This window comes from Malus sylvestris, chromosome 8 (assembly GCF_916048215.2).
Source record: "Malus sylvestris chromosome 8, drMalSylv7.2, whole genome shotgun sequence".
NCBI lineage: Eukaryota > Viridiplantae > Streptophyta > Magnoliopsida > Rosales > Rosaceae > Malus > Malus sylvestris.
The window spans coordinates 22,214,392-22,286,480 of NC_062267.1; the positions used below are offsets into that span (position 1 = coordinate 22,214,392).

The 72,089-nt window shown below is 36.4% G+C and overlaps 5 protein-coding genes and 1 non-coding gene across 7 annotated transcripts in view; 3 read left to right on the forward strand and 3 right to left on the reverse strand.

Annotated features, from left to right (window-relative positions):
* Positions 1 to 4,104: 4,104 nt before the first annotated feature.
* LOC126631440 (uncharacterized) lies at positions 4,105 to 18,819 on the forward strand. Its single transcript, XM_050301567.1, has 5 exons — positions 4,105 to 4,367; positions 4,979 to 5,189; positions 17,542 to 17,734; positions 17,841 to 17,987; positions 18,100 to 18,819. The coding sequence occupies exons 1-5, from the start codon at positions 4,105 to 4,107 to the stop codon at positions 18,645 to 18,647; spliced, it is 1,362 nt and encodes a 453-aa protein (XP_050157524.1). The 3' UTR covers positions 18,648 to 18,819.
* A 732-nt stretch (positions 18,820 to 19,551) lies between these two features.
* Positions 19,552 to 21,692, reverse strand: LOC126632981 (protein WHAT'S THIS FACTOR 1 homolog, chloroplastic-like). Its single transcript, XM_050303526.1, has one exon. It carries the CDS (start codon positions 21,630 to 21,632, stop codon positions 20,376 to 20,378), a length of 1,257 nt encoding a protein of 418 aa, XP_050159483.1. The 5' UTR covers positions 21,633 to 21,692; the 3' UTR covers positions 19,552 to 20,375.
* Positions 21,693 to 22,294: 602 nt separating this feature from the next.
* On the reverse strand, positions 22,295 to 29,325 carry LOC126632980 (probable pectin methyltransferase QUA2). 2 transcript variants are annotated; one of them, XM_050303524.1, is made up of 9 exons: positions 29,156 to 29,325; positions 27,327 to 28,074; positions 27,101 to 27,233; positions 25,995 to 26,235; positions 25,320 to 25,545; positions 25,029 to 25,204; positions 24,590 to 24,893; positions 23,741 to 23,879; positions 22,295 to 22,866 (listed from the first exon to the last, which is right to left on the reverse strand). In XM_050303524.1, exons 2-9 carry the CDS (start codon positions 28,034 to 28,036, stop codon positions 22,708 to 22,710), a joined length of 2,088 nt encoding a protein of 695 aa, XP_050159481.1. In that variant the 5' UTR covers positions 28,037 to 28,074; positions 29,156 to 29,325; the 3' UTR covers positions 22,295 to 22,707. The 2 variants fall into 2 exon arrangements, with proteins under 2 accessions (XP_050159481.1, XP_050159480.1); XM_050303523.1 differs by lacking the exon at positions 29,156 to 29,325 and adding an exon at positions 28,786 to 29,086.
* An 18,163-nt stretch (positions 29,326 to 47,488) lies between these two features.
* TRNAM-CAU (transfer RNA methionine (anticodon CAU)) lies at positions 47,489 to 47,573 on the reverse strand. Its single transcript is given in 2 exon segments — positions 47,489 to 47,524; positions 47,536 to 47,573. It is a non-coding gene; the product is annotated as a tRNA-Met (tRNA).
* An 11,172-nt stretch (positions 47,574 to 58,745) lies between these two features.
* On the forward strand, positions 58,746 to 59,576 carry LOC126631441 (uncharacterized). Its single transcript, XM_050301568.1, has one exon. It carries the CDS (start codon positions 58,746 to 58,748, stop codon positions 59,574 to 59,576), a length of 831 nt encoding a protein of 276 aa, XP_050157525.1.
* A 10,444-nt stretch (positions 59,577 to 70,020) lies between these two features.
* Positions 70,021 to 72,089, forward strand: part of LOC126631184 (uncharacterized) — a 5,461-nt gene continuing 3,392 nt past the window's right edge. The window contains exons 1-4 of the mRNA XM_050301352.1: positions 70,021 to 70,355; positions 70,453 to 70,671; positions 70,771 to 70,894; positions 71,054 to 71,177. Coding sequence (XP_050157309.1) covers positions 70,489 to 70,671; positions 70,771 to 70,894; positions 71,054 to 71,177 — 431 coding nt within the window. The 5' untranslated portion in view covers positions 70,021 to 70,355; positions 70,453 to 70,488. The remainder of the gene's footprint in view (positions 70,356 to 70,452; positions 70,672 to 70,770; positions 70,895 to 71,053; positions 71,178 to 72,089) is intronic.

A 72,089-nucleotide genomic window follows, 5' to 3' on the forward strand; every position in this document is an offset into this window, starting at 1 on the left:
TACATGTGTTGATGCACAAAACCGAAGGGGTCTTGGAATAACGTAAATTCGACCGTGAATCTACAAGAAAGTAAATAACACAAGATGTATTGTGGTTCACCCCAATGTTTGGGCTACGTCCACACTGATATTGTATTTCTCTGAGATGTTAAAGAGGGAGAGAGAAAGCTTCTCTATGAGGATGAGAGCTCTCAGAGGTTAAGGGTATAGCCTAAGAATTAGCCTCCCCTAATGAGGAGAGTAAGGAGTCATTTTATAGAATGAGGGCTCCTCACTTATTACATATTTACCCCTTCATTTATTACATAATTACATTTGAGTCCCCCGAGTATTTATACAAGATCTAAATACGAAGGCCCTAAGTATGGTACAAACAGTAGTCCCCTAAATCTTCAGTCAAGAGAGTCTTTTGGCTGGAGACTTGAAATTCAATCCATGTGTGGGCCGAAGTAACTAGATGTCGTCTTGAACTGATACTTAATATGAGGCGGTGCTCAAAGTGAAATGATGCTCAACTATAAGTAGCACATGTTGCGAGGCTGCTCGGCTTATGGTGTTGAAGGTGAGGGAGTCCATTTTATAGAATAAGGGCTCGCTACTCATTACAAAAATGATGGGTTAGAGTTGGTGCTTGCGGCGAGGCGGTTGCTCAGCTGGCGGCGATGCTCTCTAATGAAGGTGAGACAGTCCCTTTTATAGAATAAGGGCTCGCTCCTCAATACATAAATGATGAGCTAAGTCCCCCAAGTATTTTTCATGAAGCCCAGTTGAGGCCCAATATATGGTACATAATGTAGTCCCCAAGTCTTTGGTTAATAGAGTCTGTTGGCTGGAGACTTCAAATTGAATCCATGTATGGGCCGAAGTGGTGGTTGTTCGGAGGCGATATTTGTATACCCTGCACTGAAGCTTTGTAGGTGAAGCTTTGCAAGTAAAGCTTTGCAAGTAAAGCTTTGAAGCTGGATTGACATGAGTGATGCTCATGAATGTTTATGTTGATTAACATGAGTGATGCTTATGGATGTTGGCATGAGTGATGCTCATGAATGTTGACATAAGTGATGCTCATGAATGTTGACATGAATAATGGTCATGAATATTTATGTATGATTGTCATGAGTGATGCTCATGAATGTTTATGTATGAATGACATGAGTGATGCTCATGTATAATTTTGAAGTACTGGACATACTTTTGATCACCTGGTTGGTGATAATAGCGGCAGGTTGCGAATAATTTTGGAGTATTGGGCGTGATTTTAATCACCTGGTTGGTGATAATAGCGGCAGGCTGCCAAATAATTTTGGAGTACTGGGCGTACTTTTGATCACCTGGTTGGTGATAATAGCGGCGGAGTGCCGAATAAGTTTTTGTAGTACTGGGCGTACTTTTGGTCACCTGGTTGGTGATAATAGCGGCAGGGTACCGAATAATTTTTTGTAGTACTGGACGTACTTTTGATCAGCTGGTTGGTGCTATTTTGGGCTTATAGGCCTTCACCCTCCACATAACATTCCAACCCATTTATTTTGGGCTTGGAGTTTTTTTTTTTTTTTTTTTTACAATTGCTTTCGATGCACATGGCACCATCATTACTTCCTCTTTTCTTTTCTTTTTATTCCACTCTTCCTCTTTTCTTGTTTTTGAAATATTCTCTCAACAACATTATGATCTTTTTCTTTTTCTTTATCATGATCTCCTTCCTGCTCCTTCTTCTTTTTCTGCGTAGGCGAAGTGGACGACCCACTTGACAGCGAATTGCATGTTACTCTCCAGCTCTTTCCTCTTTCCATCAGGACCTACAGTAGGCTGCATAATTCCCTCATCTTTTCCTGTTTCTGAAATATTCTCTTAACAACATCATGATCTGTTTCTTTTGTTAGATAAGTGCGACAACCACTAGTACAGACTTTCTCATTTCCCCATGCACCGCCATTGTAAGCCCATGCTCTTCCCCCAATTCCTGACTTTACTGTTGCTCCTCAAGATGAAGTTGACTTTGAATGGAAATCCATAGTAACCCAACCCTCACCGTACTTAATCTTGCAGCCCACCCATGCGGTCTTAAAGCATTATGGTCAGCATTCCCGGGTTAGAACTATTGCGTACAATCTGGGTGAAATCCACGGCCAGCATTCATGCAACCTCTTCGCGTTCAATCCCATGCATTCGCTCGCCAGCTCTATCCCAAGCCTTCATTCAATCCCAGGCATTCCTGCAACCTCTTCGCGTTCAATATCAAGCACGATCAGATTTACGGGTTCAATCCCAGGCCTTCCTTCAATTAAGGTTGCTGCGTTCATCACGCGTGCTTGAGAGATGTTTATTGAGGATGTTACCGACAGGACACGAGGGATGTATTACATCACTCACTACATGTTTCATATCTGGCACATTATCATTATTTGTGGCCATCTCTTGAGAAGCAAAAGGTGGTGAAGAAATCTGCAAGCTCGGGACTCCTTGGGAAGGAAGACGAACAACGAAATCTTGGGGTCGAACCAGAAGCAGCGTCCGTTGAAGGTGAGCCGTCGGTTGCCACTCTGAGCCTGCCCAAGCCTATTCGCCTCATCCTGCCGCCGCCATGACCACCCATCTAAGTCATGCTACTGCTGGGCTTGGCTAGCCACAGATCCATCGGCTGTAATGCCCCAATATAGTTGTTTTCCATCATCAGAACCCATGAAAAATGAGTTGTGAGGATGGCGGGAGAGGAAGTCTCTGAGAGCCTCTTCTGGGTAATACCTACGACTAATACACCTTTTTTAGATCCTTCAATTCCTTGTAAATGAGGAAGCTTTTGATCGGTGAATAAAATGCAATTTCCCTTCCCTTTACCCAAATCTCTAGTCGAGACAGCGAAAGACCCATCATTGCTCAAAATAAACACTTGATCTCCTAAGTTTTTCACATCAACCCACTTACCCTATTCTTGATCCAACTTATAAACTTTAAAATCCCTAACTTTACCGTCAAAATGAGCAGCGAGTGGATGAGCGAGAAAGCGAGCTAGAGTGGGAGTCGAAGCCGGAGAAAGAGCGGGAACGCGAGCGTGAGCGGAAGGATGAGCCCGATGAGAAGCCTGACGGCGAGCGACGGGCTCGGGTTGGCTCGCCATGGCGGACAGAGACGGAGCCCTAGATAAACCCCATTGGTAAAGTGTCCAGAAAGAAGGAGAAAGTGATGAATTTGGATAGAGAAATGACGGACATGTTGGGACTCTGTTGTCATTTTACAATATTTCAGGGGTTAGATTTTAGAGAAAGAGGGAGAGAGGAAGTCCATGTAACTGGAATTACACAAAATAAGAGGGACATGATGTACTCGAGGAATTAGGGATTTGGTCAGATCCAAAGGAAGATCCAGGTTTTGGGTGTTGGGTTTCTGCAGATTCACGACGGAAGTGAAAAAATTAAAGAGAACCGACATAGTTTTTTGTGTCGATTCCTACAGACAGCGCCAAATGTTGATGCACAAAACCGGAAAGGTCTTGGAACAACGTAAATCCGACCATGAATCTACAAGAAAGTAAATAACACAAGATGTATCGTGGTTCACCCCAATGTTTGGGCTACGTCCACATTGATATTGTATTTCTCTTAGATGTTGAAAAGGGAGAGAGAGAGCTTCTATGTGAGGATAAGAACTCTGAGAGGGTGAGGGTATGGCCTAAGAATTGGCCTCCCCTAATGAGGAGAGTGAGGAGTCCTTTTATAGAATAAGTGCTCCTCATTTATTACATATTTGTCCCATCATTTATTACATAATTACATTTGAGTCCCCCAAGTATTTATATGAGATCTAAATACGGAGGCCCTAAGTATGGTACAAACAACATGCTTCTTTGTAGAGTATCTAGAAAGAACTAAGGGTTACATGTTTTATTGCCCCAATCATACCTTGAGGTTCATTGAAACTGGGAAAGCCAAGTTCATTGAAGAAGTTAATGATGATCAATGGGAAGAGAATCTTAATTGGAATGAAGAGACCACAGCAATGCAAGATGAAAACCTAGGTGATATTGTGACATATAAAGTTGTTGTACCAATTACAGTGTAAAATGAACAACATAAAGAACCAACACATGCTACTCAACAAGAAGAAATGGTTGCAAAAGAACCTGTGCAGTTGAACAACACACCATTCATTCAAGAAGAGCACATTGAGTCTATAAAAATGGAAACCAGATCCACCTGTGCAAGAAAGCCTGCAATCTCAGATGATTTCCTTGTGTATCTGCAAGAAGCTAAGTTTAACAGTCATGAAGAAGATCCATTGAACTTCAAGACAGCAATTGAGAGTCTAAATAATGTAAATTGGCAAGAAGCTACGCAATTAGAAATGGATTCCATGAATAAGAACAAGGTGTATGAGTTGGTTGAGCTTCCACAAGGATGTAAACCAATAGGCTGCAAATGGGTTTACAAGACCAAGAGAGACTGAAAGGGTGATGTTGAAAAATACAAAGCTAGACTTATAGCAAGATGTTATACTCAGCAAGAAGGAGTTGATTATAATGAAACATTATCTCCAATCTCTACAAAAGATTCTTTTAGAGTGATCACTAGTGGCTCACTTCAATTTATTTCTGCATCAAATAAACATTAAGACTGTATTCTTGAATGGAAATCTTGAAGAAAAGATCTACATGAAGCAACCATAGGGTTTCATTCAAGAAGGGAGAGAGAATTTGGTTTGTCAACTTAACAAGTCCATTTATGGATTGAAACAGGCCTCGAGACAGTGGTATTTGAAGTTTGATGAGGTTGTTTCACCATATGGTTTCGAAGAGAGCCCTAGTGATGAATGTGTTTACATGAAAAGGAATGGAAACTATTTTATTTTTCTCATTCTTTACGTTGATGACATATTATTAGCATGCAATAATGCATCATTGCCGAGTGACAACAAGAAATTTTTGTCAAAACACCTTGAGATGAAAGATATGGGAGATGCAACTTTTGTTCTTGGGATTCAGATCACAAGGGATCGAAGTAAAGGGCTACTTGGTTTATCACATAGAGCATATATTGAAAAGGTTCAATATGGAATACTCGAATGGCTATGATGTTCCAATGACAAAAGGAGAAAAGCTCAGTAAGGATCGGTGCCCCAAGAGTGAGTTTGAGAGGAAAGAAATGGCTAGCAAGCTTTATGCTTCTCTTGTTTGGAGTCTCATGTATGCACAAGTATGTACCAGACTTGATATTGCATATGCCATTAGCATACTGGGAAGGTTTATTCTAAACATGGTAATGCACACTGGATAGTTGCCAAGAAAGTTTTAAGATACTTGCAGAGAATAAAAGAGTATCAGCTGGTATACAAAAGAGATTCAAGACTTGAACTGGTAGGCTATAGTGACTCAGATTTTGCAAGATGCCTTGATTCACTTAAGTCAACTTCAAGTTATATTTTTATGTTGGCAAATGGGCTAGTGTCATGGAAGAGTGTGAAACAAGATACTGTTGCCACTTATACCATGCAAGCTGAGTTTTTAGCATGTTATGAAGCTACATCATAAGCTATATGGTTGAGAAATTTCATCAGCAGTCTCAAGATTATGGATTCCATAGCAAAGCATGTTCAAATTTGGTGTGATAATAAAGATGTTATCTTTTATTCTAAGAATAATAAGAGGTCTCCTAGAACTAAGCACTTGAACACCAAATATGCGTTGACAAAGAAGAAAGTAAAGTCTAGAGAAATCAAGGTTGATTACATTGACACTCATGCAATGCATACTGATCCACTCACTAAGGTATTACCAAATGCAGTTTTTCATAAGCATGCAGTCAATATGGGAGTGATTACAACCCTAGATTTGTTGAACTAGTGGGAGTAATAATAATATGTAGTTTAATTATGCATGTTAGTTTGTATCATGACAGTTAGTATTGAGTTTGGTTTTAAGTTTGCTAGTCGCTCCACTTGGTTGAATTGAAGGTTTAATAAAGGGATGTTGTTTTAGTAATTCATTACATTGTTTCAATGTAGTTTTAATTCACGTTTTCTGTTTGAAATAAAGGTTGTTGAAAGGTTAAAGGCAACTAATGTGTTTTTTGATGGAATAATACAGCAGCAAAATTATTAGCTGCAGTTGGTTATGTCATAAGATTGCTTGGCATATGAACTGAGTTTTCACGAAAATATATATGAGCTATTCTCATAGCTTGAGAGCTTCATAGGAAGCATTAGACAGTCAGGTATAAACTGATTAAGTGGACCTAGAAGTGATAGAGTCGATGTTTTTGACTCATGGTTTTGTAACTCACTTTTGTACCAAGTCTTTGATTGATTACTTCATGTAAGTAAAGACCTTAGTCAGTGATTATAAGAGCTCATGAACACTTGTTTAAGTTCATAGTCTCTGATAGTTCTAAATGAGTAACCTTTGCTTAACAGAAGTATGCAAGAAGCTTAATAGCTCAATTGAATCCATTGGCCAATAAAGAATCATGCTTACAGATTCGTTAAAGTTTTTTCTTGAATTAACTAATTGACCTAGTGGGAGAATGTTGGATGTTAGACTCTAATCCAACGGCTAATAGGTCAATATAGTTAATAAGGATTGATGTGGAATGTAAGTGCGATTAGGGTTTAGTTATAAGGTATAACTTGGACTCCAAGTAAAGGTATATAATTCGGTTATAATTGGAGAATAAGGGCTCTTGATACTATCATATTTGGATTGAGATTTGGTAGATTGTATCCTTGTACAATAAGGGATTCTAGTGCATGATTATGAGAATGTGCACTAGGGTTGTAATAGTATAAATACCAAGGGAAGGTCCCTGCATACACCACTGAAACACATACTTAGAGAACTCCCCATAGGTTCGAGTAATACAGTGGTGGTGAGTGTGTAGAAGACCTTTTGTCCAGTTCAAAGTGTTCGAGAGTGCTTGTTGCAGCTTTAGTGCTTACTGTGCTTGGAAAGATGTCTTCACAAGGTTAGTACAATGGTGTTTTCATCTTGCATGAACGTTTTAAGTCTAACATCCATCTCCACTTTTATAAAATGCTGCTCTAAGCAAGTAGTAAGTTTTGCTCGAATAACCTTCACATCTGCCATCCACACGAGAGCAAAAACAAAGGCCACCAGCTCCACCACTTCCTTTATTATTATTAATTCCTATAGGTTCATAGTCATCGTGACTCTCTAATCTATAAATTATGATTGGAGTAACACTTTTTTTATAGAGCTTTTAAAATGAATTTTGGTAATTTTTAGCTAAAATTTAGCTATAAAATAAAAGCGTGATCAGAGATGCTCTAATTCACTAATATTTGACTAGAGCGATAGTGTTGGTGGGTTATATATTTATTCTTAGGGGGGAATCAATAGGAATCAAACTCACACCAGGGTACATATTTCAATTTTATTCCAATATTTATTACGTTTTATCAAATCATTCTCTTTAGTGTTCTTCTTAGCGGAAAAAAAAAAGGAAAACTAATGAAAAGGGCTTGAAAACTTTGAGTTTTAATGATAAGGACAAAATAAAGGGTAAAGTGAATAGTACCAGGATTGACTTTTTAGTGTAAAAATGTGGTTTTTCGTTAAAGTGAACAGTACCGGGTGCTTTTCGTTAAAGTTCCCAAAAAAAAAATCTCTAAAAGGGTTAAGGGAGTTGTATTCAATTAGGAGTTTAGAAGATTTTAAAAGTGTTAACAAATTTAAGGGTATTCAAAAAAGATTTTAAATGAATCCATGAAAGTCCATGAGTATTTAATCAAAAATTTAAAGGAGTTTATAAAACTCCATAGAAATATGGATGTATTCAATCAAAATTCTAAAGTAGTCAATAAACTCCATGTGTATTCAATTAGAAATTTAATTTTAAAGTATTTTAAAAAAATTAAGGATTTTGATGGATGAGGATTTTATAGTGAATTTTAGGCTTTAGGAAATCAGGTCTATTCCTTAAGATTTTGAATGAATTCACATGTAGGGGGTGTATTCAATTGGAATTTTATCGGATTTTAATGGATTTATAAATCCATGAATGTTGATGGAGTTTAATTAATTTGTAATGATTCTATGTAAAATTTTGATTCAATTTTCTCGAAATCTTAGGGGGAGATGTGAGATTTGTGAATGCTTAAAATACACTATGAAAGCTCTCAAATTCCCTCGAATTCTTCAAATTTTTAAAATCTTTAAAATCAATTCAGAATTGTATACACCTGGAATGTTATAAACTTCTTTAAAATCCTAATTGAATACATGGACTTATAAAGATTTTAATGAATTATCTTAAAGTACACTTTGAACTTCAGAGTTTCACTTAAAATCCTGATTGAATACCCTTAAATTCATTGAAAGAATTAAAATCCCTCAAAATCCCAATTGAATAACGACTTAATAGTCTATGAAACTCCACTTAAATTCCATCAAACTTTTAAGAACCTTCAAAATCTCAATTGAATATAGATTTTTCTATTTTCAATTGTTATTAAAAAGACACATGTATAGAACTATAAAATATATAACACAACCAAAATTTTCAAAAAGTAAACAAAGCTCAACAGTCGGTTGTTTTCCTATTTAGCAATATCCCTTGTTAGTTTGGGCTATAAAATATATGTATGCTCTATCTGCAAAGAGGCTAAAATATCCGGTGGCATCACTTGCACACCTTTGAGGCCGTCATGGAAATTGGGGATACAATATTGTATTTTTCATAAGTTATTGACTATTATAGACATACAACCCTCTGTTTTTTTGTGGTTAGTTGTTAGTTTGGGCTTGTTTTATTCCTCATTTATTGAAAAGAAGAAAACTTGAAAAGGTAGATAAGATTAAAGAGGTCTCAGATTACTAGCATTTTCACTTGAGTTGTAATTGTGGCATGTGCAACGCTTTTTTTCCTATTCTAAATTTTCCCTCTTGATTCTCTTCGAGATGTTTTTTTTATCAAGTGCATTAGTGTACTATGATACTATCTATAACTTGATGTTTCTAACAACTCTAAATTGTATATCATTGAATGCTACGTGGTACTCTTGAAAAATTAGTTTCTTTGATCATTAAAAAGATTTTAAAATTTGGTAGATAGGATTGAAGACACTTAGGAATGTCTTTTGTTTTATCTTTGTTTATGTCTCATGATAGTATTCGAGCAACACATTATATTAAAGACACTTTATGTCATGATTTTCACGTTTGGGTTTTAGATAAACAATTTTAGGTTGCCTTCTATATCATTTTATGATGTTTGTGTCAGAGTTGTGCCCTAAAAGCCAATTTCGTAATATTGAATATTATGTAACAACTTCATATTAATTAAATAAGGGCAAGATTAATTCATTCATGATTTTGGCTTTATATAGACATAATGTACATTATGAATGAGTTCATAGGTTTTAGGGCGTGGAAGCAATATCCTAAACAAGATTAGGGCAGAAAAACTTGTATTCCATAGTCCTTAGTTCTTAAACAAAGTTCTTAGACGTTTGGAAAGTCAACTGGACATTAACTATCTGGTAAGGCATGTGTATATCTTGTTAGTATTAGTATGGTCTCGTACCTCGCAAGGCCCATTAGTGTGTTTCTTGGGTTCATGTATATAAGTAGAGAGATGTATGAATGCGTAATAAGGAATCTCTCATCTTCTGGTAATTGTTCAGTAAAAGGAAATATCCCTCAAAGCCACTTGAAGATCCATCTCAGAGATCTTCGACTAAAGTACCTGTTGTTGATGCACCAAACTATGTTGACTATTGAACAACATAAAGTGTCAAGGTGTGACCTTCGCAAGCTTGCTATGATCACCAAGTGAAGGTAATATGTAAAGAAATGGAGATAGGGAAGCAAACACAAGATGTACATGGTTCACCCTAAGTTAGGCTATGTCCACGAGGGTAGAGGATTTTTAATTAATAATAGAGTTCAAATGATACAAAAGGGTTAAATATAATCATTAATAGTGGGTACTAATGATGCTTTGAGTAGAATAAGATCATTAGGGATTAATTGTGGAAGAATGATCTCATTTTATGGTTGAGCAAAGTCCCTTATTTTCGTTTGTGGTCGATGTGTGACTCTAGGAATTTTGCTATGGTGTTGATTGATGAAGCGATATTAGAAAATGCGAAAATAATACAAGAATTTCAATAATAATAATCATAATGAAAATCACAGCATAAATTGTATACAAGATTAATACAAACAACAGAGAAAGTAAGAAATAATGACAAACTTAGAGATCGAGTCTTACATAAATACAATGTCCTAAAGACATAATTAAGCCCTTATTCTTGTACTTATAGTTCGGTAGGTGTCCGTCTCCCAAGATTCAACAATCTATTATCCCAAGTCAAAGCACTTCTGTCTTCGAACTCTTGCGAACCCAATATATTTCGTACCCCAAGACACGACTCAAAATTTGACGAACGAAGAATAAGAGAAATAGAGTTGGGAAACCTTATTTCTCAAGAGTAGAAATTAACTCTAATTTCTACCATATCATGAAAATGATTTCATAGGATTATATAGAACCCAAGTACTACTTATTAAAAAGATGTAACTTTCACTCTAAAAGTAGACACCATTTTACTAACATGCACCTATTGAATTCAAACTAACTCACGGTTACAATTTTCCATTCAAATGTTAAATTACATATAATAATTAATATTATAATAAATAATTTTCAACATTGACATGTGTCGCATTGTGATTGATCTCTTGATTAGAGACGAACTCATGTGCTTCGGCATGGGTGTCTCAGCATGAACTCTTTAATAGGTCTTCAAAGATATTTAGTTGACCAGTGCTTGGTAGTTTCAGAATTAGCGAAGTATGGTACAAACACTTGTTGATCAAGATATGTTTGTATGAACTGCTTCAACATCTCATATCACGGTGATCAAAGATATCTATATGTGATTTGTCACTTCTCCTATCATATAAATCTTGATCAGGATATGGAAGATAGAAGAACTGAATTGATCAAGATATGGAAGATAGAAGAACTGAGTTGCATTGTAACTACAATCAAGGTTTAAAAGAGTATCATGATTTTTTCACGAATACTTCCATCTAATGCTGGTAGCCATGACATATTGTTAGGTGTTGCTCATGACTTGTGTAATTAAATTAATTTCATTGTCGACTTTAGTTAGAACCTAAGAGGTCACACACCCATTATACTACTAACGGCATTATATGATATGAAGATTAAAATATATTTAATTATTAATTATATTAAATTAAATATTTGGGCCTATTGGACTTGGTTTTAATTAAAATAAGCTTTGAGTTTTAGTTAACTAAAACATATCCAAGTCTCAAGCCCGAGTGGGCTAGTAGGAATATACTTGGTGCAAAGATGAAGTCTATTTGGCGTCAAGCCAGCTAAAGGTGCAGCTAGGATATTCTAAATACCCATTGTTCTCTTCTATGTCCCAAATTATTATATTTATTCCTTACATTATGTTTGAATGAGAGAATTAAACTTGAAATTTGAATAAAAGTCAGAATTTGTAAATTCATATGTACCGATTTCTTATTTAGATTCATAAATATAGAAATTTAGAAATTCCACCAGGAAAAAAAACTTAGAATTTGAGACCTCCAATTCCCAAGTTTAAATTCAATATAAATAGTTGTTGTTTCCCAATTTCTATGATTGAGAGTTTAAAAATAACAAATTTCATATTCATATTCATTGTTCTTTTAGGTTAACTAAACAAGAAAATTCACAAATTTTAAAAAATAAAATTTCATCATTTTAAAATTCCTTAGTGATCAAAAAGAGAGAAAAACTTCATATTCGTTTTTCCCAGTGTGCCTAAGAGATTTCCAAGTGAGGGATCTTTATAGCACAATTGAACTTCACCTTTTGTCATTGGTGTATCAATATGGATACTTTTAGAGGCTCAACATTTGGAAAGCTTTCTCGTGATCAATCATGAAGTGGAAGAACACAAGTACATATATGATCTTACAAAGTGGCACATGCATGACTAAATAATCTTGTAAGTAATTCTCTTCACTATATTTATTTGTTGCATTATCAATTTACAACCAATCAGATATGTAATTGGAATAATATATTGCACGTTTATTTATTATTTTTCGCTGCGTATTTAATTATTTGAATTAAATTTATCCCAATAATATGCCTGAAACCCAACAATTTGAATATAATATCATAGGAAGCTTTTAAGTGAAGGGATCCCCATTATTTTTTTTTTATAAAAATGGGGATTATTTGTGGGGTCCACACCATATCGAATATTAACAATCTGAACCGTCCTTTTTTCAAATTGTACCTCATAGATCATCCTTGCAAAATATTAGCCAAATCGAAAATATTTAAGACATCTAATTGGGTTCAAAGAAATGAACGAATACTTTGTTATATAAGAAACAATGCAATTTGATATTGATAATTAAATAGGCAAAATGTTTCGGATTGAATTGAATTTTTGCAAGGATTATCTATGAATTGAGACTAACAAAATAAACGGTTCGGATCGTTGAAATACAATATGAAGTGCGCCCTATACCCAATCCTCATTCCCCCCCCCTTGTATAAAGGGCTTGTAATATCATATTCCACACAAAAAAAAAAAAAAAAAAAAGGGAGTCCCAAAAATATCCCTTCACCCTCCCCACAACTTTTTGGGCACGTTTATGTAAGGGTAATCGACATCAGGAAACGGAATACTTCGGTGTTTACCAAATATGAGGGAATAAAAAATTAGCGGGTCGCACACAAATTTTGGAATCCAATTCCGAAATTTGGAGGAATTGGACTCCTAACTATGGGATGGTACTTGGATTCCAAAGGATTGAGGGGGTGAGGAATCCATTTTTCTTACCCATTGTGTCCTCGCATAAAAGTTGAAATTCCAAAGAAACCTAAGCTCTCATCCCCAGTGTTATCCCTCTCCTTCTACCTCACCACCGTCACACATCCCTTGCCTTTCCCAGGACACAGACCCCGCCACTGACCCTGGCCACCATCATCTTCCACAACAATTAAATTACAAAAGTAGATCAAACCACAAACCAAGAAGAACCTTGTTGCAATTTTAGTAGGTATTTTATGAACAAAATGTCAAAAACCAAGCCCCCACACCAAACCAACATGAAATCACAACCTTGTAAACTAATCCTTCAACACCGCCACTGCCACCACCACCACTGCCCATCAGCCACAAACCCATCTTCAATTTCAAACTATTGAAAGATGAGAAAGGCGGAGGAGGAGAGGAACAATTAGGTTAGGGTTTGGTAATTGGTTAGTTTGCTTTTTAATTTTATTTTATATCATTTGACTTTCTTTTAATCGGCATATAAAAATAATTTAATATAACAAGAGTATTTTAGTAATTACATTAGTTTATATTCCGATTCATGTGAACTAGTAAACAGTTTATATAGATCAATGTCATTCTTACTCCGATTCTAGAAAGTTTTAGTAAACATTTTTAATAAGAATCTGATTCTAACTCCTCCTCAATCCAATTCCTTCTTAATTCAATTCCCTTCAATCTGATTACAGATTTTTATACGCGCCCTCAGAGTTGTTGGTCTCAAAATTGGTCTTGAGCACAAGTCAAGGATTTTGGAATCTCTTGATCCTTTTTAGTGAGTGCGGGCGTACCTACCAACTTGAGGCCTAATACCAAGCCTATAAAGAGAAGTGTTTGGAGATTTTAGTTGCGCTTGTAATTGACATATTTAACCTCATTAGGGCTGATGAGATGGCTCTAGCAATCCTAACTCTGGCACTGGGTCGGGTGTTCCTTGCACCCCCACATTCTCTTTGTTGTCTGCCCTTGTTGGCAGTGTTGCTTGTGGACTACCATGAGCTTCTTTCACTTGGCTGCAAGTTCTCTGGGTTTGTAGTTGTGCTAGGTGTGAAGCTTGGAATTGGCTGCTGGTGTTGGTGACGAGTGGCTTTGTTTGGGGACTGAATTTGACTAGATCAACATGCACGGCTGCTATTTTGGTGGTTGCAGCGGCAGTTTTGGCGGAGGTTGCAGTGACTCTGGTTGTTTTTTTGTGTTCTTTGTTTTGGGCTCAACTTTTGGTTGGGCCTCTGTTGGTTGTTTGTATTTTTCGTTCATGTGCCTCTGTGTTGTAAATTTTGGGCCTCTGTATTGTAGTGTTTGTACTGTTTGTTGTTGGTAATGTATGTTACCTTTGCTCCAAAAAAAAGAAAAGAATGATGGCGTGGTATTGTGAGATTTATGCATGCTTCATGTGCCCGTCAGGTCAACTAAGTTCCAAGCAGCTCATATCACATTCCCAAATTTAAAATTCCTTATAGTCTCAACCAAATTGATGAATTGTGAGGGCTCCCTAATCACTAGTGTTGCAGATACAATTTGGTGAAGTAATTAACTAAGGTTTTAAGAATATACTTGATTAATCATCACCGGGTGGCTAATGGTTACTCCCCACGATTCGTCCTGGATTCGATTCCTACCGTTAGTGAATCATACAATGGTGGTCAGGGAGGACTGAAATGCCTCTATGAGTCTTTACAGCCTCCAGAATGATGGACTGTCGTAGCGGCTAACAACTTATCCCCTTTTGTAAAGAAGAAAAAAGAGTGTACTTGATTATCCAATGTCATGGATAGGCATAGGAAATATAGTTAAGGATTATTAATTCAGATGGTTACTTTTGAAGGGCTGGGAACAATGATATGTTGACAATTAGGGATGACAATTCTAACCGTTAAACCCGATAACTGTGGATAACAGCCCGAACGGATTGGATTTGGATATGAAAATTCGGGTATGGTATGGATATGGGGAAAAACCGTGAACTTTATTCGGTTATGGTTTTGGATATGGTTATAGGGGTCCTCAATCCGTATCCGTCCTCGAATCCGACCTGAATATATATTTGATATATAATATAATTTTATTCAATTTACCGAACCCTCCCTATACTAATTCATTATGCATGCATCAAACCCTATGCTATCTTTATTATGCATCATGCATGGGGCATACCAACAACCTCATCAATTCAATACTCTTATTATTATGCTCAACCAAATTAATTCATTGAATCATTTTATATATCAATTATCAAATGTTACAAGTTTATCAGATTCATCTCTCTTCAAGAGTCTCACTATCAAGAAATTGGTGCATGTTATCATGAACAACTTCAAATATATTGTTATGTTTTTTGTAATTGGATGTTGCTATTTAATAACGGAATTAATATCTACTAAAATTTATAATGCATCAATTGGATGAATATGATTATTATTTTTTATTTGACAAAGATGGATATAACCGATAACCGATTGAAAATCCGTTACCAGTGGATATGGTTATGGATAATCCCCGATGGTTAATTTGTGGCTATTGATATGGTTAAGTTTTGTGGTTATGGGGATGGATATAACATTTCCGTCCCCAAACCGAACCGTTGCCATCCCTATTGACAATTGACCCATAGATAGGATCTCATTGGGCGATTATTCAATTTTATATTATTATATTTTTATAATGACGATTGAGTTTGGAATCTCTTTTGACATTGAAAAGATAAAAAATACCACAAAACTAAAAAAATGAAAACTGCTATGGTTAATCCGCCGCCCTCATGAGCAATCTCTAACCTTTCAATGCATGTGAAGTGGAGTTTACCCGCATTAATATGCCAAAAATGCGTGAACGGTTGACTGTAACACAATTTAATCTTGAGTGGAGCAAATAAGAAGGGCAATCAAGGTGGAACACCTCTAAGAGCGACTGATCTGAGTGAAACATAGGGGTTCAAATCATTGACTAACACGTGATTATAAATTTAATTTTTATTAATTTTATCGTCATAAACTTAATATATATCAAACAATAATTAGAGTCATAAAAACGCCACACTCATTTTAAGTGCGGAAAATTTTATCTCGACAACGAAGGACATTCCTAAATATGATGTCCTTCTCATAGATAAGACCTCCTCGACTAATTTCAACGAAACAGGTCAGGATTAATATCAATCAGCTGTCGCTATAAAGTAGTTGCAATGTTAAAATGCAATCAACAATATCCATACAAAATTGGGAGCTGAAGAGTGAGTACCTGGCGTAATTCGTATGGATAGATTTAGAAAAAGAATATTATGATTAGTCATTTTGTGTGAAGAAACTCGGATAAAATACAATAGCTTTGACATTCTATAAAAATAACAGGTTTATAATTTAAGTGGTTATGACTTAGAGTACTGTTCTCTACCATCAATTGATATTATTATTTTGCAAGGCTTTCGATTTCACGAGTGCCTACTCGATAGATGTTATTTTTAGATACGAGGTAATATTCCTCACAAAATAAGAAGTTTATAATTTAAGTGGTTAAGACTTATGAGTATGGTTCTCTGCCGTCAATTGACATTACGCGTGTTGTTCACACATCAACAATCCTTTTTATACTATTTTGCAAGGCTTTCGATTTCTTTAGTGTAGGCAGCACTTGGTAGATGTTATTTCGATTTCTCTAGTGTAGGTTTTGCTCGCCCTCATTAATTCTTGTGCAACCGTATCCCTTTAAAAAATAAAACCTGATTAGTTTAATAGTCCCTTTGGAGAAGAATAGGGGAACCACTTGGAGAAGGCAGCAGCTGCTACTTTGGTGCTCTCTTTTGGCTGCTTCATTTGTGCTTTCGTTTGAGCAATCACTAATATTGATGCTATGTTCTATAGCTTTTGGGAAAGAAATTTGTTATATATTTTCGTCTTCACACAAATTGAGAATCAATCTAAACCAATATGCCATTGTCGATTAACCGACTTGATCGGTTTTAGACCCAGTTTAGTCGGTTTCGCTTTGCAATTTTAGCCCAACCGACGAGGTTTGTTTGGTTTTGGTTTTGACCCAAAACCAACCCACGCCCACCCGTACTTTTAAGCACCACTACACAATTACATAAGGAGAAGACGGGTTGTTAAGGCTACACCATAGTTCAGGAGGGATGAAAAAAATTTACAATGAACCGATGTATAGGATGCACCTCTGCATTGGACGATTGGATTTGCACTATTAAATTTTGACAATCTCAATCTAGTTGTTAAAACACCGATACATTGTAAGAAAACCTACTAATTTGATATTTTATTTGGCTTATTATATTAACACTCCACAAATTGTTGAATAAACCTCCCATACTTAATACACCCCACATTTGCTTTTTTAATTAAAAATTATCTTAATACATCCCACTTACTTCCCCATAATACCCTCACACCCCACATTCTTAATATACACCTTACATTTTTTATATGTACCCCATATTTTATATACACCCCACATTTCTCAAATCTTATAAAGCTTTTAATTTGGACAAATAATGCCGACTAAAATTTTGACAAAAGATGCCGTCTAGGATTTAAAGCATATGTGGGTTGTTTTCAATTCCACCATTAAAACCCATGTCGTCTATTTTTAATATTTGGCGGTAATTTTAAGTGTTTAATTCTTCATGTAATCCATATGATCCCTAAAAGATGAATACGAACATAGAAGCTTGAATAACGCATTAAAAGAAAAATTAAATAGACCGCTAGATCGAAAAGCGCCACTTACTTTAGCCGAGGTCTTGAAGAGGATACCTTACATGCTAATACTGTGATCCAGTCTCTAAATTCTTCCTCAACAGTGGCTCACATATCTGGTATGGGCATGAAAGCTATCCCCAACATTTCATGCTTCTGCAGCCTTCGGTCTGTCAACTTGTCGAACAACTTCATAGGTATGCTTTGGTAGAAAAGAAATAAACTGTAGGAGTTAATACTTAAAACATACTGGTTCTTATAGCTAACCAAGTTGCTTGGCTACTTGTCCTTCTACTTTTGCAGCCAACATTACTCCAGGGTTGCTGCAGAAGAGTCTTCACACACTCGACTTGTCCAAAAACAGGCTCAGCACCACTGAAGGACTAAGAGACTTAACCCGATTGCGAGTACTTGATCTCAGTTACAACCGAATTTCTAGAATTGGACGTGGTAAGCTTAAATCCTTCTGATTTTCAACCCTCTAGTTGACATCAGAATACAAACTTTCCCTAGTAAAATGTATCATTCCGGTCACTGACTCGGTGGATTTTCATGATGCCAGGGTTATCAAGCTGTAGTGTATTGAAGGAGTTATATCTTACCGGGAACAAGATCAGTGATGTTGAGGGCCTGCATAGGCTACTGAAGCTAACAGTTCTGGACTTGAGCTTCAACAAGATCACAACAACAAGGGCGCTGGGCCAGCTGGTGGCTAACTACAACTCACTGCAGGCTATGAATCTATTGGGGAATCCAATCCAGAACAACATCGGCGATGAGCAACTACGCAAGACAGTTTGCAGTCTCCTCCCAAAGCTAGTGTACCTGAACAAGCAGTCCATCAAGCCACAAAGGGCAAGGGGGGTAGTCACAGACAGTGTTGCCAAAGCAGCACTTGGGAACAAAGGATGGAACCCTAGAAGAAAATCCAGCAAGAAGCTTAGCCAGAGAAGCGCATCATTTAAAAATACTCATGCCTTGCCATCGAAGAAAAGCTCATCATTTCCTACCCACGGGCACAACACCGGGGCAAGTGTTGTACAGCAAAACCTAAGCAAGACGAAGAGCATGGTCAGAGTGTCATCTGAACTCCCCTCTTCATCGCATTAGAATTTCCAAAGTTAGGGGACTAGCAAATATTTTGACATAAAATTTCTAGGTGTGTTTCCCTTGCCTGATGTTTTTGGTGTTTCTTCAAAAGTCTCTAGGGCTACAAAGGATCTGGTGGTTTTCATGTTTCAGTTTTCCATCGTTAATATATTCAGGCTGCTTTTTGTCCCAATTTCCGAATCTCTTTTAGCATGCGATCAGATATTCACAGGCTATATTTGAAACCAACACAGATGCAGCTACCTGAACCTACTACATGAAACATCCAAAACAGCTAAAGAATTTGGAAAATGAATATCCGGTGCTGGATGCCAATCTCTAGTACCTGGTAGGCTGGTTGTTTTCGATAGTTTGTTCATCTTCTGTTGATAACAAATAATATCGACAATGTACCAAGCAGCTCTAGAAAGAGTTTTCGGGTTTAAATGATGCAAGCAAGTTGGAAAAATCCCAAGCGGGGTGTTATTCCACATACTGTTTGTGAGCAATTTAAGTAGTCCTCGGTTTTCAAAAGAATAAGAAATAAGAGAGAGAAACAGAGCAGGGGTTTGTTATTGGAAAGGTGTCAAATTCCTAATCTCTTATCCATCGGTTGTTCCAAACACCGAAATGGAATTTTTATAACCATTCCGTTCTAGGATAGTCCTGGAAATGAACTGAATTCTTATTCGCACTCTAGCATTCTGAGCAATCAAACGAGGCTGTAAGATATAGGTAACAGTTGAAGAACATTCACAAAGCTTGGCACATTATTGAGAGACAGCTCAGACTGACAGTTGGGAGATGATCATTTAGGCCAGCATTATTTATGTCCCACCAAAGAAAAATAATTGGACCACAATTTGATGTGGAAAGAATTGCAGGAAAACATCGTGATCATAATGCTTGCAAACAGAAACAAATCTTCGGCGTAATCTTATGATGTATCAAATCTTTATGTAGGATTTGACTACTCGGTTGAAACAATTCATAAACACGTAATAATTTGACATATCATTGGAGATTCTCGGATAATTCATAAACACAACAATACCCCAATTACCTGAGACTAGCATCCATGACAAAGCCCTGTTGGCTCTGTTGTTTTCAGTGTCTCTTCAAGGTCTGAAGGGATACAAAAACCTGTTGACATGACTATTGTACATCTTTGGCTTCACTTGGCTAAGAGATTCCAACTGCCAATCAATGCTACACCTCTCTATGAAGCTCATTTTCACCAATCATATAGTACCCGAAATCTAGTAGCAAAGCAATTACGGTAGAACTTGACGGCTATTGAAGTAAATCCTTGTTCAGTATTACCCGACTGCCCCAGTTCACATAATTCCCTGTTGAGCTTTTCGTATGATCAATGATCACTTTAACTCTAGGTCCAGTTGATCAACAAGAAATGTAGACTCCTGCTGCAACTCAAAGCTAAGAGGCGTAATTTTCACACACCTTCATCTCAAAATGCCAGTATATGGATTATCATTGATGATATATATATCCAAAAATCCACACAGTGCCCCAAGTTTCATATCACATGATTTCTCTTATGACTTCAAAATCCTAGAAACACAAGACACAGTCCTGTCAAGGACCAGCCAAGATCACTATGATGCATCTGAATTGCCGATTTTGTTGTAGCCCCAGGGTTCCTCAAGAATGCTACTCCCCCAGTACATTATACAACATAAAGTTTGGGCCTTTACCCAATTTTCCTTGAAGCTCAAGCAAAGAATGAACTCACTCAAATTTGCCTAAAACCCTCTCATCACCTCCATTGATCAATAAATCCCTATCCCTTTCCTTCATATCAGCATACTTGTACAACTTCTCATTGAAAACCACCTGCGGATCTTTCTCAATCAAAACCCCGTCTCGGTCATAAGCATCTTTCAAGAAAACAACCCAGTTCATCTGCGTCCCGGCCAGATAAAAAGTTCTGGGCTGCTTCAACAGCATCTGATAAGTATGCTTGGTCAAGCTAAACTCCTCCTTGAACTCCACAACATGGTGTATGGAAGCCCTCTTCTCCAATGTCAAGCTCAAAAACTCATGCAACACTCCCACCCTGTACTTCTCCGCTTCCAGACTCCAAAGGTCCAATCTTGATCCATCCGAATAAGGCGAAACCAACGGAAGAGAATTCAACATGTTCAATTTCCTCTCATCCTCTATCTCCAGGCCCAAATCCTTCCCATGCTTCACTGGAAACCGAAAAGCCCTCTTCACTCTCTCCTCATCCACCATAAACTCCCTCTCCAACGCGCTCACCGCCATCAACGGATCCCAATTCACCAATTCAAGCACTCTCTTCCCATCCTCCTCAACCACAATCCTGAAAAAATTAGGGTATTTCGAAACCCTGTCCCTAAAATCTTCAGGAATTCCAAAAATCGACCTGCAATGGTAGATTTTACTCAAAGGGATACGCTTGTTGGTGGACATCATGAGCAATTTACGAACCTTATTGACGCGGTCCGATTCCATTGAGTCCATTATGAATCGCTCCTCTTCGAGCAGAGCTTCCATGAGGTCGGTGAATCCGATCCACATTTTGTTGTCGTCGTGGCGGTAGGTTTGGAAGATGAGGGGGTGGCGCTGGAGGGATCGGGCGACTTTTCGGCCGCGAGGGAAGCCGAGTTCGCGGTAGAGCTTGCCGGCGTCATCGAGGCGGAGGACGCGGTGGGGCTGCTTGGAGAGGAAGTCTTTCGATTTGGTGAGGAATCGGAAGTAAGCGTCGCGCTCGACAATGTGTTCGAAGTGGGGGATGAGGTTGGGTTGAGTCTGGACGAGCTTGGTTCGGGGGCTTTCGTCCTTCTTGCGCTTTTTTCTGAATTTTTTTGGGGTTTTGGTGATAAGAAAGGAGGTGGAGAACGGTGAGGTTTGGCGGAGGAGGAGGAGAGGGAGGAGGGAGGGCGGCGAGTGGTTAGCGTTTGGGAGGGGAGGTGAGGGTTTTGGGTTTTGGGTTTTGGAATTGAGGAGGCGCCAAAACGCCATGGATGCTTTACCAGCTCAACTGAGAATCCGAGACTGAAATCTTGTGGGCTAAATGCAAATTAGAATTTAGAATTTAAATGCAAATTAGAATTTAGCAACTCCATTGGTTTTCCTAAATCTTCCCTAAAATTTAGAATTTAAATAAACTTAAGAAACTTCAATATCGATTTCTCCATAATCCATAGTCAACGTATTTTGAATCTAATGAGTTATTTGATTCAATTCATCACCAAACGAGGCCAATAGGTACTTAACTCCAAATTTGAAATCTCTCTATAATTTTAAGCAAATTAGATTGTATCGATGGAACTCCCAAAATCAAATTGCATTGTACTTTACCAAGTTTTCAATGGAAAATAAGGACGAGATTTATTTTAGGAAGGCGGTCATGATCTTCGGAGAAATTATAGTAAAATAAATAATATGGGGTCTTTTAAGTTTTGACACTTGATTGAGAAATATATAGATCTCAAAGTTTTTCGATCAGATATTTGAATTTGAGACCTCTTCCACTATTAGAAAAGAAAGACGCCACTAAATGAAGAACTAATGCCATTTGCCACTTCTCAGAGATAAAACACAAAATGTGATTATATCAAACACATGTAAATATTGTAGCCATATTCGTGATTTGTAAGCTTTGAAATGTAATAAATCTACTATTGAGGTTGAGGGTGCTTGACATTAATGCATTGACAAGCATGTTTTATACACTATAACAAACTGGCTGCATTTGTTTATGCTGTAATGATCTTCACAATCTTAATCATGTGGTTCTGTATAGTAACAACGAGAAATTACATGGAAGATTAAACATATAATCTACACTCCTCTCTCTCACTTTGCTCCGGACCTCAATACCATAAATAATTACATTGCCCTATGTCCTATGGCGGCCTTACGGCCGGCTCCATAGGCGTCGTGTTGTTTCTTTGGTTTCGTCTGTCCAAAAAATTTTGGTTCCCTCTCCTTTCAATGGCAGAGCTTTATGATGATTCAGTAAAATAAGTAAATGAATGTGAATCGAGTGATATTACCACCGTGTATCTCAGGCTCCCCTTTGGAAACTGCTTTATTAGTTTGCTTGCTTCTTGAAGAAAGGCTTTTGGCAGATGAGGAGCTTTTCATCGCTGTTGCTTTCGATTTCCACCACGCGTGCCTCCCATTTCAGCCCTGTCGTGAGAGCTCTCGCTGATTCGATGAGAGCAGCTTTGTCGTGGAATATCACCCAACCCTGCAAACAATCACTAATATCAGAGGAGTTCAAAATACAAACATAACGAAGCAAACAAAAAGCCATCCTACATAGCAACTGTAAGTGGTCTATTGTGTTTTGGTGGAACTCGAGTTAACTTTGTTGTTAATTTCCATAAACCTCGACGGTATAAGAAACTGTACAAAACAAGACAAAATTGTCTATGCCAGTTGCATCCTGACATGTAAACAGATATATACACATCTATAAGAACTGATGTGCGACTGTCCTAGAAAATCTTAAAAGTTATTCCATTCTTTAGGTTAAAGGCAAACTACCCGTACGGAAAATAAACCACGCTTGATTAGAAGACACACAAAACCAACAGCCATTATTTTTCTGTAAGAGATAAAACCAACCACCATTATCGGTACCACCAAACCAAATAAAACTTTCTTTGTTAATCTGAAGTATTACAGCTCCACAGATCCATATATGCAGTTTCTCTTTTGGATGTAACAAATCACCCACAAAACTTACATCTTGTTTAAATTGTAAACCTATGAATAATATGACTGACAAACTTTGCATAGCAATGAATTCAATCTCGAGTGCGAAAAGCCACAGGGAATTGTTATTGGCAATCCAAAATTCTCATTGTGCACTCCAAACTTTCTATCTTTAGAAAGAAATATACATATGTGAGGAGAGCACAATGAGATTTTTGGAGCGCCAACAGTAGTTCCCAAATTATAAGCTCTCTAATCTTGCATGATAATCAACATCTAGAAATGATGGTGCATGTGATATGTCTGACTAGTTCTTCTGCCTCACCAAAACTATTATGGAATATAAGGACTGGTAAAATAACCGTAGTAGATGAAATGTGATGAGAATTATTTAATATGGGTACCTCTGGACGAAGTAATCGATCAATCTCTGTGAATAGATCAAGAATGGTACATCTGCGCTGATGATCACTTTCAAGGGAAAGAAGTCCTGCTGCATGCACCATATCATAAGTTCTTGGGTATGTTGGAAAGGGTTCACACCTAGAAACAGATAAAATTTCTTGTTAAAACAAAAACCTACAAAGGAACAACGATGCAGCATTTACAACAAGTACAAATGACGATATGAGTCCAGCTTCCAGACTCCAGAACATGATGTAAAACATGCTGGAGGCAAATCAACTTTTCAACCATGATAATACCACTTTTATGTCAAATTCAATCCACTGGGCTCAGTAATTCAACAGTTACAAATGTCCTCTCACAAACCAATAGCATGATGACATCCCTCAGTATGCACTGCTTTTTTTTTTTTTTTTTCCAGATAACTCCGAAGTAACAAAAGTATTTTAATGCTGAATTATTTCCCCCATCAAGAATTTACCCATCAAACCTGTGTAAAGTCAGCATAATACAAAGAGCTAGAAGTCTTTTTTATGAAAGAAAATTCCGGTTTGGTTTTACGCCACGATTAACAAAAGGGAAGGATCACTAAGCTGCCTACTAAACATCCAGACAGAAAAATAAGTAATCTACGTTATATCCTATCCATGTGAAAGTAAACCGGTGGGCTCTTTTGAAGAAAAAAAAAAAAAAAAGAATTCACTGCAACAAGACTTCAGATCCCAAGCAATTCTAAGCCGAGATGTGGTCTTTTGCAGATGAAATTTGGTTAAGAGGTTCCAAGTTAAACATGATGCTTAAGAGTAATTGTAAGGAAAAAGATGGGAGAAAAAAAAAAGTAGCTTTACCAATCATGCAGAACACCAACAAATCCCCTGTCTAGGATCAAGGGCAGATAATTGGGTCCATTTGTTGGGACCACATTCATGACCCATGCGGACTTTCCAGCTTCCAATAATGCAGAATTAAAACCACCAAAATGAGCATTCATGTCTAGTACGTTTCTAAGCATATTATATGGCGGTGAAGGATCTTCATCTCCAGGTCTCTTTGGATGATCTGAGAATATCAATGGTGACAGAAGAGACCAATAATTCCGTACTGCCATTTTCCATGTCTCAGCATCCTCAGTAAGTTCTTCTGGATGTAATCCTGCATGAAAATTTCAATACACATGAATTATATGATTTTCACGAAAACAAATTAGGAGACAATAGACTAGTCAGTGGCTGAGCAATGTATTTGTTTTCTCTACAAAATAGGCTATATCAAGAACATAACAAGTACCATATATGGCAAGTTCACTCTTGTTCGGATTAGCCCTAGAAGGCCAGGTTTTCCTCTCTTCAATAGGTATCCATCTGCGGCTTTGAGTTCCACTAATACAGGCTTTGAGTGGTCGATAATATGGAGATTCAACATCATGACCCTTGCTGCATATAGAGGGACCTGAACCTGGTTTCCTGAAGAAATAAGTAGATTGTACTACATATCAGTTTTGGCTTTTATTCTTGTGCACTAAAAGACCAAACACTTATGATCCCACATTCAAAAGAAAATCCATGTTAGTTTCCTTACCGTGAACTATAACAATTCCTTTTACTAGTCTTTTTCCATACAACTGTTTCATCTTGCTGCGATAACATCTCCCAGCAGAGATTTTCTGCAAAATCACGTACAAGGTTCCACCTTTTCTGATTCACTTTGTTACGACGAAATGTCTCGCCATTGGTAATAGGTGATGTCCAGACAAAGTATCCACCAGGTTTCAAAACTCTATCAACCTCAATCAAGAGGATCCCATCTGTAGCACATAACATAATTGTACATATGATTAATATACGGTAAACATACCATCCAGATCAAGAAATTCAGAGTGAATACCAAGGTGCTCAAACTCACAGTCCAGATTCTGAGATTATACAAGCAAAGGTTTGCACATCACATCAACTTGTTTCTGTTACTGAAGACTTTTCTCCTATTAGTATATTAATGGTTGAGTGTGATGTTTTCAGCAATCCCACTTCTCAACAAAATTGCAAATCCAAAAACTTTGTCTAATTATATTTCTGAAAACTCTTTAATACAGAAAGAATTCTATTACAGAAAACAAGAACATAATGCAGACTGAACATTTAAAATATATGCACTTCATGGAGTACAATTAGAAGTAGTAGGTTAGTAGTGTTGGTTAAAAGGTGTGGTGTATGCAGGCACAAAAAGAAAACACTTGTTAATGAGGAGGAGCATTACCTTGTTGGTCCCAATCAATGCCACATCGTGCACAATGCAACATATCAAAAGAGAGAGATGGATAAGGCAACTGTTTCAAAATAAAAGAACCAATCATTGCAGGAAGACCCCTTTCAAGAGTCATCTGAACTTGGCTTCCTGAAGCCTCATAGTTTGCAATGCACATAGTTAGGATCTGACTGGAAAAGAGATGTGCTCCGAAACTACCATAACCACATCCTATATCCAAGATGGTTCTCACCTGCAGAATTAATGTTGACAGTTTCATTCACCAATTCAAACATAAAAGCAGAGATTTAAATTCAGTGCAACCACCACATATCTTGACAATATGTACATAGACACAAGCATCTACATACCATAGTCCATATGGCACATAACTGTGTTGCAGTGCATCCCAGAGAAAATACACTACAAGTGATCATAATATAACAACAGTATGCTCTATTTGTCTATGACATAATCAGATCATATATAAGATTTTCTGTAACGATCAATCATGAATCAAAAACCAATGGATATGACATGTACCCTTCTAGGTGGTATGTATGGGTTCATATGTACACGTATAATGGAACCAAAGCTAAAAAAGCAACTTGGTGGGATACCCTAAGGAGTTATAAAGTATTTGCAGTCTCTTTTGGAGTTAGCAATGTTAAATGTAAACGAGTTGAAACAGTTTGAACTGGTTATTACCTAAGCTTTTGCAATTTTCATGCCAATGGTGATGTTTGACGTATTAACCCACATGTCAATTCCAACTACCACATAAAAAAAGGATGCTGATTCAATTCGTAAACTGAATATTCTGGACCGGGGGTTAGGCTAGGACCCCTTCTTGTTCAATATGATTAACATCATTAAAATAAAGATGTTAACCGCTTGGCCTAAATTCTACATAATATTCCTAACACCTTCTTGTTTAATATGATTATGTGCATTAAAATAAAGATGTCAACTGGCTTAACTAAACTTCTACCTAAATATAAGTGAAATAAACTACATGAAGGGAATCAATCAAGAGAAAGGAACAGGATAACAAATGATTCCATTGTTATGTGGGGTCGGTTCCAACAACTAATACACAAAAATTCCAATCCACTTACCCCAGCGTGTATGAAATTGGATTCATTTCTCAGTCCTATCATTTCTGCAATTTGGTGCGAGTAGTCTTCAACACCATCAAACATCAAGGAGGCTGAACGGAATGAAATTTGCTCTTCTTCCAACATCATCATCCTGTAAGCATATGGAAACTCAAAATTAATGCAAGACCAGGATAGGTTAATAGAATTAGAGCAAAGTTCGCTTACAAGACAAATCCCAGCTCACCTCTTCGTCAAGCTTCCAGAAGAAAGTACCTCCTGCGCTGTTATTTTCACATTCCCCACCCAGATGACATCTCTACCAGTAGGCCACCTAAGAGGAATCTTATAATTCACAGGTGGAAGAACCAAACAATTTTGCCTCATCCCATTCTCACAATGCCGGTCATACTCGTTGCCATCAGCAAGACCTAAGGCAAGATTCTCCGAAACATTGAAGCATGGAACATTATTTTCGTACTCCTGAGGACAAAACTCCAAGTCTCTCAACCTTGAAGAACCAAGAGAAAGCTCTCCAATATGCCACAGGTCAGAAACAAGTTGCTGTTGGAGTCGCCGGTATCCATGGTATATGTGACCTCTTGAAGTTGTTGAGATGGAGAGTGTCCACCAAAAGGATCCAGTAAGAGCTAGAATAACAATCAAAACTAAACTTAACTTCAACAGTAGCAGTGTTAACTTGTGCCGACTTCTGGGAGTACCAGCCATGAAGGGATCAGATGTAAAGCCATTTTCGGTATTTCCATGTTTGGAAGGAGAATTGTCCGGAAAAAGTACTCGAATGGGAAATTTAAATGCAAAACTATTGTTATCCGAAGAAGCTCTTCTGTCCAAATCTTCTTTATCTGTTTTATCTTTCATTTGGGAGTCAAAAAAATCATTGCTACTGCCAGACATCCGCGGCCCAGACGGACCTCGATGCAGAGGTCTAACCATTCTTTGATTTCAATCGATGAAGACCGCGGAACAAGAGTCTGTTAAAAGAAAAGATAAAATTAAAAATCATACACAACCAAAAGATATCCAGGAAAGCTCAAACAAGAGAAAAACAAGCTGAAAGGTGAAAAAAAAAGACAGAAACCCACAAATGTTCTTTACTTAAATCCTAAGAAAATTGCAAAATTCATCATTCAACAAAGCTTTCTTTTTCTGGTGAGGTCATAACTTCATCAAATAAGCTTAAAAAAAGGAATGAATCAAAAGTATTCCCTGAGAAGTATGATCATTCCCTCACTAGATCCATTAACCAAGCTGCAAGACAGACCCCGTAAACGTTTCGATAGATTAAAGAGAAAAGGAAATCACTTTAACCAAGAATCAATTGGGAAGAATAAACCAGAAAAAAAAAAAAAAAAAAAAAAGGAAGACAGAACAATTAAGATTTGCAGAAATTAAGAGACAGAAAGCAGATGCATTTACATATAAACTAAAGATTTGGATCACTTCGCACACCCAAAAAAACCAAAAACTAAATCACTGTCAAGTACCCAAATGAACTAATAACAAAAGGGCAAGCATATTTATACTCAAATTTCAGTGTGTTAAAAAAAAGACCCAGGAGGACAAAGCGAGCAAAACCCATTTGAGATCAATCCACCGATAACAAAAACAGTGGTTACCCATTGTGCAGAAGGCGCCAAATGTAGCAAAAGTGAGAGAAGAAGTAGTTGCAGAAAAAACAGTACCTTTTTAATTAGGGAAAGAGAAGAGGGCAATGGATAAAGAGAAAGAAACAGAAAATAAGAGCCAAGAAATTGTTGGAAGGAAATCGGTCTGTTTATTGCCACAAACACTTGTGCTGCTCTGACTCCGATTTCATCCCTCTTCGCTCAAATGCTTAGCTCACAGAAAAAGAGGAGAGAGTGGAGAGAGAGGGAGGGAGAGGATTTTACACCGATCCAATCAGGACAGAGCTCGTGAAAACTGAGTACTATGTAACATGAAAAGAGAAAATACACTACTATAGAGAGAGTATAAATATATATATATAAATATTGATTGTGTATGCTTAAGAAATTGTTTTAATATATGCAGAAAGAACACGCTATGTGTTACCATGCAGGAGAAGAAGTGCGCCGCTGCTGTAAATTCTTAATTCACACTTTTTGGGAGTCACAAATGTGATATCAAATGCCCCAAATTCTTCCCAATTTGCCATTCATATTATTTTGGTCGCCAGTAGAGAGCCACATGGTCTTCCACGAAAGAGACCTCCTTCCGACTAGCTTCGATCTACATGAGTTGGTATCACCACTCACACTCACTAGTCTTTATCTCACGACTATAGAGGTGTTCGGTGAATTTGTTATACCGATATTTCGGAAGAAATTTCAAGGTTTTTTTTTGCTTTTGTACAAGTGAAATTTCGAGAAAGAAAATTTGTTATAAGATTTCAAAAACCTTGTGAATGTTGTTAATTATTTATTAAGCATACCCCTAATGAGTTTTCAGTATGTAGTATCCACTCAATTAACTATATTTATGTTATTTGAACTCTTTGACCAGACGGTGGTTTGTTTTCTTAAATAGACTTTCTTTTGTCCTCACAAAGAATGTCTCGTTGCTTTATTATCACTTTATAACAATTTTAATGTAAAGATGTGAAATTAGAGAAATTTTTAGTTGTGACGGGAACACAAGTGATATATCACGTGTTTTAATAGGAGTGGTGAGAAATTTTATTTTTTAAGTTATTAACTTTTTAGCACACATATACCACCATTTGTATAGTGACACGTGATGTACCACCCCGTGTACCGGTCACACTGAAAAATCTCTCGTGAAATTGAGAATGCAAAACGGACATTTTACAACTCCAGTGACATCTTTATTAGAATATTTCAAGAAGTAAAATTGGTTTGCTGTGAGTGTGAAAATGTACTGTCAAAGTATATTTTCATTTTGAAAAGCAAATACTCATTTTTACAATAAAATTTAAATTTTGACTACAATACTTATATGTATTTAATATATTTAACTTTATTTAATATAGTAAAAGAACAATTTAAAACAGAATCCGGTTTGAGTTAACTTTTAAATCGTTGAACCATTTTTTAATATAATTTAACCTATTGAATCTTGGTAAAAACCTATTATTTTAAACCAAAAACTCGTATTTTGTGTAATATTAAGGAATGAATCTCTAAACCTATAAAAAAATAAAAAAATTAGATTTTAATCCTTAAATAAAATGAAATTTAGATTAATTCTTGGTACAAGATAAAAAATTGAGTTTAGTTGGTTCTATTTAAATGCCAACATTAATAATTCATGTGATTTTTATTTTTATTTTTGGTAATTTCATGATTTTTCTTTTTCTAAATTTATACTAATTCATTATAATATTTCAGTATAGATATTTAAGTATATTAACTCATTATAAATATATTTTGGTGCAAACATTTAGGTACTCAAATTCACTATAATATAGTTAGGTACAGACATTTCGATTCATTATAATATAGTTCGGTACACATAAAAGTTCAGAGATTTTGGTACAAACATAGTTCAGTACAAACATTGACGTACACTAATTCATTATAATATATTTTGGTATAGAGATTTCAGTACAAACAAGTCAATTTAATTTATTTTGATATAGTCATTTTTTGTACACTTATATGTTTACATATTTTTTTTCCTTATGTGTCACTAATTTCTTTCAATGTTTTATCATTTAAGTTTATTTATAATTAGAAGAACTAAAATGTGCAAATTAATAGAATCAAAACTTTTATAATATGGAGATTTTAAATAAAAATACACATTAAATAACAAAAAAAATGAATTTTAATAGAAATACACTTCAAAGGATTAAAATCAATATGTAATCTAACAAGGTTTTTTTTTTTTTTTTAATTTCAATTTTTTTTAAGGACTAATGTTCAAAAACTCTTAAAAAAAATCTCTCCCCTATATCACTTTAACTCTTTGGCCTACCCTCACCCACCCTAATCCTAAACCTTTTTTTTTTTTAAGTAAATGATATTATCTACAATAAGAGGTAAGAGAGTAAGCTAAACCTCACAATAAGATAGCAATAATATGGTTCAACTTGGCCTTTGTTGAAAATCAAACTTAAAACTTCTCACTTATAAGTAGAGAAGAATATCACTATATCGTAATACTAAATCCCCTTTTACTTGGAAACTAAAACCCTTTATTTTTTCTTTATAACGAGAAAAATTCTCTTTAAAGGTGTGAGAGAATGGGCTTTCTGGGCTGCCCCACTCAATCTTTCAAAGAATTAAATTTAAACCTATGATTGAAAAAAGCAATTGGGGAATTTAGTTGCTGACTTCCTTTGTGTCTGTGTGTCTATCTATGTGCAAAGGTAGATCGGAGGAGGAGAGACATTGTTTTTATGGATCTGCCAAGATATAAACTTTGACTTGCGGCTTATTTGCCGGACACTTCGGCTTGGTTACCCATTCTATATTTTTGTACTAAACAATCTTATAATTTAGCCTCCCCACTCTGCACTTGCTTCACTTCTCACTACCTCCCACTCCGTTTAACAATTCAAAACCAAAGAAATACTTCAATAGCACGCTTTAAAAAGGCAGCTAGTATATTGTGGATTACGGGTTTTATACAATCATGCATTTACGGTCAGATATTTACATGCAAATGGTGATAAAGACAAATACGTATATTACCTTAGTCATAATTTCTGGAATTTTTGTAAAAGGAACAAAAAGCAAATATCACATGTGTTTGTTTGTACAGTGAAAATGCTTTTGGTTTGTGGGGTTAAAAATTGGCACAGTTGAGGACAGATTTTCAAATGTAATTCATGCAAAGCTAAAAGACAGATATGCTTTAAGATAAGATTTACTAGCTAGGAAGAATCACATTCACAACAGTAAAATATGTCATACTTTTTTTTTTAAGTTTTCACATGTTTTTTTTTATTTTTTTTTAATTTATTATTCAATTGAATGAATTAAATAGAGGTATGTGAAAAACTGAAAAGAGTCTATGTTTATCTTTTAAATAGATAAATAAAAATGAGTTTAAATAAATTTAACATAATTATATTATTGTGTTTGTTGACACAAAGTAAATTGATAAAATACATACCAAAATAAATAAATTCATAATAAAGTTGGAGAAAATAAACAAATAAATAAGTGAGCCCTTGTTTTTTTTAGTAAAAATAATTTACACTAAGAAGAGAGAGAGTTCATCTAAGTCACACAATAGACAATCTAATTTGGTATCAAAGTCATCATCCACAAGATCCAAAAAATTCAAATCTAACACCTCTTACTTACAAATAAAAAAAAATATTACCAAAATGTAGTATTGAATAACAAGTAAGCCCTTGTTTGACGAGGTAATGATGCACTTTGGGTCAGAGAATCAGCTAAAGGGTAATCCTCTCTCCTACAGAAATGGAGCAATCTTTCTCCTCCTCGACATTTCACTACGATGACGTGGCATCCGGCAATTGGTTTAACCATGCACATTACCACACTGGATTGGAAGCCCTGAAATAAATTATACCATAGAACTGGACTTTTTTAATGGATTTTTTCTTAAAAAATTATTGAAGGGCTGACGGGGGACACATGCAAATTTTCATAAGAAAAAGGGAGAAAAGCAAAGGGAGCGACGAGGAAAAGGGATCCGTTTCCACCTAATTCATCTAGTTTGAGATTCGGATCGTTAAAATTTGATCTAACAGCTACCGTTATTATCACTTTTAAAAGGATCCCCTATTTGTAGTTGTTGAATCAAATTTTAACGACCTGATTTTCCGGACTAGGTGGATTAGGTGGAAAGGAATCTGAAGAGAATTAGTGGGACCCCGTTGCCGCGTTTATCTATGTCGGTGGGACTGGAGTGGTGAGGTGGCGGGTGGAGGTGGATTGGCGAGATGCGTGCGTGTCACAGAGGATTGCAGCTTGGAGTCACAAGGGTGAGCGGGAGTTGTCCGGTAGTGGCGGTGGCGGTGGAGCGTAGACACGGGAGGTGAATAGGGTGGCTACCGGCTAGCCACGCTGTTAAAAACGAAAGCTAAGGTGAGGTGAGGCCAGAAAAACAAAAAACAGTAAATGGAAAGCTTCATTATTTCTGAGTCTGAGTGTGAGGGATGGCGCGTTTCTCTTCCTTTTTTTTTGTCACGGATTGAGTTATTTACCTGCGTCATCATCCTACCCATAACGGACCAGGGTTTTTGGAGTTATTAGTGGGAGGCTATCCACTCCATTGTTAGGGCATATTACAAACCTGTTTAAGAATTTGTTACGAAGAGAGTCTTAAACCTCTTTCAGAATTTGTTACATAGAGAGTCTTAGTCTAATTTTTTGGCTTTTTCGATTGTATGTTAGTAGGATTTAGTTTGTAATGTTTCCTTATTTTCAAAGAACAAAATTAAATAACTAAGATGTATTGACGTGGCGAAATTCTAGTTTTTACTAAGGCAATCATGTGTAGTTTGGATCAGTGAATGGAGAATAAGTTGCATGACATGGGTATATCGGCAAGTAGTGCCCCGTGCTAATGAAATTAAGACGCATGTGGAAAAAAACAATTATACATGTCTTTATTTTATTAATACGAGACTTTACCAATATGTACTCGTGTTATATAAGTCATTTTTTCGCAAATGGAAACGATTTTGGATTGAAACAGATTAATTCACTTTGGTTCATCATTTATACAAAGTTCTTTCCATAGTGCTTTGTTTTTTTGCTAAATGACTGAAACAATTGCTTATGGCATCTTCATCAACTCAATTTTATTTGCACATATGTTTATCGAAAGGTAACACAGGTTGTTGATTGGTCAATGATCTTAGTGTTTGGGTTAAAACTTAAACTTTGGGCTCAGAAGGGAGTTGGCCCAAAAAGAGGAGAAAAAGCCCGAAGCACAACCCAAGCCCAGAAGGCAGAAAAGGCTTTTCCCGACTAGGTACAGATCATTTGCACCACTTGCTCACCTACCCAAGGGCCAAGTGGTATAGACCAGCCAACTAATCAGCCCAAAAGTACTTTATAGTGGCAGTACAAGTAAATAACTGATGAGTCACTATCCTTCAAACTGCATTCGGGCAAGATTATTGTTACAGGAGGCCAAGCCAAAGTGTCTATAAAAGGAGAAAGAGAAATCAGAGTTAAACACTCAAACAAACCAACAAATACAAGCACAAACTCTGCTCAAAGCCAGATTTGCCTTCAAAACAAAGCTGTAGTCAGCCCAAGCCTTCATCCCTTTCGGGATAAACCCTTTGTAATAGCTTTGATACCCTGTTCAACTCTTGCTGTAGTATCGATTTCTTTCTATAAACTCACCTCCCAACCCCTTTTCTAAGCTTTCAAACCTCCTGATAAACCACAAAGATAGGAAGTTGCAAGACGATCAGCCTTGCCCGACAAGGTTAAACCTTGCCCGACCCTCTTTGTTTTTGTCTTTTCATTCATTAGCCTAGCAATATGTTGTATACTACAAGTTGTATCCAAGTTATTTCTAGTAATATGACTATTAAAAGACTCTCTCAGCGCTTGAATCCGATTTGAATATGTCTTCACAGTTCAAGCCAGATCTAAGTTCTAAGCCCTCGGGCATGTAAGATTTGATCACTCAAAAAGTCATTTGCCTCAAGGCATAAAAAAGAATCTGATGTGGACTTAACCCATCCACGACAAGCTTTGATAACAAGAAGTCCGGAGTTACTTGAGGCGCAAGTAATCGACCTGTCACTTAGTTTTATTTCTATTATATTATGATTACCATAGAACGTTCGAGTACGGAATGAATTCTGATGGGAAGCCTCAAGGCCTATTCAAGGCCCTACAAAGGCACCTATTTGGATTCATCCTGTTCCTCGGGCTAGAACATTAAGTATAGAAAGAGTTCTGATGGGAAGCCTCAAGGCCTATCTAAGGCCCTACAAAGGCACCTATTTGGATTCATTCTGCTCTTCGGGCTCAGGTAATCAGAAGTATAATGGTTATAAGACTCATATAACCAAGAAAATGAACCTTATGTATTCGAGTACTAAGTTAGTTATTAACAGGAAGCCTCAAGGCCTACACCTAAGGCCCCACAAAGGCACATGTCAATAACTAACATAGTCTCTCGAATATATATATATAATTAAAACTCAACATCCGTTTTACATCTGTCATGTTGAAGATGGCAGTGGCACGCCTGAGCACTTAAAAGTTAATCTTGATTGTGAGCCTCAAGGCCTACACCTAAGGCCCCACAAAGGCACATTTCAAAGTTAACTCTGTCCTTCTCTTTCAGCCTTGCCCGACAAGCCTTGCCCGATAGGCTTTGCCCGACAAGCCCGCCAGTAAAGCAGAAGCCCGACAAAAAGCATCAACCAGCGCCGACCTCTCGGGGAGCTGTGTGCTCATCAGCTAGGAAGCATCCCCGACTGAAATTCTTGCCACGAACATAGTTTTATTAACACTTGGTATTTGCAATTTCTGCCCAAAGTTGAGATTTGTCTTTTTGTTCTACTCATCGATTTCGCTAATATATATTATTGCGCGAGTTTTGGCTTAATTCTCCCGTTTATATATATATATATATTTCCTTCTTGTTATTAATGAAATCTGTAAAGAGAGAACGAGCGGGTAATTTTCTTTCGGATAATGGGTCGTTACCTCACACGAGACCATAAACTATTACCTAATCTTTCTCTATTTTTATCCAAACAAATTAGAACTGGACATGTTGAAACATCTTTTGAGTTTTCTTTTGACACTCATTCTTGCAAAAAAATTTAAGAAACAAAATTATATCTAGCTTTTGATTGCCATTCATTTAATTTTTTTTTCCTTTTTTCCTTTTTTAATTTTTAACATTGAGAGCTTCTATGATAAGAATGTAGAACTACACAAGTTTTGGGAAGGGGCTCGCTAGACTTGCTGAAAGTGGTTTTGCTTTGAAAAACACTTGAAGTGTCTCATGTAAGAAGCACCAATTATTTGTTTCTTGTAAGTACTTTTCTAAGATTCACTTATATTTTTACTTAGGATTGACTCTAAAAACACTTTAACCAAAAACATTTTTAGTTATTTTAAAAACACTTTCAAACAAAATCGTATTATTACTTACCACTACTAATGTTACAAATAATTTAGTTTGTGTTAGAAAAAACATTATTACTTTATATGGTGTGATATTGACAATGTAGACTATGATAGTAGGTTAGGTTAATTAGGTTAGGTTATCAACTTATCATCTATTAAGTATCTCTTCAAAGTTACATCGAGGCATCAACATTACAACTTTGTCTTTTATGCTACTTTTAACGTTGTAGGTTGAAACGGTGTTAGATTTATAAGTTGGGAATGCACTTGAAGTAGCGTAAGAGAAAGAGCAAAAGGAGATGTATCCACTTCTAGTTCTAGGTCGATAGTCATGAAACTAAAAAACATTGTGTAGTTACTACCAGATATCTGCATATAGTTTGTTGTATTGATGTTATTAAATTCCAACAAGATACAACGAACTATGCACTGGTCACTATGAGTTTAGCTCGATCGGTATCATCAATTTGTACTTCTTTATTGTATTTATTTTTTGGTTGACAAATGCAACCAGCACCAGTCCATTCTCGAACCCTACATATCCATGCATTTAGCATTATGGATGTCATGATTCAGTAATTATGATGCAATTGAAAAAAAAAGATAAAAAAAATTAAAAATCGAGAAAGTAGGACGATAATAAGCTGGCCATTTCCCACCTTCCTCGATCCTCAATCCTCAATCGTCATCCTGAATTCCTCATGGCATGGCAGAAATATTGGGACCCTTGTCGTCCCATGTAAAATTTTCAGAGCTGTTGAGACTGAGAGCACCATATGCATGCTTGCCCTATATAATGCCTCCGTACCAAAATCTCAACATTTTCACCCTACAATGTGGTCATCATTGATGAGTAAACTCATACAAGGCTGCGGCCTGCCAAGGTGGGGTGGGTGGGTTGTTCTGTTGCCACTAAACTTGCTCATGAGTAGAGTTCTTACTATTATTTTTTGACTTTTTTTTTTTTTTTGATGAAGATTATTTTTTGACATATATATAGTATGCCTAAATTCATAGAAATTTGGGTGGTTTTCATTAGTTAATTAATATGTCTGTTAAGTTGCATTTGTCATGCTTTATTTATTGAATTTCTGATATGGTAAAGATCGGATACTACTTACATGAGAAAATTTTCTCTTTAAAAAAAAATTACCATTTGACTAAGAGTTCATCTCTTAGAGCACTTTCACCCTTCCTTCCTTTTCTCTTTGGAAAATGAAAGTTTTTCTCTCAATTTTTCTATAAACAATAACAGGAGAAGTCAATATAGAAACTTTTCGTCGGTTAGATAGATATTGACAAATTTTTAGAATCGGTCCATCAACTCACAATTAATTAGTATTGATATTGTTCACAACTTTATTACACATACAATCCAATATGTATGGGATTTTACACAAAAAAAAAAAAAAAAAAAAACTCGATGAAATTAGTAGCAGTAGCATTCAATATAAATTGTGTATATGATTCGGTTAGGTTCCGATGTAGGAATTTACATTCTTCAACACCCCTTCTCATATGGAACTAGTCTTTGGTGGGTTACACATGAAACCAACTCCATTTCATAACCATTTTTAATATAATTTAGGTTTAAGGATTTGATTCGAGTTTGTGATTGAGATTCATATTTTAATTCGTGGTCTCAATTTGAGGCTCTATTTGAATTTTTTCAATTCATAGTCCCAATTTGAGTTCAATATGGCTCATATAGTATGGAGGTTTTTTATTTTTTATTTTTTTTATACTTTGGGTCAACACATGTTCTTCCTCCAAAACAAGAGGAATGCCTTGGCTCCTCAAAAGATGAGGGAAATTCCTTTTCAAAACACTTCATGGTCGATTAAAGAACTTTTGTGTTTATTATAAAAAGCATGCATATTATAAATCATTATGTATTATATCATTTTAGCAAAAAAATTAATTAAACTAAGATTGTTTAATCAATTAACTATAACAAATAAATAGTTGGTTCGTAATACTTTCATGAGTTCCAAATTTCCAACCAACTACTTTTATACAATTTGATGGTTAAAGGATCTCATATTTTCATTGATTTTTTACAGAAATAATCTTAACATAATAATATAAAATTTAGGGTTCTGATCATAAGCAGAAGGTTCTATAAATCGGCTGTTGAGAAATTCTCCTCATCTTTAAGGAGCCAATTGAACTCCCAAAACAAAGCAATCAATAGAAGACATGTCACTCTACCACAGCTGATAATGAAAGAGAGACATTGATTGTGTAATGCTAAAATGGGACAATAACCCTAACTTAACTACTTTCAAGACTAAACACATATTACACTAACGCATAATGAGAAATGCTAAGTAATAAATGCAAAATACAAAACTCCCAACTAACACTGGAGCAAATAAATAGTCGGTTTGTAATGCTTTTATAGATTCCAACCAACTACGTACTTTTATACAATTCGATAACTAAATGATCTAATATTTTTATTGATTTTTTACATATATAATCTTAAAATAGTAATTGTAATATTTAAGAGTTCCAATCACAAGCATAAGGTTCTATAAATCGGTCACAATGTGTTTTGAAGGGAATTCTTCCTCATCTTTAAGGATTGAAATTGAACTCCCAAAACAATGCAATCAATACAAGACATGTCACAAAAAAGAACACTCTAACACAACACTCATAATAAAAGAGATACATTGATTGTGTAATGCAAAAAAGGAACAATAACACTAACTTAACTACTTTCAAGATTAAACACATAATACAATAGTGTATAATTTTGCTAAGTAATAATGCATTTGAAATTCCAAAATCCCCTTCCTAGATGAATGATGTTCCTAAATGAAGTTCCATCTTTTCCTACCAAAACAATAAAAAATGAAAAAAAACCAGAAGCGTAAATCTTGTAGACTTGTAAATGAAGAGGGTTATAATATAATAGCATTCACATACAGGTTTATGGTTAAGTACCAACCCTAAAAGTAGATCTTAATTATAGTGGATCTTGATCCCCTGTTTGACTCTAACGATTTTAATTAACTAATGTCATTTGAAAGAAGAATTATAATATACATGGGAGGATGGCGCTTCAGTTCTATGAGTATTTAGGTCAAAACATTTCACGTGATGTCTCGGTGTGTTTCCACCTTTGCAAATCATCAACCATTTGACTTAGTACTATGCACACACTGAAACAATAAAACAATTAATGACCATGCATAATTATCTCCTAGATTAGCATTAATCGAAAAAATAATCAGCTATAGCAGGGGCAAGAAATTTTTTGGTGTGCTGAAAGCACTGATAGGTACTTCAAATATTATAATATAATTAATTAAAAATTAAAAAAATATTTTAACAAATTATATTATGACATTTTATATACAAGACCATATTATCAACTAAAAATCTATCTGACAGGACCATCAAATAATTGCAGTAGGTTTTAGTCAACTAATAAAAAAGTCAACAGTCAAACATACATTAACAATTGTAATATCATAATACCAAGTTGTATATACATTTGTTTCCATTATATATTAAATTAATATAATTAGAGGAATGATTAATTAGTGAGAGCAGTGCTCCTCGTACGTCGATGTCAAAGAGGTGAACGAAGAAACTTAAAACGCGCTTTTGTGGAATTTGTGAGTGTTGTTTATTGTTAAATAAAAGATAATTATTGTTAGTGTATAATGTCAAGGGAGGCTTTTTCTGGGTCTTGTGATCTTATCAACCCATCTGTATAGCACTAGCATGTTAGCCACAGGATTTAGCTTATATAAAACTGTGTATTTTATATAAGGACCTAATTAATACACTTGTCATGCTTGAGATTCACTCAAGATTTTGACATATTTGAAAGGTAGCTTCTGTTCCAAGTTATGGGCTAGGGTTTTTGTTTTTTTACTTGATTGGAACTTCTATGTGAGATGGACCTGTGCATTATGTGACACATATTGTTTATCGTTTTGTCTTATTTTATCTATAAAGTATCAAAAAGTGTGTCAATTTTGTTTATATAAATAACATGTTAGGAAAATTAAAACGTCATTGACTATAGTTTAACCACCGGGATATATATCACATTCTGACCTTGGTGGCCTCACATCAGAAATCACCTCATCTCATTTTACACTACATGGCTTTGAACCCCAACTTGTCTTTCACATGTTTCAATACAAAACCCAACACCATCGCCTCACCTCACTCCGACTTTCATACTTTGATGAACACTTCCATGACCCTACTTCTAATAATCCCACTCGCATCACCCCAATACAAACTTATGGGAAAACTGGTCCTTATCATGCCTAATTATATCGTGTCGACTATGATGTTTTTGGGAGCAATATTCGTTTGTTAGAGCATCTCTAGTCGGAACGTATACGTAAATGATGATTTATATATATCACATATACATTTCTAGTTTACATATACTAACAATTATATTGACGATTAGATGCATATATTGTAGCCATAAAGAACTATAAATGTAATTTTTACAAATAAAATTCAATTTTTATTTTTTTAATCAGAGATCGATATAACCCCTGCCCTATATAAATCAAACTAAAACCCAGTAAAGTTTCGAATGTGTCACTTTAAAAACCATAGAAATCGCACAAAACTAATGACACATAGCTATTAAAAATGCCAATCATGCATGGCAATATGGGATGTCGGCTGGATTAAGTTAAACGTGCACGTTCAGGACCCCGCAGTGCATGTGATGTCTTTAAATAAGGGCACTTTGATTTTCTATCTTGGTGATTTGGCTAAAGACATAACCCCCATGCACTGCTTAAATTTGGTTATGCATAATTCAAGTAGCATGTTAGCATGTGACCTCTCCACATCACTTCTTGCCTGCTTCATATGTTAGCTATGTAGGTTCGTTTCCCTTGATATAGTTCCATCATCTATGAAAACAAAAGCCCTGCAGTGACAAATTACTCTATTTAAGATACAACCACTTTTTAATGGGTAAATTGAGAGGTTAGAGACTTAGAGTTATGTTGTCAGACAAATGCTTATATTCAATACAGTAAATTTATACTTGCATCCTGCCTAATATTGATCTAATCAATAGTATTCGTCTATATATTTATAAACCCCTTAGGTTGAATCAAATTTCAATTGGGTCATCAATTATTTTTCAAGATTTATGTGAAATTGAAAGCAGCATGAGTGCTTTACATTTAGTTTTGTATCCTAGTGTTTGTTCAATTTTGACATAGAAGAACTCATGCTTCTTTGCTGGGTATCTGAGATTTAGGGAAACTTGGAGAGAGGAGAAGGAAAGAGAGCGGCAGGAAGACCAAGGGAAAAAGGAAGAAAGAGGCAACACCCGGTTTTTCTTGGAATAAGTTAAAAAAAAATTAAACACAATTTTTAGCTACACGATGCATCAACTTTGCATGAATGGCCACGATGATGTGGTTAGGAGGATCCAGATAAAAAGATTCGAAGAGGATCTGGATCGGTTTTAAAACATTATGGGTGCGTTTGTTGTACCAAACTATCTCGGACTGGACTAGCTTCAGGGACTAAGTTGGACTGGCTTAGACTAGACTAAGTTGGACTGACTTAATGAAACGTTTGATGCAGTGTCGGACTAAAAAACAGGAAAACAAAAAATTCTAATATTATATTTTCTCATTCATATTTTATTAATATTTTATATTATTTAATACGTATTTAGTAATATTTTATTACTATCATTGTCTCTTTCTTTTGTCATTCTAGAAACTCGCATCCCCATTCCTAATTTTTTTTCCTTTGATCTTCCTTTTTCTTCCTAATTCTGCTCCGACCCTCTCCCTCTCTTCGTCTTTTTCTTTTCCTTTCCAGTCTCTCCTCCCTCAAAACATCATCATTCATCACCCCCTTTTGTTCTCTCTTTTTTTCCCTTTCCTTTTCTTTGCTGTTGTGATTCCTCATATTCTAATTTCCCAACTTCAAATCCCACGGAAAATTGAAATCGTGCAGAGGCTCCTCTCTGCGGCGTCATAGATTTCACAACCACTCCATTTCTCGCCCCTCCTCTGATTTTCTCAGAAAATCTCTTAATTTTTTGGGAAAAATGAAGAATTTTTCTATTGAGTTTGTTGTTGTTATCGAATTGATTTTTTTTCTTTTCAAATTTTGGTGGTTGGATGTTGAGAATTAGGCAGTGGGGTGTGGTGGGTTTCAGGTCTGGGTACAGGTGGCCAGAGTTGCAGAGAAGCAGACTTTGTACACAACGTGCAGACTTGCAGCATGAAGAGGATGGAGCAACTATCGTCGTGGCGGCCGAGTTTGAGCCGAGCTTGGATCTCGGCGGAGCAGAAAGAAAAGAAAACGAGGAGAGAGGAGGAGGGGAAGGGGGAATTGGCGAGGGGGAATGATGGTGGCTCTCGGCGTTTGTGAAAACATAGGAGCAGAGGAAGACGAGAGGGAGTTAGTCCCCCCTAATCCCATGGTTCTCGACGGGTTTGCTAGTGAGGGAGTTAGTCCCCGCGAGTCCCTTCTAATCTCATTAAACTTAGTCCCGACTGTTAAACAAACATGGGACTGGACTACTACATAGTCCAGTCCAAGCCAGCGAAAGCTAGCGAGCTCAAACAAACGCCCCTTATGGGTGTTCTAAGAAAATAACTGTTTTCCTTAAGAAATTGAGCAAATTGTAGCAATGACCCCTTAACTTTAATCAAATTAGAGCAATGGTCCCTTAATTAAAATTTATTACCATTGGTCCCTTAACTTATCAAAACGTATAACTATGGTTCTTTTCGTCAACTTCGTCAAAATTTTGTCAAAATGAGTTACGTTGGAAGGACAATTGCTACAATTGGGTTAAAGTTGAGGGATCATTTCTCCAGTTGAATTAAAGTTGAAGGATCATTTCTCCAGTTGGATAAAAGTTGAGGGACCATTGGTAATGAATTTTTAGTTGAGAGAACTAAGTTAAAATTGAGGGACCATTGTTTCAATTTTCTCTAAGAAATTACTAATCTTTCATGGTAAATTTATATATGGGTACAAGACTCTTTTCATTTTAAATTCAATTAATGATATCCGGATACGAAACTTGAATGTACAAACACCCACTTAATTTAATTAGTGCAAGAAGCCATGAAAGATAAAAATAGTAAAGCCAGGTGGAACTTATAATTAACTTTGGCAGAACACTTTCACGACTCAACAACAGAAAAAAAAAGGTTAAAAAGAAAGAAAGATGTAGTATAGAGTTGAGTAATAGATAAAACTAAAATGAGTACTATTTTTCCTTGATGTACAATAGAAAACATTCTCATCACTGAAAACTGCCCAAGTGAAGAGAGAAAGAGTGCATCTTTGCTCATCCTTCTTGTGGTGACGCTCATCTTTTTTTATTGTGGTTAGATTAGTTTGGTTTAATTGAGTTAAGATACAAATTATGAAATTTAAACGAATATAATGACAATCAATTTTTTTTTGGGGAGGGGGGGGGGGGGGGAAGGATTGAGAGGGTTGAGCATCACCTTCGCTTTAGTAGAGAGTGAGCAAAAATGCACTAAAAGAAAAGGTATATGATCAATATATCCTTCTATGTTTTTTTTTTTGACAAGAGGGATAGTCCTTCATTAACAAGAACAACCAATTACAAAAGATTCCAGATGTGTATATTTTTCAGTGTTCAAGTTATTGATATGAAGATAATTCGCACAAATGCAAATAATTTTGGCAAGAAATACGTAACAACTCAGTAAATGTCAATTACAAACATGAAGTGCAGTTTTTATCAAGAAAAATGATTTATGTATACTCTTTTTATTTCACTTACTTTTATTTTATTTTAAGTATTAAATTGAACAAATTAAAATAAAAAAACCCAACTATTATAATTACGCAGAAACTAAAAAAGAAAACTATGCAGAAATCAAGCCACTACATACATAACAAGGAATTATAGCTCAGTCTAATCTCTTGGTTAGTGACCACTGACCACACCGCAGGTTCCACCGTATTGTGTGTATACCATCGAATTGACAGTCAAATCAAACCAAGACCTATGGGCAAAAGGACACTATATTAAACATCACATTAGACGAAACCTTTGCCACCATATAATTTTAAGCCAAGCCATGCCAATTTCACAATACCATTTTCATTGACCAACTGTCATGGAAAAAACCTATTGACTTAAAAAAATCTAACTGAGTAGAAAATGATACAATGCAAGTTGAACATGTTTTTCATACTAAAGATGATCTATTTCTGTTTTATGCCAATAAGTTATTGCATATATTGCGTGACATTTTGTTGTGATGCATGACATATACCTAAGTTATAATACTTATGTAAGTACTAAATTCTATATATATCTATATACCCCCGTATAAACTTTATAAACCTAGCACATAGTCCACCGTCAACATCACAGATATTGTTCAACTTAATCACCTATTACTAGGTGTTGAGTTTTATGACAAAAGACATCTGTAATACTATGAATGGAAGCTTTCAATATATTAATTGTATATTATTTTGTCATATGCCAATGTGTAATTTATTTCCCAACATATACACTTTATTATATGGGTAAATATGATACGTGCACCATATTAAGTGATGCCATGCGGTGTATGAGATGATATTTTCTTATTTTATTTTATTTTAGACAAACTCGACCTATTTATTTGCACGCAAACTAATTACCCAGGAGACGATTTGGTTCGAGGATCTCCCAGGCATCATGGTAGATTTGCTACATGAAGGAGAGCTATGAACCTATGCGACAAAAATTTATCTACGACTTTTTTCCTTGGATGTGGGTCGAAAGCCCGGACATAGTTGAGTCCAATATCTATCATCTTCTATATATTTTCGTTATCTTAATAAATATCGTACATAACTACCAAAAAAGAAGAAGAAGCAATAATCAACCTTTATTCCTTATCCTGTTGAAATTGCTCCAGGATAGCCGGACCGGCCGGCCACAAGTTCATTGATTTGGCACTCTACGTACTAGACTACTAGTTCGTGACTGAAAGTCACGTTACTCCTTTCATAGTATTTATTTACTCTCTGCCTAGTACCTTTATGACGTGCTTTAACTTGACATTGCAATTCAAAATTTGAAACCAAATATGAAGCTGCGTGGCTAGAACAAGGATATCAGAATATCTTCCCATTTCAAATCTTTTCTGCATTAACTGCATAACAAGATTTCAGACTTTGAGCTCACAGTTGTCAATAATCTCTCGTGCATGCATGGCTCCCATTTCCGTGTTCGCACAAGGAGGATCAATTGGCATTGATGAAACTATCTACATACTGCATTATTTATTTGCCCAAACAACAATTTTATTCATTTGAATCTAGTTTTGATTTTTTGGTCTAAGCCACAAAAAGTTCACTTCCGTTTTATGCTAGGGCAATTTAGAATACAATTACTAGAAAAAGGGCAACAATCACAGAGCAAACGTGGCTGTTGCTCTGGTAGCTATTGCTTAAAGTGTGATAAAGAATCAAAACATGTGATAAAAAATCAAAAGTTGTCACTCTTTAGACAGTTTATGGCGTTTATAGAAATAGCTAGGCCAACAACAACCATACTTGCTCCGTTGTTGTTGTTGTTGTCCATTTTTCTTGTATTGTACAATACCATTAACATTATGGTGGTTTTGTAATAAACATAAGATAGTCATGAGTTTAAAGTAGAAAATCTTTTTATATATCAATAAGCGTTTATCTAATATCTAATCACAACATTACAGATAGTCACATATTTTATATAACCAACAACCTAAAAGTTTCTTGTATATATATAATATATAATATTACTGTATCTCATAACTAAATCAAATCAAAGATGTTTAATCTTTTGCACTCGAAATCTTGAGTTCAAATTCTTCATTCCCCAATATTGCTTGTATAAAAAAAAAAAAGTCTAAGGCGTGAACCCAAAAGAAATTGATATATCAAATCAATACTAGATCCATTACTGACAGCCTGAAAAAAGAAAGTAGCAATAGGAGCAACGAGATTTCAAATCATTTGTAGGAATCAAAAGAAATTTTGGAAAAAAAATAATTAATAGGTTCGTGCATGCATGTTAAATATGATTTGTTATTCGTTTTCTTAAGCCCACTTTAGCCATTTGATTGCCCCCACTCTTTTAATTTCTTGTAGTTGTAGGTCCATATATCATGCACACAGCTTCTGATCTCCAAAGTTGTCCCGGCTAATTGCTTAAGATGGACTCATATACTAATTTTAGAATTCCTTACTCATCTAAAATTTTCTTAAACGAAATAAAGATCAAATTGCATTGATGTGTGTGTGTATATATATTTATTGAAAGAGTAAGATATTCATTCATTGATGTGGTAAACGAAAATACAGCAGATATGGTGCCTTTATTGTGGGAGTTGATGAAACCTTGTACGAAAAAAAGCTTGTAACCTCAAGTCCAAACGGTAAATGCGTTCAAATATGAGCTACAAATTTCTTGCAACGTACTTATGTGTTTACTAAAAACATTTCGCCACCAATTTTGCCCTTCACAATTTATAAATGAGATCGCTCCCAATCTCATTTATTTGTTAATACCAGGTAGTAAAATGCTTGAATATCACCTAGTGATCAAAATTAAAGAAAACTTTGAAATTAGTAATTATTGTGTAACAATGGTGTAAAACAAATGGTAAATTGCTAATGTTATCAAAATTTTGGACTTGTTTTAATTAAAACAATCCAATCACATCCCCTTGCCAAAATAAGTTGTTTGATAGTTGGAGATTGATGGATCTAATAAATTGTTTAACAGAATAATAATATCATCAAGTTGGTGGAGAAGGACAGGCAGCCAGAATTATGGATTAAGGACCACTGCCACTGTTTAATGATATGAAATTATGAATGATCCACCTCTGATACTGGATGCAATAATGCTCGACTAACTTCCAAAATTGACTGCCTTTGTGGGGTTTAATTTCAGGTGCGAACAAGTAAAAATATCAAGTTTCAAGCTACTTAATTAGTAATACGGTCTAATAATATTTATCTTTATTTGTAAGTGAGAGGTTCCAAAATTGACTGCCTCTATGGGGTTTAATTTCAAGTGCAAACAAGTAAAAATATTAGGTTTTAAGCCACTTATAAAAAAATATAAGGTTTTTTAGGAAAAGCCAAAAAGTTGATTTATAAAAAAATATTGGGGTGTATTACGATCTAATAGTATTTATCTTTAGTTGTAAGTAAGATGTTCCAAAATTAGCTGCCTCTGTGGGGTCAGATGCAAACAAGTAAAAATATTAGGTTTTAAGCCACTTATAAAAAAAATATTAGGTTTTAGGAAAAGCCAAAAAGTTGATTTATAAAAAAGTATTGGGGTGAGAGAGGCTCGAACTCTCGACCTCAGGATCACTCAGAAGCTATGAGACCTACGCGCTAGCCAACTGCGCCACCACCCCAATTGTTAAGCACAAGCCCAAACAATTTTCTTAAAGGACGCACCAAGATTGCGGGCTACAAGCTATCGGCCCAATTTGTTTAAAAGATGGTCTTGACTCGTGAGTCCATAAGGTTAGTGTATGGACCTTCTCACTGTTCTCCTTCAAAATTTCTTTCACTATTCACTCATTGGTTCATACGTTAGGGATCTTCTGTCGGAGAACAACTTGTACGGCACATGTACACTATTACAGTGGCCTCTTGTGCCAATAACAAAAGGATAAAAGGAGAGAAACTAACACATGTCCTTATATTATTGACATGTGACGCTACCATAATTGTGTACTTGTGCCATATAAGTCATTTCCCTTCTGTTGACGAATTTTAGAGAGATTGGTAAGACACCCTTTATATGAGAATTTAATGATTCCAACCGTCTGTTTCCACTTAGTTGTGCGACAAATACTTAACATAGTTGCTTGTCTAGGCTTGGTCATGTTGTGAGTCTGGTGACAATCAATCGCACAATAAGCCTAGGACCTATGCTTATGAATGTATCTCATTGTTTGACGCTTGTCAGCTTGATGTTGATGATCAGGCTACCTCTTTGGGCCTCCTTTTTGTTAGAGCTTCGGCCTAAGTTAATTGAGCTCATTCAGTCGACTTTGATGAAATTTTGTATCACCGATGAGCTACACATCAACAAGAACGAGAGACCAAAGCATGCCAACAGTGTTCATCCTGAGCCAGAATCGAACTCCCCGCAATATTATTATTTTTTATTTCTGAGCCAGGATCGAAAAAAATAAAAATACTAGTGCACAATTTGGTACTGAAAGTATAATTTTGAAGAACCAAATTTACTAATTCTGTTTAGGGAGGCTTCAGTCAAATGAGCTTTGATGGATTGTTGTCATCTAAAATCACGTGGGCCAAATTTGGCGGGGGTCCAAGTTTGAAAACGAAAGGGAAAGGCCGGTGAACCATGAACCCAAAGGGGGACCTAGTTGAGAATCGAGATCGTCGAGTGAAGAATCCTAACGTGGAACCGCCGCGAGAAGTTCCATGCAATTCGTAGCAGTAACATGGTTGTTATTCCCATCGATCTATATCTCATAAGTTCCCAGGAGTCCTCAAGCTTACATTTATTGTTTGCAGAAACCTTCTAAACACTTCACCAAATTATACGATGATTACTACGTACGTGGAAAAAATTCACCTTGATAAAGTGTCAATAGGTGCGGTATTTATATCCAATGAACTAAATTAACATTTTATAAAGTTTCAAAACCTCATGAAGCAAGAATTTGAAATTATAAACTGAATTGCCATTATTGGTGTCAAAACTCGGATGGAGTCTGGATTTGGTTCAACACGTATTTGTCTTGAGTGTTCATTTTGGTCTCGGCGCCACGGAATGGTTTGAGAGAAAGAGAAAATAGGCGTACCAATGTTGGAGGTTGCCAACAGACTATGTTTGTGTTTGAATGTGTATAAAAGTTGCGCGTCAATCTGACTTCTTAACCAAATGATTATGCATCGAATGGGATGCTGGTTTGGTTAAGTTATTTTTTGTGCCTCGAGCGAATGAGGACTTAAAATTTAGTGTCACTTCGTGTATGCTTCCCTAAAAAGTAAATGAAAGCGAGGTAGAAACTAAAGCAAGAAACAAAAAGTAATCATTTCATGATGAAGTCAAGATTACAAACGTTTACAAAATTAAAATCTAGGCCAATGCGCCGAGCTACATGACTTGAAATGTAAATTAACATGAAATGTAAAGAAAGCAATGAGAACTGATTGGTGCATTATTTATCATATTTTCATATTAATTATCCTTAAGTTTTGTTAAGGAATTGATTATAAAAGAGCCTTATTACTTTCCTTTTCTCAGTTTCAGCCATTCTGCGTACTTAGAACATTTTTGGTGATAATTCGACCTTCCGGAGGAGTTTTGATGCAAGTCCAATTGGAGAAGGAAGCTAAGAGGCTAAAGCTCGTTGTGTCCAAATTTTATAATTTTCCATGGAGCCATTCGTTCCAGTTTTACAAATCAATCCCGCATAAGTTGTTTTCCCGTTAGAATTGCGCAGCTGTGGGAGAATGAAGATTTGAAGGCTTTCCCGATTTTTCCTAGTGGCGTGCGATATATACGTGGAAAGTTAAGAGATAAAGATACATTTCACATATTTTTACAGAACTTTCCAGAAGAGAAATCGACCTCAAACGTGGCGCGCAAGACAGATGACGTGTTTCCCAAGCCAAGAATGATTATTTCCTAGTTTGTGTCATTAATTGTTTTGGAGTTTGTTTTATTTTGGAGAGTTTCTCCCAGACCTTTTAGGGTTTTTCTAGTATAAATAAGGTGTCCTAAGCTCTTTCTACAGACGACCCCTGAACCCATATCACCCTACATCATATACCATTCACCATCTTCGCAATTTGTGAAGAAGAGCTTAGGGACGTGCTTTGCCATGGACTCCGGGTTCTTTCTTTTATTTTTATTTCAATGTGTAACTAAGTTATTTTCTAACTTTTATGATGAAGCCATGACATGAATATTTCGGAAGTATCTTGTTGATTATTATCTGATTGCATGCCATGTTTAGTCCTTAATCTTTGTGCCTATTCTATTCTAGTTTCGAACGTTCTTGTGATTGGGCATCTCATTGTGAACTTGTTTCTAGATAATTAGATAAATCTAAGACGATGACCAATCAATTAGGTTTATTGGAACTAAGATTAAGAAGAGTAGACAAACTAGTGAGGATGACCAATATCAAACTAGTCCTACTTGGGTGACATAATTCTTCAGTGCTTAATGTGTTTAATTGTATGCCTAACCAATAGGATATAGTTATCACGTATAGACACACGAGTTGATGCCTGACCATGGATTAATTCATACCTAAGACAGAACAACCTTAAATACATGGTAATTGAATAGTAATCAGCTTGAAGAAAAGGGAATAGGATTGTTATTGGTGGATTCATGACCTTAGGCTTTCATCACATTACTTCCTTTTAAACTTTCATTCGTTGTGTGTTTTCATTATTCACATTCCTGGTTTAATTTTAAATTGAAGTTTTAATTATTTTTCATAATTAATTAATCAATCATTTGTTTCCTAGTTAAGTTAAGTTTCACGTAATCAGCTGGTTGAATTGGTATTAAAAGCAATCCTTGTGGGATCGACTTCGTATTTGCATTTATTTCTACAATTGATTCGTGCGCTTGCGAGTTTAATTTGGTTTAAATTAATCTATTATTTAGGTTAGTTTAAATATACATCAAGACTAGCAAGATTCAGGCCATGAAGGGCAAGATAATGCAAGAGAAGTCCATCGAGATCACTCGTATTAGATTAGACTTAGTACAAAATTACGCCTTGGAAAGGGAATTCAAGGTGGTTGGAATGACACATCTGATAAGCTCACATTTATACATATTTTATATCAAATGCACTTGTTTTTTCTTAGTTAGTTTCTTATATTTTCAAGCAATGAAGAGAAAAGAGCACAAGTGGGATTTCAAATAGCAAATTCGTCAAAAACTGCCTGTGCAGATCAGCTGACTTTGGTAGTGAGTTGCGAACAGCTCAGAATGAATCAGAGAATGAGCCTTATATTTTTAGAAAGCGACGAATGTCTATTTTCTAGAGCATTTTATGGATTGTTAACATCATTTTTATAGAGAAAGTTATGTCCATTTTAATACTGAAAGGTTCCCAAAAAACAGAGCAGTTCATAACTGACAAGAAAGCAATAAACACAATAAATACTAGCAATCAAAATTGATGCAGTCAAGAAAACCACAAGTTTCAATACTGATTGGCTCTAATTAGAATTGAATTGTCATGATGGTGATAACCATAAAACATTTTGAAAGTTATGAAAAGGAATGAAAAGAAGCTAAGCGTGGAAGGAGGGAACAAAGCAGCAAGGGGAGATTATATTTCTTTTGGTTTTTCTAATCTCTTGAAACTTATGAATTTCTTTTGTTTCTTAATTATGTATAACTAAATTTCTAGAAGTTAGGGGCTGTAATGAAGCCCTAAATATGATTGCAAGTTTGTTTTGACAATTTGTTTGATTTTTTATTTAATAAATGGATGAAAATTAGTTCACTACCTATGTCAGGGATGAATTCTTTATGTGTTTTCTATGGATGCATACTTATTAAACATATCTAGGATTCGAATTCTATGAATATATGTGTGTCTGCCCTTACCAAATTAGGACCTACATGTGTTCTAGAGTAGTACTTGTTAATTGCGATTAACTTGTGAACCAATTTCTAGGATGAGTAAGACAATACTTGTGCTTATGATGCCTAGTGATAACTCAAACTCTTTGAATGCTTAATGATTTCTACTTGTTAAATCTATGAATACACCATTTTAGATTGCATGCTAGGAACTAAGTTAAGTTGAAAACACAATTCTCTTAACATTCTACGTAATAAAGAGTAATAGATTATGTTCTAACATTGAACCAACATGAGCGTCTTCATCTGGAAACAAAGGAATTTGAATGAAACATAACACGCTTGCTTTAAGAGAGGATATCAATTCCCCTAACTTGTTTTCTTAATTTGTGAACTAAAATCTATTTTCATTATTTTATTTTTGTTTCTGCCTTGTTTTTGTTGGATTGAATTAAAATAGCAAACCAACTCCTAAAATCTTGAAAATTTGTGTGAGTGTACCCTTGTGTGTCTAGTGTCCGAATATAAATTTCATTGAGTTTAGATAAGCGTAAATTAGTCTAATAATTAGTTTTCAGTGGCTGATCAGTAGGAACAACAACCCATTTTTGTGGTAATTTAAGTGGTTAGGTAAGACAATCTTCTGCGAGAAAGACCCTTATTTTTATATGCTACAATTGACAAATCTTTATGTTGATAAGGAAAATCAATAGGACATATGTGTGCTACTTTGTGGTGTACTTTTAATCTTATCAACATCAACCAAATCATACCACAAGGTGACAGAGTTGTAAAAAATTTTAGATATCGTATGCAATGTTTGATTCAAATGAAGGCATTGAATTGTGTTGATGCATAAAACCGGAGGTCTTGGTACAACATAAATCCAACCGTGAATCTGTATGAAATGTAAATAACACAAGATGTATCGTGGTTCACCCCAAGGTTTGGGCTACGTCCACACTGAATATGTATTTATTTGAGGGAGAGAGAGAGAGATGAGGAGCTCTGTAATGTGTAAGCTTTGAGAGGGGGTGAGAGGCTTAAGGTTTGTGAGGGTGAGGAGGCCATTTTATAGAATAAGGGCTCCTCCCCTAATTACATAGTTGCCCCTTCCTTTATTACATAATTACATTTAAGTCCCCCGAGTATTTATACGAGGTCTAAATACGAGGCCCTAAATATGGTATAAACAGTAGTCTCCCAAGTTTTCAGTCAAGAGAGTCTTTTGGCTGGAGACTTGAAATTCAGTCCATGTGTGGGCCGAAGTAACTGGATGCTATCTTAAACTGATGCTCGATATGAGGCAGTGCTCAATCTGAAATGACGCTCAACTAGAAGTAGCACACGCTACGAGGCTGCTCGGCTCGTGGCTTATGTTGCCTTGGTTGGCTCGGCTTGCGGCGTTTGAAGGTGAGGGAGTCCCTTTTATAGAATAAGGGCTCGCTCCTCAATACATGAATGATGGGCTAGAGTTGATGTTTTCTAATGATGGTGAGGGAGTCCCTTTTATAGAATAAAGGCTCGTTCCTCAATACATAAATGATGGGTTATGAGTGATGCTCGCGGCGAGGCGGTTGTTCAGCTGGCAGCGTTGCTCTCTAATGATGGTGAGGGAGTCCTTTTTATAAAATAAGGGCTCGCTCCTTAGTACATGAATAATGGGTGTTCTCTAATGAAAGTGAGGGAGTCCCTTTTATAGAATAAGGGCTCACTCCTCAATACATGAATAATGTGCTAGAGTTGATACTCTCTAATGACAATGAGGGAGTCCATTTTATAAAATAAGGGCTCTCTCCTCAATACATAAGTGATGGGCTAAGTCCCCCAAGTATTTTTCATGAGGCCCAGTTGAGGCCCAATATATGGTACATAATGTAGTCCCCCAAGTCTTCGGTCAATAGAGTCTGTTGGCTGGAGACTTCAAATTGAATCCGTGTATGAGCCTAAATGGTGGTTGTTCGGAGGCGGTATTGGTATACCCTGCACTGAAGCTTTGTTAGTGAAGCTTTGAAGCTAGAGCTCTGTAAATGAAGCTTTTGAAGCTAGAGCTTGTGTAAATGAAGCTTTTGAAGCTAGAGCTCTGTAAATGAAGCTTTTGAAGCTGTTTGACATGAGTGATGCTCATGAATGTTTATGTTGGTTGACATGAGTGATGCTCATGGATGTTGTCATGAGTGATTGCTCATGAATGTTAACATGAGTGATGCTCATGAATGTTGACATGAATGATGGTCATGAATGTTTACGTATGATTGTCATGAGTGATGCTCATGAATGTTTATGTATGAATGACATGAGTAATGCTCATGTATAATTTGGAGTACTGGGCGTACTTTTGATCACCTGGTTGGTGGTAATAGCAGCAGGTTGTCGAATAATTGTGGAGTATTGGGTGTACTTTTGATGACTTGGTTGGTGGTAATAGCGGCGGGTTGCCGAATAATTGTGGAGTACTGGGCGTACTTTTGATGACTTGGTTGGTGCTATTTTAGGCTTATGGGCCTTCGCCCTCTACACAACATGCCTAGCCCATTTATTTTGGGTTGTGCCCTTTTTTTATTTTTTTTTATTTTTTTTTACCTTCTGATGAGATTTATACAGATATCTCCGAAAGATACGAAAAATAAATTACATCATTCAAAAATAAGGAAAGTAAACATCATTCTGATGGGGTGTTTATTCCTTGATTTTGCTTTTCTGCTTCTCTTTTGCCTTTCCCACTGCGTCTCTGTCTCTTGGCGAAACCGGAGGGTTAACTCCATTTGCTTTTTTTTTTTTTGGACAGCCTGGTCATGCCCATCACTCATTCTTTTTCTTTTTCTTTTTTTTTTCCTTTACCTTTTTTGCTTTTCTGCTGACCCCCATGTGCTCCTGTTGAGCATTTTTCATTGCAGTCCGATCTCACCACCGACAGACTTGAGGTTCCTCGAAGGCCTCCAGTTGAAGGAACAAGTTCTGAAACACGAAAACATTGATTTGTATAATAATAATCAATCTATAGCAGCAGCAGCAGCGCCTACAACTTCCACAACTCAGCTCTGAACCTGTTGTCTTGCCCAAGAAACCCACCCTGCTCCAAGTTCAAACCCAACAGCATACTCAGCCCCTTCCCAACTCCTCTTCCTCTGTACCCAGCACCACCACCCGAGGACCCAGCAAAACCCATCTGCAGCGCCATGGGCATGGACCCCACTTCTGTACTCTCTGTTCTTGCGGTTGTATCGATGGCGGGTTCGGGAACCTTTTGAGCAACGGTATCATCTGCATTAACGAAATACTGCTTAACAACCGAATGGGACGAATTGTCTTGTAATGGATTGGGATATGTGGGGAGATCGGGGATGTAATTAACTAAGTGAGGAACATCTTCGAGGATGTAGCCACCGGAGCCAATGGCTATTTTAGGCTCGGAGTTGTTGAAAATTGCCATGCTGCCACTGGAGCGGTCGTTCACTCGGGAAGTGGAGGGGCTGGAGGTGAGAGGGGAAGCCGAGAAGTACGAGGATGATCGAGAGTTGCAGGATAAGAGTTACTAGGGTCGAAGCAGCAGACCATGGGCCTAGAAATGGAAACGGGCGAAGGTGATGGAGAAGGTGATAGAGAGCTAACGGAGTTGCTAGACAGAATCAGTCAAGAAGAAATGAGCATGGTGAGCAAGAGGGCAAACAGAAGTTTTCTAGGATTTGCTGCTGCTTGCATTTAATCAGATCTTGCCCATCCCCAACAAAATTCCCTCGGACACTATCACAGTGAGAGGGAAAGCTAAAGCTTAAGAAACAGTAGCAATTACAAAGATGGAGAAATCAAATCAGATCTCTGGATATTGGTAATGGGAAGGACCCAAATGTGTATGCTTCCAAGTGGCTGTGACTTTGGTGCTGCAGCGGTGTAATGGTACGATGGGTTTTGCAGTGACTGTGCAGGTGTTTGGTTCTTGGTTTCTGTAGATTCACGATGGAGGTGAAAAAAATGAAAGAGAACCGACACAACTTTTCGTATCGTTTCCCACAGACCGCGCCAAATGTTGATGCACAAAACCGGAGGTCTTGGTACAACGTAAATCCGACCGTGAATCTGCATGAAATGTAAATAACACAAGATGTATCGTGGTTCACGCCAAGGTTTGGGCTACGTCCATACTGAGTATGTATTTATCTGAGGGAGAGGGAGAGAGGAGGATGAGCTCTGTAATGTGTGAGCTTTGAGAGGGGGTGAGAGGCTTAGGGTTTGTGAGGGTGAGGAGGCCCTTTTATAGAATAAGGGCTCCTCCCCTAATTACATATTTGCCCCTTTCTTTATTACATAATTACATTTAAGTCCCTCGAGTATTTATACGAGGCCCTAAATATGGTATAAACAAGTTGAAGAGCTAAGAGAGTTTTACGGAAAAGGAAATGAGCCCTGAGATGAGTTGGGATGAAGTGAAGCGGTTGTCCAGTCTTGAGATAGATCCCAATTGGGCTCCAAAGTTGGTGAGCCGGAATCATGTTGATTTAAATGACATTAAATTCGAAAAATGATGTTGACAAAAAAAAAAGAAAAAAAAAGAAAACAAAGAGAAATTGTAGAGGGTAAAATAGGCATGAAACAAAATGACAAATAAGCACTATAACTATTTATTGACCTGATTAGCTCATTATGGTATCTTCTAACATTAAACGACATTCAAAAGATAAAATGGGGTTTTTTTTCTCTCTCTAAAGTATCCTAACGCAGGTTGAAATCAACTTTTCTATTTTATTATCATGTATGTATGTGTGTTAATAATATATAGCTGTTATAGACACTTAAAAAAAGTCCATGCATTTTTTCAAGTAAAATTTATCTTTTTTTTTTTTTTGGGTTGACAACAAGGTATAAGCCCGAAATAAAATGAAAGATTACATAAGAATATCACGAGGCCACGAGACCCTATTTATATCTACAACTAGTAATTGACGATAAGAGGACGAGCTTGCTAAAAAAAGACTGAACCCAAACTGCATGACAAACCCAAACATACCAAATCATCAATGTGGAGCAAAAAATAATCACAAGGCGATACGTGGATTTTTGGGTGAAGATGACAAATTTACCCTTGAGGCATACCGGGTCTCCTACACGCAAGTAGTGGAGAATCATCCATCAACCAAATCAAGAGTACCCAAAATTGGTAACAAGTTCAGATTTGTCTCATCCATCCTCATTCCATAACCTTCAAAACTTTCCATACAAATTAGATTAATTAGGCTAATTAATGGATTAATTCGATTAATCCATTAATCACCAAATTAATCACCATTTTCATACAAAATCCTCTAAGGGCCGGCCACCTCATTCCCTATATGTAGGACCCTATTTCTTCTAAAAAGCTAAGTTGATACTCTTACAAAACTCCCAAAAATCCTCTAAACACTTTTTCTCTCTAAATTCTAACTTTGGCATCGGAGGTTCTTCGGCCAAAGCCCCCCATTCATCGTGGGTGCGTGAGGTTCTTGGCCTTGACCAAAGATGTTGATTGTTTTGTAGGTGCAATTTTGTCAAAGAAGGAGAAGGCAAAAATTTGCATCCACAAATTGGTGCTTTTATTGAGAGTTGAAATCCATACTCGTAGAAAACTCTCGCATAAAAAGGTTTTTTTCTCTATTTTTTAGCCCATTTGAATATTTTTCATACGTTCTTATTATTAGAATTTTTTTATTTGCAAAGGTTTTTGATAAAACGTGAAAATTTCATAAGTGAAAATTCTAATACTTAAGAAATGAGATCGCGGAGATCCATGGGGCAAAATGCGGTTGTAAGCAGAGTGGCACCACCACTACAAGGTTTCACCATGGCCTAAGCCATGCTATCCAAGCTTGCACGGGCCCGAGCCCAAGCCTCGCATTTGCATGCACGACGCATTGAGCAGCCTGCTCCCGCGACCCAACCTGCTTCCACCGAGCAGCCTATTCCTGTGGCCTAACCTACTCCCGCGGCCCAGCCTGCTCCCGCTAGGCAACCCACTCCTTTGGCCCAGCCTACTTCCGCGGCCCAACCTGCCCTTGTGACCTCCCAAGCAGCCCAAGTCGGCTCAAGACTATCTCAACCATTCGAACCTACCATTAAGTCGGGAGTATTTTCACCACATTTCTTCGCGGATTTGACATTTCCCAACTTAAATCTTGCACCCGGAGTCTACCACACTTCCATTACTCAAGTAGGCACATTCCTTTCAAGCTCTTCTAATCTAAATGGCGAACAACACTTGTCTCAACAAGTTATAGAGTTGACGAGCGCCCTTGCACAACAGACAACCTTGGTGAATCAACTTTTGCAACACACCGAGATCCAACGTGCCTCAGACGAGGTGTCCTGAAGTTGGACAAGGGCAGACGAACCTCTCCACCAGCGTCTCGGTAAAAGTCTCTTAACTAGCCACGTTCCAAGCGTTCTGGCAATTTACGCTCCCTACCTGGTTCCTTGGGATATTGTATACTCTTGTCTTAGTACGCAGAGGAGCATGCATTCGCAATCAAGCCCACAGACGAGCATATGTTCACGGTTGAGGTCACACTCCGATTATCAACATGGACAACCTTCTAGGCGAAATGTTCATTCACAACTAGGCTCGCAAGGAGCATTCTCCACCTCACATTAGAGTAGGCAACACGAAAGACGGAGAGAAGCAGTCACTCAATCCGACTCAAGTTCAACTGGCAGCCTGCGAACACCTCGTTCGCCTACCAGGTACATGCCATATGCACCGCAGCCGCAACATGGATGAGTTGAGCATAAGGAATAGCGGCCTAGACCCATAGGTCAAGGTTGGAAGCAGCTGAAAGTTTCACTGCCCCAGCAGAGGCAAATTCAAGAAGAAGTTGAGAGATTCATAACCGAACGATTGCACAATTTCCAACATAACAAGGCTATTGACGATGCACTTTGACGAGACATAACTAACATAAGCATATCACCATTCACAAATGAGATCGAACGGATAGATCCACCTCGCGGGTTCACTATGCCTCACTTCATTCCGTACAAGGGAGACGACGATCTAGATCGACATCTCAAGCACTACCGCAGTACCATAATCTTCTACAGGAGCAACGATGCGCTTATGTGCAAAATTTTTGCCACAACTATACAAGGCGAGGTGCAAAACTGGTTTCACACTCTGCCACCCCAGTCGATCCGGAGTTTTAACAAACTTTCCTTTATTTTCACTAAGGAGTATTCTTCTGATCGCTCAATTAAAAGGACATCCGACCATCTCTTCAAAATCGTAAAAGACCCTTGGGAGACAATTCGCGACTATGTCAAGAGATTCAAAGCGGAGAAGGCCAAGATTGTTGGTTGCAACGAAGACATAGCAACGGCAGCATTTAGAAATGGACTTCCCACTGAACATCTTTTATTCAAAAAACTGATCATGGGAGAAGAACTAACCCTAGCAGCTTCATATGCTTTGGCAGAAAAGCATGCACTATGGGATAAGGCCATGCAGTCTAACAAAAACAAGTCAGAAAAGAAGCACATGGAACGTTCCCCAACCAAAGAAGACTCAGCGCTTGAAACATTCACTAAATTCACAGTTCTAATCGGCCAAATTCTCTGCAAGCTGAAGAACGAACCTTGGTTCGAACTGCCTCCACCCATGAAAGGCAATCTTACCAGGCTGGATTATACAAAGTATTACGCATTTCATCAAGGACCAGGCTACACTACCAACGGTTGCCTGAATTGGAAGCAGTATCTTGAGAAGCTGACAAATAAGGGCCGATGCGACGAGTATCCTGACAAGTCAACGAAACAGCCTACACAAGCAGGGGAAGTCTCTATCACCCCCTAAACCTCGTTTGGTTTTTTTTCCAAATAAGTTTGAAGTCTCAAGCAGTTCGACGAACAAAGCTTCACAAGTCGAAGATTATCTAGTTTGTTATGCAGTTTCTGCCTTCCAACACAGTTGATTTATTTCTTTATTCTCAATGAAGATTCAAGAAGTTATTCACAAGCATGGCTCAACTGCTGTCCACAACGATTGCTAAAAACTCATACGGGTTCGCTCTTTAGTGCGAAAGGACAAACTAATTGCTCTCCAGTGCGAGAGGGTAAGCCAATTCCCCGACACCCAAAAGGGTCTGCTCTCCAGTGCGAGAGGGTAAACCAATTTCCCGACACCCAAAAGTGTCTACTTTCCAATGCGAGAGGATAAACTAATTGCTCTCCCGAGAGGGTAAACTAATTCCCTGACACCCAAAAGGGTCTGCTCTCCAATGCGAGAGGATAAACAAATTGCTCTCTAGTGCAAGAGGGTAAACCAATTCCCTGACACTCAAAAAGGTCTGCTCTCCAGTACGAGAGGATAAACTAATTGTTCTGCAGTGCGAGAGGGTAAACCAATTCCCCGACACCTAAAAAGGCCTGCTGTCCAGTGCGAGAGGATAAACTAATTGCTCTCCAGTGCGATAAGGTAAACTAATTCCTCGACACCCTATGGGTTTGCTCTCCAGTGAAAGAAGGCCATATAGTTTAAAAGATCGAATGCTTAAAGATCAACTAAGTAACAAATGGTTAGGGGGTAGCAGCCACTTTTACACTTAACAGTTCACTTATCCGACACTTCATCTTCAGCAACTCCGATCTTGATAGCCTCATCCGTGACTGCTCCATCTATGGCAGTTGAAAAATCAAACTCAACCAGTTTCCTCATTTTCAGCAGGTAGCCCAAACAATGGCCCATTCTATGCTAATTCCTCGGCCCATGCCGGACCAATCCTTGGTTTCAATCAAGCCGAGCTACTCAAATAATGGCCCTGCCACATCACTTCCTTGGCCCATGCCAAGCCAACTTCTGGCCCCTACCAGCTGACATGTCGTACCACCCTGATGACTGCCCTGTGGCAGCACCACCCAAAAAGAAGACAAGAAGAATTAAGTTTTTATTACACTGGTGCGGCACGGAGAAGACGAAGAAAGCAACGAAAGACGATCATTTGCACGGGCAAGATGTAGAAGATTGCTAGAGGAGGGGGAACCAATATCCTCTAAACTCTCTCTCTTATAGGGTAGAATAAATCACTCTCCAAAGTTGATTTAATAACCCACTTAAGGTGGACTTAAATAGGCTTTGAGAGAAATTTATTTCCCTTTCCTAGAAGGATCTAATTTCATATTAAAGAGGGAATCTACATCAAAACAAGAAGCAGTCTTAAGTTTCCTAAAGCAAGAAGATCTCTACACTTGCTGCCTTTTCCTACGAGCAGCCCAACAGGTGTAGGGGCATTTGTGGAGTAAAAAATAATCACAATGCGATACGTGGATTTTTGGGTGAAGATGACAAATTTACCCTTGAGGCATACCGGGTCTCCTACACGCGAGTAGTGGAGAATCATCCATCAACCAAATCAGGAGTACCTAAAATAGGTAAAAAGTTCAAATTTGTCTCATCCATTCTCATTCCATAACCTTCAAAACTTTCCATACAAATTAGATTAACTAGGCTAATTAATGGATTAATTCCTAATTAATCCATTAATCACCAAATTAAATTAATCACCATTTTCACACAAAATCCTCTAAGGGCTGGCCACCTCATTCCCCATATATAGGACCCTATTTCTTCTAAAAAGCTAAGTTGATACTCTTGCAAAACTCCCAAAAATCCTCTAAACACTTTTTCTCACTAAATTCTAACTTTGGCATCGAAGGTTCTTCGGCCAAAGCCCCCATTCATTGTGGGCTCGTGAGGTTCTTGGCATTGACCAAAGGTGTTAATTGTTTTGTAGGTGCAATTTTGTCAAAGAAGGAGAAGGCGAAAATTTGCATCCACAATCAACAACCAAATTCTTTTCATAAAAGTGAGTAATGATGACTTAATTGAAGCGCCAATAACCCAAAATATTATTAGAAATGTAAGAAAATTATATAATTAGTGTCGAATTACTTTTTTCTTTAAGAGGTCAAAATTTTATTAATTTTATTTCATTTACTTTTAATTCACACATTTTTCATGAACGAGTATTATAGCCTGATTCTGACTTCATTTAATTCTTTTTTTCTTAAATTTATTTTGACTGATAGTGTTAATGGTTTAGAAAGTTTAATGTTTGGGAAAAGAAAATCGGTGGAGATTGAACCGACATCACGATGTATAAGCATTATTGCTTTGCGTCGTTACGGCACACCGTTCTCTACATTATTAATGAATCACTACTATATTTAACAATAAAATATACAAATTGGTACCTTTTTTTACCAAGTAATAATCATGAATGTGTACGAAAGAGCTCAATTGATTTTTTTTTTGCCCGGGTTTTACCCAAGTGTCTACCCTTCTGGCTAGCGACTATTCTTTTGATTCTTCTTCTATCAGTGTTTGCGCTAAGTGAAAACAAATTGTGAAAAGTGGTAATGATACTTAAAGTAGTAGTGTTTGTCATTTTCTACCGACTCTAGATCACAAGCTTGACAATAATGATACTTAAAAATGCAGTATCGTGTTAAGGAGCGATGCTACCCTATGTAAAAAAATGCATGCACTTACTTTGACGCGTAGTGAAGAAAAACCGCTATTGTTTAGGTGAAGAACTTGAATGAGGATCATTTCTGGATCATCTTTGTGAGGATTTCGGGAATTCTGCAATCACATCCGTTGCGGCTAGTTTTCGTCAAGTATTGTTTATATTTAATTTTAAATAAAAATATTTACAATAATTTATGGCTGCACAATGTATGATAAACATATGTGATTGAAGGATTTCTGAAATTTTCACAAAGAGAATTCGGAGATGATCCTCATATGAAGAACTTTGCAAACCGTAATTAGGTGTTTGCGTTAGTATTCAAATAATGAGAAGATGAGCTGGCAAAAGATCCTTAAAATGTGAAAAAGAAAGAAAAAGTTCAAAGACACAAATAATTTAGCTTTTGAATCATGTCAAGAAATCTTGTCATGCACACATACCAAGAAAAGGGTCTTCCTTTTGTGGTATAGGAAAAATCTACATGTAACACGCATGAGTACACGTAGGCCTGGCAAACGGGTCGCATCTGTCGTGTTCGTGTCGTTTTCGTGTAACACCTGTTATCTTAACGAGTCGTGTCGTGTCACACCTGTTATCTTAACGGGTCCTTAACAGGTCAGGTCACTTTACCCAATGGATAAAGTGACCCGACCCGTTATGACCCGTTAAGAAAAATATAAATTTTCTTAAATTTGTACATACCACACATTACCATATAAATATTACTTCAAAACATTAAAACATATTTGTCATTTAAGTACTACATGTACACTCGAAAATAAGAGCCTAATAAAAAAACAAGTTTGACGGTTGTGATCTCGAAGCATATACAAACAAGTTTGTGATTTTTGGCATATGTGATTTCGAAGCATATACAAAAAAGTTAGTTTCATAGAATTCGTATCCCATCAAAACGATATATTCACTAACACTTAAAGTTTATTTATACTTTCATTAAGTATAACATAAGATTTTGTGGTATCCATTTGTGTAAATATTTTAAATTGACGATCAAATTCATTCATTGTATTCGTATAGGGTCAATGAGTGTAGTTGTAAAAAATCATTAAAATCGGAGTTAAAATAATCGTTAAATCGTGATTTTTTGTTTTATAACTGTCGAAAAGTTTTGTCTAATTACTTGATCTCTGAATGTTTGTTTTTTGTGATTTTTGGTGTATGCGATCTCGAAGTATATACAAACAAGTTTGACGGTTGGATTATTAAAATTAGTTTCATAGAATTCGTATCCCATCAAAACGATAGATTCACTAACACTTGAGTTTATTTATACTTTCATTAAGTATAACATAAGATTTTGTGGTATCCACTTGTGTAAATATTATAAATTGATGATCAAATTCATTCATTTTATTCGTATAGGTTCAATGAGTGTAGTTGTAAAAAATCATCAAAATCGGAGTTAAAATAACCGTTAAATCATGATTTTTTGTTTTATAACCGTCGAAAAGTTTTGTCTCATTACTTGATCTCTGAATGTTTGTTTTTTGTGATTTTTGGTGTATGCGATCTCGAAGCATATACAAACAAGTTTGATGGTTGGATCGTTAAAATTAGTTTCATAGAATTCGTATTCCATCAAAACGATAGATTCACTAACACTTAGAGTTTATTTATACTTTCATTAAGTATAACATAAGATTTTGTGGCATCCACTAGTGTAAATATTTTAAATTGAAAATCGAATTCATTCATTGTATTCATATAGGGTCAAGGAGTGTAGTTGTAAAAAATCATCAAAATCGGAGTTAAAATAACCGTTAAATCGTCATCTTTTGTTTTATAACCGTCGAAAAGTTTTGTCTCATTACTTGATCTCTGAATGTTTATTTTTTGTGATTTTTGGCGTATGCGATCTCGAAGCATATACAAACAAGTTTGCCGGTTGGATCGTTAAAATTAGTTTCATAGTATTCGTATGCCATCAAAGCGATAGATTCACTAACACTTAGAGTTTATTTATACTTTCATCAAGTATAACATAAGATATTGTGGTATCCACTTATGTAAATATTTTAAATTGACGATCAAATTCATTCATTGTATTCATATAGGGTAAAGGAGTGTAGTTGTAAAAAATCATCAAAATCGGAGTTAAATAACCGTTAAATCGTGATGTTTTGTTTTATAACCGTCAAAAAGTTTTGTCTCATTACTTAATTTCTGAATGTTTTTTTTTTGTGATTTTTGGCGTATGCGATCTCGAAATATATACAAACAAGTTTGACGGTTGGATCGTTAAAATTAGTTTCATATAATTCGTATCCCATCAAAATGATATATTCAGTAACACTTAGAGTTTATTTATACTTTCATTAAGTATAACATAAGATTTTGTGGTATCCACTTTTGTAAATATTTTAAATTGACGATCAAATTCATTCATTATATTCATATAGGGTCAAGGAGTGTAGTTGTAAAAAATCATCAAAATCGGAGTTAAAATAACCGTTAAATCGTGATTTTTTGTTTTATAACCGTCGAAAAGTTTTGTCTCATTACTTGATCTCTGAATGTTTGTTTTTTTGTGATTTTTGGTGCATGCGATCTCGAAGCATATATAAACAAGTTTGACGGTTGGATTGTTGAAATTAGTTTCATAGAATTTGTATCCCATCAAAACAATAGATTCACTAACATTTAGAGTTTATTTATACTTTCATTAAGTATAACATAAGATTTTGTGATATCCACTAGTGTAAATATTTTAAATTGAAAATCGAATTGATTCATTGTATTAATATAGGGTCAATGAGTGTAGTTGTGAAAAATCATCAAAATCGGAGTTACAATAACCGTTAAATCGTGATTTTTTGTTTTATAACCGTCGAAAAGTTTTGTCTCATTACTTGATCTTTGAATGTTTTTTTTGTTGTGATTTTTGGTTTATGCGATCTCGAAGCATATACAAACAAGTTTGACGGTTGGATCGTTGAAATTAGTTTTATAGAATTCGTATCTCATCAAAACGATAGATTCACTAACACTTAAAAGTTTATTTATACTTTCATTAAGTATAACATAAGATTTTGTGGCATCCACTAGTGTAAATATTTTAAATTGAAAATCGAATTCATTCATTGTATTCATATAAGGTCAAAGAGTGTAGCTGTAAAAATCATCAAAATCGGAGTTAAAATAACCGTTAAACCGTGATTTTTTGTTTTAAAACCGTCGAAAAGTTTTGTCTCGTTACTTGATCTCTGAATGTTTTTTTTTGCGATTTTTTGCTGATGCGATCTCGAAGCATATACAAATGAGTTTAACGGTTGGATCGTTGAAATTAGTTTCGTGGATCCCATGAAGTTTAATGGTGTATATATATATATATATATATATATATATATATATATATATATATATTATGTAGATTTAAATCTATTTATTTTGTACCTATAATTATTATAGTTTCTAAGGGTATAAAATTTAATTTAAAACTTAATATATATATATATATATATATATATATATAATTATTATACATAATATTTTGGGGGTATAATTATTATAGTATATATAATTATTATAGTTAATTTAATATATATATATATATATATATATATATATATATATATAATTATTATAGTTTTAAACTTTTTAGGGGTATAAAATTGTTAAATTAATATATATAATTATTATAGTATTTTTTAGGGTTATAAAATTATTAAATTAATATTCTACTTATCGTGTATCGTGTTAACAACGTGTATACCCGAACCAACCTATTATCTTAACAGGTGCTTACCGGGTTACCCGATAACATCCGATTCGTTATCGTGTCGACCCAAACACCTGTTAATTTCGTGTCGTGTCGTGTCGGGTTATCGGGTCGTGTCAGGAATTGTCAGCCTAAGTACACGGCTGCTTTTTCTCTTCTTTTTATCGGCAAAAAATGCAATTAGTGTTTGCACGAATAAGAGCTGAGGTAGCCCACCAGAGCGAGGGAGAGTGCACTGCAGGTTTAAATAGCCATTGAATGGTGCAGGCAAAGAGGGTCGGTCACCCGAAACTATATTCAGAGAGAGATCTAGAGAGAGACGATGGAAATCCAGCTCATTGTTGGGGAAAGAATGATGGGATCCCACGTGGAGAGGAATGGCATATACATATATAATGTGTGTGTGTGTATATGTATAGTGCCAGGTCACGGACTTGTATAGTTCTATTCGTGAAAACTTAGAGGTTCTTCTCATAGCTGTCTCCCCCTCGTCCCTAACGCTGGCAACAAACTAGATTATTACTCCTTCTGCCCCACTCTCTCTCTTGCTCATTGTGCGTGCGTGCGTGCTCTGTGTTCTTTGTGGTCATGGGCCTCACCATCAAAAAGTCCCTTGCAGAGCTAATAGCGTTCTTTTTATACGTGATATACATATATAGCTATTTACTTAACAGAGTTCTTAATATTGAAGAAGAAACTTGAATTAAGGACTTTAAGGATGAATATTCTTAACCAACTCACTGAGGTATGAACTCCTCACTTTGCTTAATAGTGTTATCTTGACCATGTATTTTTGGTGTGGTGGTACTTTTCTGTCGAAATTGGAAGTGTCTCAAATTGAAATTGCATATTAATCAAAAGAAGAATAACATAGTTTTGACACTCTTATTATTTATTTTTATATTGTAAGACTGTTAATTTAGATCACATATTCATTAAGAATCACCCCATAGTTTGCAATGAGTACATGGCTGTCATATTTACTAGTCCAAACTCATAGTTCTGACAATGAAATCATCTTATGTCGTCAAACAACAACAAAAGAACATTTCAAATATTTAAAACAAATTTTTCGTTGCTTGGCAACATAAAATATTTGTAAAATTAGGAATTTGGACTATTAATAATTTAATTTTAAAATCGATGTTTTGTTCAATTTCATAACATGGAAAAAGAACATTACCCTATCCACTGTACAGTCGTTGTCCCAAGCTTTTGTAAGGGTTGGTAGCATCCCCTCCTATTTAAAGCTTCAAAAAGAACCAATAAAGTTTGATAAAAGAAAATTGATGCCAAGCCTTACAAGTTTACAACATGGAAATCAAGAAAATGAGTTGGATCCTCTCTACTCACTAATGCATAATTAAGTTGTTTTTTTGTTTATCACAAGTTACTTTTTCAATTATGGTTCTAAACGATTAATTACAATTTTCTTTTTTTCAAAACGTTTGATTATATAGAATCTAGTATGACTGTATATATAATTCAGAATCATAGTGCAACAATATAAACCTAATTTATATGATAACATTACACTGCATACCACATAGAATTAATTAATCAAAGCTTTACGACGTGGAAATCAGGATCATGTAATCCCAAGTTGGAATGTTTATGAATCCTTCAAAAGAGTCCTTATGGCTCGCATGGCCATTAGCTTATGGACAAGATAATGGTCTTCCATTTGCGCGCGCACACACACACTAATGCAAAAAAGAGCATGAACCTTTTGTTTAATTAAAAATTATTGACAGGGATTGGGATTGGGAATGATTCGATGCTAAACACCGGATAGATTTTGATTTTACTTGGCAAGCTAGCTAGCTGCCGCCCATAGCTTGCAATGCACATGATTTTTTATATGAAGCCATGGTTATGTAATCCTAGCTACTGTTTGTTTTCAGTTCTTTTCTTGTTTGGAAGTTGGCTTTATAAACAGCTTATGATTAGACAGTTAAGAACATGGGGTCATGTGGGAATATTTGATTTAGCATTTTGAAGCAGTTGATCAATCTTAAAATAAAGCTCAAATCTTAATCTTTGTGAAGCTAAAATTAGCTGTTCTTTTGACCATAAACCAGCTAATGTAACATTAGAACATGTGCAGAGTAAAACAACATAGGTGATCTTGGAGAAAACCAATTGTCAATTTTCCACATACCAAGAATTGTGGTCCATTGCTTAAACCAAAAAAAAAAAAAAAAGAGATCAAAAGAACCAAGACATTCAGTGTTTGATTGAATTTTATTTTATTTTCTCATCAAATTATTAAGATTAAGATTAATTTGTGAAAATTTTAAAATTTAAGATTGATCAAGTCTTAATAAATAATTAAGATTGATCAGTTCCTAGTATGTTTGTAATTTAAACTAAATAACTAAGATTGGCTGATTTACAAAAAAAATAAAATAAAATGAATTTAGGCTAAGCCTTAAACCCTCTATATATGACAAGAAAATTTAAAACCCTACACTTTAAAGTCTAAACCATTATGTGTTATTGACACACATTAGTTAGTATTATTACATTATTTGGTGAACAAATTTAGTTAGTTGTAGTTTGTAAAATACATCCACTGAATCATTTGTCGATGCAAAGTGGCAACTCGATGATGATCGAATGGTCTAATGGCCTAGCTAGCAGACCCACAATGAGTACAAATGTTGAGGGCATCTCATACCCACACCTTGTATCAAGAGAGAAGAACACAAAGTATAGGAAGTATATTAGAGAGAAAAAAAAAAGCCTAATCGGATAAATGGTCCATGTGGTGACAAGGTAATTGGAAGATAGCTCTCGTGGTAAAAAAAATTAAGATTTAAACCCTCGTGGTGCTAGTTCGTTAGCAAATTTAGTCCAAAAGTAATTTTTCTGTTAAATGTTTATTAATTAAAGAGTAAACATGTAGTTTAACTTGTGCACCTTCTTTTTCCTCCGCAGCTGCATCCAAGTTCAATGTCTCGACTTTCTGTCGACGATTACAACGAGATTTTGGAAGGCGTCTTCCTAAATCAAACCGTCATGAACCCATCTTCCTCATCTCTCCAATTCCTGCCCGCTCACGAACCCATCTTCCTCATCTCTCCAATTCCTCCCCGCTCACGAACCCATCTTCCTCATCTCTCTGCTCCACTGCAATCGCCATTTCCATGTCTGTCGCTAGAACATTCATGTTCATATGCTGCTCCGCGTGCAGCAGCCAAGCAATCATCGGAACCCCCACAACCACTGCTTCCAGGATCGAGTTCCATCCGCAAAGCGTCACGAACCCACCAACCGATTCCTTCTTCAACACCACCACCTGCGGCGCCCATGACTTCACTACCATCCCCCTGTCTTTGGTCCTCTCCAAGAACCCTTCTGGAAAAACGCCCTCCAAATTAAAGTCGTCTACTCCAAGGACCTGCTTTGTTAGAACACACCTCACAAATAGTGGTACAAATAGTTGGTATAGCATTTTAAAAAATAAATGGAGGGGGAGGGGTCACTTGCACAGAGCCCCATATCGCCAGAAGGGGAGAAAAACTAGGATTGGCACTGGCCTGCTCCTTCCCAACGCCCCCAAATCGAACCCACTCGTGTCGAAGAAGACCCATCGACATAGCCATCACCGGCCATGGCTGCAATCTTAGCTCGGAACCCCCTCCAAGGACCTGCTTTGTTCGAAAATCTTGCTATAATCGTGGATAGAAAGTCGAGACACTGAACTTGGATGCAGCTGCGGACGAAGAAGAGGGTGCACAAGTTAAAGTACATGTTTACCCTTTACTTAACAGACATTTAACGGAAAAATTACTCTTGGACTAAATTTGCGGACTAGTACTACGAGAGTTTAAATCCTAATTTTTTTTACCGCAAAGACTATCTTCTGATTATCTTATCACCACATGGACCATTTATCCGATTAGGCCAAAAAAAATTGTAGTAGTGGAATTATAATTTGGTTGGAGGGTGGGAGGGTTTATTAATGCAGAGACAGAGAGGACACACTTAGTGCATCAGTCACCCAGAGCTGTCATTCGGTATTACAAAGCCACACCCTCCCTCCCTCCCTCTCCTAATTCACAACCAGCAAATCAGAGTTTGCAGCTGTCGCATTCTCTTTCTCTCTCTCTCTCTCTCTCTCTCTCTCACACACACACACACACACACAACCAACTTCTCCATTTCAAACTACCCATCAAATATTTGACAGCAATACAACCAACAAAAGCAAACATTTTAAACCAATCCAAAACCCTTTTAATTTTCCATGTGTATTCAATGATTTTCTTCCTGTAAAAATTGAAAATATGGAATAAATATTTGGAGGTGGAGACACATATAGAGCTAGCAGAGGAGCAAAGAAGATCAACAAAAATATGAGGTGGAAGATACTAACAGTGCTCTTCTTAGTCAAATATTCTTTAACTATATGAGTTCATCCAGCTGCAAAAACAAGTTAAAAGATCATCTTATCACAGAAGCAGAAGCTGTGAGATTTTGATTATTTAGATGCCATGGCGCATTCACATTATCGATCGCAGTTCGGGGACACAACGTTTACAAAAGTGTTTGTCGGAGGGTTAGCTTGGGAGACACCAACTGATGAAATGCGCAGATATTTTGAGCAGTTTGGGGAGATTCTTGAAGCGGTTATTATTGACGACAAAAATACTAGAAAATCTAAAGGCTACGGATTCGTAAGTCTAATGTTGATACGTATATACTGTGTTCGAAGATCGCTGTGTATTCTTTCCTTTTTCTTGTTTCTGAATTAGGGTTTTAATAATTATGAGTAGGTGACATTTCGTGATCCTGAATCCACAAGGAGGGCTTGCACTAATCCAAACCCGGTAATCGGCGGAAGAAGAGCAAATTGTAACATTGCTTCACTGGGACGTCCACGACCTTCTCCCCCGAGAGGTACATTGTGCATTTTGGATGAATTTGAGCTCGTATGTTCGATTCTCGTCTCCTTGAATATTGCTCTATGAAAACAAAGTGATCGATGACAAGTAGTAAATTTTGCTAGAAATTTGATAAAATACTTAATTTGGAGGTACATTTTTATGGTTCATACAGGAAGAAACCAAGGCGCCACTCCATACCCGGGGAATGCACAACAGGCTACACAGTCCTACGGCAGAGTGCCCCCTTTACCGCCACCACTACCGCCATCGGCTCCTATAATATATCCATCTTACAGGTAATTAGTGTTGCATGTATATTTTTGGGGCTGTGTTAAAAGAGAAATGGTCCATGCATTGAAATAAAAAGTGAGTAGCTAGATAGACGTTGTGTCGGTATTTTTTTAATGTTACATTAAATATTACCTGGCTACAGTTGCATGACAACCCTTCAACCATATAGTTTATGGTACATTAGTGATATTAACCAAAATTATCCACAAGTGATTTTTGTGAAAGAGAAAATTGATTTCGAGACCTCGGATATAAAAAAGAATGACTTAACTAACTACTACACATTCAGAGATTAATTGTTGAAAATTACATTGTATTATCTTTGCAAAATTGTTTTGTTGAAATCTTCAGCAAAGTAATTCAAACAATTTATGTTTGACTTTTGGATGGAAAAAGAAGGGTAAGAGAAGGGTTAAGCAATGTCGTAGTCATGGTGGTCCTCAGTTAATTACTTTAGGGTGCGTTTGGTACGTGGGATGGGACGGGACGAGGTGTTCCGTCCCGCGTTTGGTGCGCCAAAAATGGGTGGAACGGGCTGTTCCACGGGACAGATTTTGGGTGTTTTTGTGTTCCACCTCCCCCCCTGGAACGGGTTTGTTCCACGTCTGCGGAACACAATGTTTTACCATTTTAAGACAAATATACCCCATGTCTTTTTCAAAAATTACATCTTCGTTCCGTCCCGTCCCGTCCCGTCCCGTCCCGTCTACGTACCAAACGCACCCTTAGTGCACATATTTAGAGACCCCCCTTTTTGCCGTTATGTATTTATTTATTTATTTTCTGTATTTATATTGTAAGATTAATGGAATGACAATTGGGGGATGATGACACGTATAATAGTGCTTACACTTGTATATTTTTTATCTGTTCTCGTGGTCAATCTTTGTCTTGATCAGTCAAGTTGAGGGGGTGGT

Coding starts and splice junctions, on each gene's coding strand:
- LOC126631440 (XM_050301567.1), top strand. CDS start 4,105: ATGGTTGCAAAAGAACCTGTGCAGTTGAACAACACACCATTCATTCAA. Junction 17,735..17,840: donor CTTGTCGAACAACTTCATAG/GTATGCTTTGGT, acceptor CTACTTTTGCAG/CCAACATTACTCCAGGGTTG. Junction 17,988..18,099: donor AATTTCTAGAATTGGACGTG/GTAAGCTTAAAT, acceptor TCATGATGCCAG/GGTTATCAAGCTGTAGTGTA.
- LOC126632981 (XM_050303526.1), bottom strand. CDS start 21,632: ATGGCGTTTTGGCGCCTCCTCAATTCCAAAACCCAAAACCCAAAACCC.
- LOC126632980 (XM_050303524.1), bottom strand. CDS start 28,036: ATGGTTAGACCTCTGCATCGAGGTCCGTCTGGGCCGCGGATGTCTGGC. Junction 26,236..27,100: donor CCAATTTCATACACGCTGGG/GTAAGTGGATTG, acceptor TTAATTCTGCAG/GTGAGAACCATCTTGGATAT. Junction 22,867..23,740: donor ATCGATTACTTCGTCCAGAG/GTACCCATATTA, acceptor GATTGTTTGCAG/GGTTGGGTGATATTCCACGA.
- LOC126631441 (XM_050301568.1), top strand. CDS start 58,746: ATGCCTCACTTCATTCCGTACAAGGGAGACGACGATCTAGATCGACAT.